General features: G+C 39.6%; 3 protein-coding genes across 3 annotated transcripts in view; 1 reads left to right on the plus strand and 2 right to left on the minus strand.

Annotated features, from left to right (window-relative positions):
- Window positions 1-220: 220 nt before the first annotated feature.
- Window positions 221-18,732, plus strand: tub (TUB bipartite transcription factor; the record flags this gene model as incomplete). The annotated part of the gene is made up of 12 exons (XM_084541043.1): window positions 221-646; window positions 7,976-8,027; window positions 9,450-9,612; window positions 10,088-10,225; window positions 11,566-11,718; window positions 12,897-13,018; window positions 14,975-15,166; window positions 15,265-15,377; window positions 16,645-16,759; window positions 17,792-17,890; window positions 18,006-18,177; window positions 18,599-18,732. The coding sequence occupies exons 1-12, from the start codon at window positions 609-611 to the stop codon at window positions 18,730-18,732; spliced, it is 1,491 nt and encodes a 496-aa protein (XP_084397169.1). The 5' UTR covers window positions 221-608.
- A 4,266-nt stretch (window positions 18,733-22,998) lies between these two features.
- Window positions 22,999-28,048, minus strand: ric3a (RIC3 acetylcholine receptor chaperone a; the record flags this gene model as incomplete). Its single annotated transcript, XM_084541719.1, has 6 exons — window positions 27,919-28,048; window positions 25,385-25,602; window positions 25,027-25,102; window positions 24,633-24,729; window positions 23,930-24,087; window positions 22,999-23,780 (listed from the first exon to the last, which is right to left on the minus strand). Exons 1-6 carry the CDS (start codon window positions 28,034-28,036, stop codon window positions 22,999-23,001), a joined length of 1,449 nt encoding a protein of 482 aa, XP_084397845.1. The 5' UTR covers window positions 28,037-28,048.
- Window positions 28,049-57,328: 29,280 nt separating this feature from the next.
- The window catches only part of lmo1 (LIM domain only 1), a 22,840-nt gene continuing 8,079 nt past the window's right edge, over window positions 57,329-72,089 (minus strand). The window contains exons 2-4 of the mRNA XM_084541330.1: window positions 66,662-66,875; window positions 59,912-60,037; window positions 57,329-58,469 (exon numbers count right to left, since the gene is read on the minus strand). Of these exons, the coding sequence (XP_084397456.1) occupies window positions 58,364-58,469; window positions 59,912-60,037; window positions 66,662-66,875 (446 nt within the window). The 3' untranslated portion in view covers window positions 57,329-58,363. The remainder of the gene's footprint in view (window positions 58,470-59,911; window positions 60,038-66,661; window positions 66,876-72,089) is intronic.

Here is a 72,089-nt window from a genome sequence, read left to right on the forward strand (position 1 = left end):
AGAAATAACGTTGAAGGAGCATCAAAGAGGCAAGACAAGGAGGGTTCTTTAAAACCGTTCGTCCTTTTTTGCTTGAGATTTTGCCCCCGCTGATGCTTTAGGTTATGCTGCACGAGTGATAACAAGAGATAGGTTGGGCAAAGAGGCAGAGAGCGAGATATGGACAGGGGATAAGGAAGGGAGGGGGGATTTAAAGGGAAAGAAACGGAGGGAGATTTAGATAGAGCCTACAGAGCGAGTGCAAGGGAAGAGAGCCAGCGCAGAGAAGGAGCAGAGGCGGTGGATGGGAGAAGAGGAGAAGAGGAGAGGCATTGACTGGAAGCATACACATGGAAGAGAAGAAAACGGCTATTTCATGTGCTCAGCGTACATGACTGCAGAGTGTGGCTGTCTGACTGGATTGTTAGTCATCTGCTGCCCCACAGCAAAAGGACATACAAAGAAACACAGGCAGGCTGGGAATAGAAGGCTGTGTGCAGAGGATGAACAGGCGATGTAGGCTCGCTGGCTGTGATCGTTGTCCTCAGACCCCGTAGCCACTTGCACTGGTGCTGTTGCAGGCCGTTAGCCTTGCAGTTTTGGCAGCAGCAGTCAGCAATTGATACAGAATGAGCTCCAAGCACTCCTCCGACTGGATTCCCTACAGGTACTGTAACACATTCCTGAGAACACGGGAAAGGGCACAGGATTTTGAAGCACTGTGTGCATGTGTGTGTATTTGAGCGGGCGTTCAGAACTGAGTGTCTGACAAGGAGATCAGACTGTAACAGTAACATTGAACTGACACAATAAAAGCGACAGAATATTTTTAGGGGGTTGGGGCAGAATGATGGACATGTTTAGAGGAACGACTGTAGCTCATAATTATTAATATTTTAGACTAAAGCACCTGAAGAAAAAATAAATAATGCAAGAGAATCCCAGAATTCAGCTGCATTCAAGTATTGTTTCTCCCAAATATTATACCTATTTTGTCATTATTTATTATGCGCCGGTATACTGGATTAAAAGTAGTTGTTTAATTGGGATGTCGTGGGTGCAAGCTGTAGGGTCACATTATTATGGGTGCACATTTTTATTTGTGCATCATTCAACTAGCGAGGAAGTTCCTGCCTTTGTACAGTATGTGTGTTTTATGTGCATTTCTGCAATTTTTTTGTTGGAGGTTTACTGGGTGATGTAGGTGATACTGCCTTGTTAGTTAGTTTTGTTAGTTTAGTTTTGTTAAAAAAAACAAGCAAAATAAAAAGATTATAGATTATTATTTGTCATTAGTCTCTTGTTCTAGAACCTATATGTGCTCGAATCATTTCAAGTGCAGCACTAATGCTGCAGGCTCTTTCCTCTGATTGAATACCCATTGCCATGGTTTCCCCTGCTTGCTTTGATGCCATTGGTTCACGGTTGCTATAAGTTACGGTGGCAGTCCACAAACTTTAGAGTGAGACTGCATCAGGACAACAGCAGACAGAAGTCTGTGTGGATTTATTTTAAACTTAAGACTGTAGACACACTCATTTCATTCGGTCTTTAGGTATCTACCGCATAAAATAACAAAGTTAATCCAAAAGTCTCTCTAACTGGATTGATATACAGTATTTCTTGGAAACTCCACATTTTGCCCTCCTCATTTGTTGACATTTTATAAAAAGAAAGGTTGAAATCAATGCCAGGCAACAGAAAAAAAACTAACAAAAAAACAAATCATTATTAATTTCCAGTTTTTAAAGTTATCTCCTGAAGTATGCCAGTTGAGTGTCAACGAGAAGGCACAGAGATTAGTTGTTTCTCAATGGGTATTTATTTATTTTTTTCATCTTGTGGAGCTTCCATTAAAAATGCATGGGCCTCTGTGCAGAGTTGGAGGAGACAGCTGCACTGTGTAGCTCTGTCATCTCATTAGGGACATACTGTGGATGCATTCACAGAAATCAACAAAATGAAGGGAACATATCCCTGAAACACACAAAGAAATAGTCGCAGTCGGAGTGTCGTATTTCGGCGAGGAGCAAATCGAGAAAGTTAGCATTGTAGTGAGTACTTGTTCAAATCTTTTGTTCTTTCTTGTTTTCCTTTCAAATGGAGACTGAAGGAGGAAGGATGAATCATTAGCTCTTGAAAAAAGGAGTGGTGAACCACCCTGTTTTATTTTACTGTTATAATTCAGAAATTTGCATCTAAGGCTGGGTAGTGTGAGAAATAGTGTCATGCTCGGTGTGACAGTATAAGCTTTATCATTTACCTGCAAGGTCAATTTGCATCTCTGCAGTGCTCATCAGATTAATTTTAACTCAATCACAATCAAATTTCACGGACAGCACCATGCAAACAAAACAATTAAGCCTGCTTTTGTATGCATGTTGGCATGTCTCCAGTGTTGCTTCTGCAGAATCACCAGCCAGTGACTGTCACACATAAAAAACCTTATGAAGCACATAAAACAATTTTAAAAGTGTGAGCATGAGCCTCTGTGATTTCACAATCAAACCCTGTCCTCCCCTCAGTGCTAAATTATTCTTAGTTAATGGGGAATCTACTCTGTTTGCATTCAAATCCAAATGTTAACTGTATATATTTATTTAAGGACAAAATAAAGTGTACGATAGGCAATATTTAGATAATTATCTTATAAGATACCATAATCAGATGATTTTATACGTTTTATACATATATATTCAACATAAATATTCAGATTCCGATTCAGGTTTATTTGTCATATGCAGGATTACCACAGGGTTCACAGTGCAATGAAATGTTGTGGATGAGAGAACTGGTCAGCTCGGTTATAAATAGTAAGAGCAAAAACGAAACCACTATAACACAAAATGTAAGCACAAAAATGACAGAATTTACAGCATATTTATAAAGGTGACAAGTGGAAGTGGCAATTAATACAAGCTTTAGTTAAATGAAATTTTGTCGTATAATTCAGGTTTTCCCAGTTTCATTTTCTCACACTTGGAATCTCAGCTTGTCATTTTTTTTTACCTGGTTGACACAAAGACAATTTGCACCCTGAGTTTTCTGTTTCACTGCATTACATCAAATCCGCATATTCCTTTAGCATTATCATAAAGCTTCCTGTAAACCTTGCCATCAGTGTGTTGCAGGACAAGAGTAACCAGAGACTCTCCAAGCAGTAATGAGCTGTTTGACCTGCGCTAGAACAGCTCTGTTTGTGTCATTATCTTCCTGTCTGATGCCTATTCACACACTTGATTACTCTGATTGCAGACATGGAGTGCTTTGTTTGTCTGTGTATCTGACAGAGAGTGGGAGGTAAATAGTTTTTTTATTGCATATGCGTGGGTCTTTGTCGTCAGATTACAGTGGGTAGAGATATACAGTTGGAAGACTGAATATTTATGATGTTGTTTCTGCAGGATAGCGCTGTCACCGTCACACTTCTGACAGGAGTGAAGAGTGTAAAAATCCTCATCAACCATGCTGACAATCCACCTTTTCATGCTCAATTATTTATCATGCACATGTGAGATGTAAATGGGAAATGAAAAGTGATTTACCATTGCTATTAAAGCGATCTGAGCGATAACAAATCAAGCAAGAAATTTACGAGAAATTTTAATTGAAATTCAGAACTTTGCATATCACATCATTTATAAATTGTCAGACAGTATCATTATTTAATTGTTGAGAAGAAAACTTGACCTTTAAAAATGCACTTGATTTTTAAAAGTTACTCGAAACCCTGACAGAATGTATATTGAGATACCTCTGCAGAAAAATCCTTAGGCACTCTATCTTAAGCTGCACATAGTAAATTAACACCCTTTAAATGAGTCTGCATGAAGTGGAAAAAGCGAAACATCAGGAGACAGTTTGTCACAATCTGTAACTGTACATATAAATCTTATTGCTCATAAAACCAAACAATGTCAGTCCAGGTTTAGCATGAATTTCTTATTAATCACACACGTCAGCAGACAACTCTCACTTTGTCTTTCATCCTTTTGTCTTCTGCTGTGGCCTGTTCTCTCCAGCTCTTCTGCAAGAAACCTCTCCTTGCCCTCTAATTAGGAGCCACAGAGGTTTCTCAGAGGTCTCTCAGATGCCCAGCCACAGGAGCTGAAGAAACAATCAGCGAGTCTGTCGCCAGCGCTTAAAAGCTCTGGTGGCAAAAAATGGAAGACTGGGTGCAAAGTGGAAACAGACAGCAACCAGCTAATCGCTGGCGCTGGATAAATATCCTGCCACGTTGTTAATGAGAGTGATTATTCTGTTCGCCTTTAGTGAGTGCACGTTATGCAGACTGTTGGAGAGCGGAGAATAAAACAGCACGCACAAGTAGATTGTGGTAAGGTTGGGGCCTCTGCAGCAGCAGATGTACAGTCAGTTAGGTTTGTAGTCCGTGAAATTTGTGCAGTGTCAAAGCCTGTCTTGGATCGATCATAGAGAAAAATGACTTGAAAACTTTTCTCAGCAGCACAAATACAAGAAAAGGTCAAATTGAAATAAAGTGCTGTTGCAGGCTTGGAGACAACTTTTAACAATGTTACAGAGAAAGACTGGCATCTTTCAAATAATAACTTTGTGGAACACACACTCTCTTGATTAGATTTTTTTGTCATTGTGCTGTTGATCTGTAGGTCTTTACGTTACATGAGTTCATATACGTTAACTGAAAAAGACAAACTCAAACCTTCACATTTTCAGTATTTTATGTTTTTGAGGGTTTTATTTTAAATTCATATACTGCAATTTCCCATAAGTTCACTCTCAGTAACTGACCCCCAATTCAGTGCTTTGGGGAAGTCCCTTTGAGCTCCAACCTCTTGGAATCATCTACAAGATTTGTACACCTTCTCCTTCATAGATCGCCTCAAGCTCTGTCAGACTAGATGGGGAAACATCAGTTAGGTGCCATCCTCATGTGTCTCTGAGTACTACGGTGTTAAAGTCGGGGCTTTGATTGTGCAATGTAAGGACAGCACTTTTCAGTGCTCTTTATGATTCAGGTCATTGTCGTTACCCTGGCCTCAGGTTGTTCCGCAGATTTTCTTCAAGAACCTCTATGTATTTGGCTGCATTTAGATTGTCCTCTATGCTGATCATCCTCCCTGGCCATCATAATGCTGCCATCACCATGCTTACTGAAAGGATGTATTACAAATTTTATGAGCAGTGCAGAAGAAGTCTCAACCTCTGATGGACTGTCATGTTCTTGGTCACATCTTTAACCGATGACATTTGATTACTCAGTTTGGGAAGTGGGGGGAAATCTCCATTTCGTTTATCAAGGCTACTGTGGACACTCAAAGTTTTGGAAATTATTCATGTCTCAATTATGACTAACCACAATTTATCACAGAGGTCTACAGAGAATTCCTTGGACTTCATGATTTGGTACTTGTTCAGACATGAAGTGTGACTTGTGGGAGCTTATGTACAGCATCATCTGTAAACTGCATCCATTCAAGTGAAATACTTCCACAAATGACAGATTTCAGATTTAGATTTTCAATAAATCTGCTAAACACGTTGTCATCTTTTACCCGTTTATGTTAAAGTCTTAATGTAAATAGTTAATTAAAACAAATTAAATATCAATGGAACAACTCATGATAAAAGTAGCCGCAGCTCTACTAAGTATTTGAAACAAACGAGAGTCTAATCGTCCACATTTTACAGTGTTAAGTGACTACATGATCTGCAAGTGGTTGTTACATTGGAGCTTGGGTTTTCAGTAAGAGCTGTTACTATAATGTTTGGCATTTTATCTGTGTATTATGTATATTATGTATGTGTATTCATAGATATAGACAGAAAAAAAAAATCAGAAATGATTTTGACATTCCTTTTACCAACACTGTCTGGCTGTGCTGACCTGCAGGCATTTGCTTAGAAAGGTGGCATCATATCAGAGTGTGCCTCTGAATCAAATATTGTTCTAGTCAATACTGGTGTTCATGCAGAGAAAGATACTTATGCTGGGGACTGCAGAACATTCAGCAAAGCAGACTCAAAGGATCATTTTAACAGAGATTAGATGTATACTTGATATTGTGCAGTTCATTTGGTTCTGTGCTGCAAGGACAACCTGGTATTCATGCACAGAGACCCCATGATTTTCATTGTCCTCTCATTCACATTGCATTGTATCAGATGTAGAATTTGCTGCAGAGGATACAGAAATACTTAAGAGAGATATAAAACATTACAAGGAACATGGATAGTAGCATCTGTCACATTTTTCCGAAACATCAACATGGTAGCCTAGTGAAAGACTTTTATACTAAACGGACTGAGACCCAATACTGTTGCCAGCAATGAAGTTTCTTGATCTAGTTTGTAGTGATGCAATTCACAAAAGTGTCTTTCATCCAATGCAATCCATCCAAAATCATAACAAATGACTTTAGATGGATGGCAAGTGGAGTGAAACGGCTCCCAGAGATGCTTCAGTAAGGCCACACATCAAACTGGATCATACTGAGCATGGACAGCAGAGAGAAGAACCCTTTGATATTTTTTGCATTGTGAAAACCATGACCACTGTAAAGCCAGCCACAGGAACGGTTCTTACTGAATAAAGAAACCAGCTACTTGTAGGCGACAGTGGGTGAACAGTGTATTTATGTCACAGACTGTATATAAATATGGACAATGCATCCCCACTTCCTTGCATTGGCCAAACTGAGCAAGTTTCCTGGGGATATGGGCAGCGCCATCTTGGGAGTTTGAAGCCAGAGTCTGCGCAGTATGGTCTGAGAGTTGAGTCACACGGAGCTGCGTTATTGATGACCCGCCCACACTTCCTAGACTCACTCGTGTTTTCACTTAATTAATACCGAGCTCTGCTCTACCGCTAACAGTTACAAAGAAATGCTGGATATACACTGTACTTATTTACTTACTTTTCTCATAGTCCTACAGGGCCATTTCACGGAGTGGTTGACATGGCAGCTTGTAGTCATCATGATGTCACATCATGTTTCTATAGCATCAAATAACTAACTAAAATGTAACTTAGCAGAAAAATGGGATTAAGTATGCATCCACATTATATTATCTACCTAAGTTGACAGAAACCATCCTGAAAAATTATTTGACATGTATTCCCAAACATGTAGTCGGATACATGTAGTCCCATCCACTAACATGGAGGAGGTGGAACTTATAACCTATACTGCTGCCAGACACCAGGGGGAGGTCTACTTGCTTGGTCTTGACTTTTGAGGAGCTGTTCCGCCGTCCATCTTTATACACAGTCTATGATTTATGTAGCCAAAAATCGTAAGTGGGCCTCGAACTGCACCTGGCATCAAACAAACTTCTGTTTCTGCTCTTCACGTGACTTAAGTGTGAGCCATGGATTCAAAGAAAAGCTCTTCAAATGTTGATTGTTCCAGATGAACTTAATCTTTGTTAACAGAGCTAAGGATATCTGAACATGTGTCTTGAGTCACAGTCATATTGGCTTCTAATGCTTTAACTTCCCTTATGCTGAAAAGCTGTGCAAAAGCAAATGAACTAGAGAATATAATAGAATATAATGGGCTATTTAGCATTCTGTAGTCTGTGTAGTCCGAAAACTCAAGATGTCTGGGATATTATCAACTCATGATGGACCAAGTTGCTTTCAACCAGCACTATAATAGGTCTGGTTTTGTAGATACATTACACATATGAGATATATTTTTTTGTTATTCTGACCCAAATATGAGAAACAAAGATTTATGTTTTTGCTATTAATATAGGGCAATTATTTCAAAAAGCATATTAGTTGGTTCCATGAGTTATCGGCTTCGTTTTCCAGAAATAATGACCCTGTTCAATTTTTTCAGAAACAAGGTCTCTATTTCCTGATGCTTCATTACCATTTATATTTGGCAATAGGCTAAAATACAGCCCAATTCATTAAGCACTTGATGGTCTGTCTCATTTGAATCAACTAAAACATTTTTCATTAGTTCTTCTTTTGTATCTTAATCACATTCTTCCTCTTTTTCTGCAGCACTTTAGACGATGAGGGCACCAACCTACGACAGCAGAAACTGGACAGACAAGTATGATTTTGCTGTTTCTTCATGCAATTCTGGTTATGTAGTTAAAGAAAGGCAAAATAAATTGTAAGTTAACGGTCATTACATTTTGTAATGCTCCATCACATGGCCACAAATGGCTAGCTAACACTTGTTATTTAGCTTTGCACTCTCATACTCTGTTAAATGATACTGCAGCTGTCATTGTTTGTTATCAACGACTCTGACAACACATAATACAAATGCGCTCAAGCTGCAGGTCAGCCATTTTCAGTTGTTCTGTTTTATATGCATGGTGCAGACATCTGTTTCTGATGTCCTGCTATTTTTCTGGAGAGGATTATGTGAGGAGAGTATTGCACTAAAAACATTCAAATTCTAGTCGAATGTGAATTTTGCATTCTTTCGTAGTCTTGTCCTAATCAATGGGAACACCTTCAGATGGTCTGCTTCACATTCAAGTTCAGTCCTTTTTATTCAAGAACGAGTTTATAAATAATACTATTCTTAACTAGCAGCCTGGTAATCTGGATCATATACAAATTATTACTGGCTGAAACCTCTTTCCATGGTTATCTTTCTCATTGTTTATATGTAACATATTAGGCAAAGGTAGAGAAGCATGCCAGTAGTTGTTCCTTTTGAACCTTTTCAGGCAAAGTTTGTTAAGTGTCCCTCCACCTAATCCATGTACCGTGTAAATCTACCTACTGGTACTGCCATCACAGTCTCTGCACATGTGAGAGCTTTACAAAGAATAGTGTAGAGCTCCAATGCTCTGCAGCCCGAATCCTCCACTAATAGAAACCTTCAATATTTGATGAGCTCTGGTTTGAAGACTTGCATATAGCTGACAGTTAGTCCAGATGAATAGCTATATCCAGCCTCAGGTCCAAGTGGTTACGGCAGCACATATTAAAACCCCAAGCATTGCTCTCTGAGCTTACAAGATGTAGCTGAGATGGTGTTATTGACACTCTAAACATGGCTTACAAGGAAATAGGTAATGTCTCCTAAGAGAAGATCATAATAATTGAAATGTTAAAGTGTAAATGAAATGAATGTTTGTTATTTCTCTTTAAGAAGTATAGTTTGACATAACGTCTGACATATATTTTAAAGCTTTGTTTCTGGAAGGTGTTTTACTGGACGTAACTGAGGTGTTAATAAATCGTTATTTTATTTTTTTAACATCAATATCAGAGAATGGTTTTAGTAATGTAGCATTGTATATACCAGAGGGTTTCAGACATGACATTTTGGCATGTTTGGTGACTTTCAAGGGATATATGGCCACATTGTTGTTGGCCAAAAGTTTTTCTTTAACCTGGTACGGGTACTTTGATTTGTTTCTAATAATGATCATTTACTAATCGTCATCATTTGCTGTGCCTTTGTTACGTTGTTTCTTTCTATCTGGGCATGTCTGTGTACTCGAAACCACAGCGAGCACTCCTCGAACAGAAGCAGAAGAAGAAGAGGCAAGAGCCTCTGATGGTCCAGTCTAATGTGGACAGCAGATCCCGCACTCGACGCACCAAACAGAGCGAGGAACAGGCTCCACTGGTGGAATCCTACCTCAGCAGCAACAGCAGCACCATCTACCATGGTAAGTAAGCGTTTTGATCATCCAGGGGCTCTGTTGATTTAAGAAACACATTGGTTGGACAAATAAAGATGTCAGGCTGCGTGTTTGATCCATCTGTCTTATTTAAAGAAAGGATTAGTTCTGGTTTTCTTAGTTTGCCAGTTGTAACACACCATCCAATTACACAATTGTGTTGGGACTGGTTTACAGTATATTTAAACACAGTGACCAGAGCGCAAATACGTGCAACCACTGCCTTTAATGTGAGGCTTAGTATTTTCAGCATATTCTAATATTATTATTCCATGAAAAATATTATTCGTGTGTAATATTTATTAGAAACACTGCCAACATTTTTTATACAGTATACTATAACCTAACCCAAGCCTTCTGTGTAGCCCGCTGTTAATTTGAACTGTGCTTAGCCTTTTGTTCATTTCTCCTCTTTTTCTCTCCATCTGACTTGATAACCCTGCCTCTTCTGCCCTGTGTTTAGTGCAAGAAGCTGAACAGGAGGAGGTGAAGGTGATATCGGACGCGCAGCCACCTCGCTCAGCCAAAAAGGGCAAAGCCTCGGCCAGCTCCACCCCACAGACAGGCAGCGACAAGAAGGAGAGGAAGGGGAAACACAAAGGTCAGCTACAGCGATCATTAAGACAAAATGGGCAATCAGACTGAGTGACGACTAGAAAGACGTATTGTTTTCGGCCTTTACTTATTTTAAGGGCCGAGTAAATAGATTTAATGTTTGAGAAGCTTCACAATGTGAAAGAGGAAAAAGACTAAGTCCTAATTATCTAGCGGCTGCAAGCCTTTTCTGCCATCCTCAGATAATGCTTCACCACATCTTACAACTAACACAACTGGAGAAGCTGCCCGCTAAGCCCCCGCCACGGAGCCACTCTTGTCAGAGCTCAAATGTCTCAGATGATTTATGACAGGCTGACGCACCACAAACAGAGACATACTATAGAAGATTAAAAAAAATGTGTTGAAATTGTGTACTCCAGCTATAGTGTAGCTATAGTATTTTGACTGTTTCGCTATGCTCTTTAACATTTATGGTATGTTATGACCAAAAAAAGCATTAAAACAAAAAAATAAATAAAAAAATGGGCAAAGCAAAAAATAATGAAACACCATTACTAATCTTTGCAACACACAATTCACCAGTGTCTGACATTAGTGATGTTAGCTGATGCTCATCTTCGGAATGACTTTGTCCTAGAAAAGCACGTTAATGGGATTCAACTGGGATAACAGATTAACCAGGTCAGCAGCACCAAATTCACCACTCGCAGAGACGTCTAACACTCTCGATTCTTTCAAGCACCATCGCACAGCATGGGTTAGAGGTTCTTCAGTTCTCTCAGAGGGAGTAATTCAAGCTGCCATAAAAATTAGCATGTCTACATCTGAAACTAAACACCCAGCTTTAATAGTGAATTAAAAACAAAACCCACGTTTAAACAAATTGAGGCAGATTCAGACTGTCCTCCTACATGAGCACCTCTTCTTCGCAAAGGCTTCCGGCAATTTTTAATCATGGAATAAAAAACACAAGTTGTTTACACACTTACAGTTTAGTTTTCACTAATCTGTCTTAATTATATATAAAAAAATATTAATAAACTTATTAATTTGTCCATTCTCCTGTGCTTAACTTTGCAGTTTTTATGAATTACATTGAATTTCAGTGTTTTCCTCCTTTTACGTTAGGAGATAATTAATACAACAAAATGCACAAAGGCCGAGATGTAGAAATGTTATCACGTTTACTCAGGCTGGTTGACTATGTGATTAATTCTTGAATTCTTGTATTAGTTTGATGGAGACAGCTCCCTCTGTTTTACTTTGCTCAGATCCTTTTTTAGATAGTACATGTTCATGGCGCATTATGAAATGGCGATTGTTGAAGAATGGTGCTGCTTTCTGACCGAGGCTGTTGTTGTTGTGGGTATTGTGGCTCTGCAGCGATCGATGGCCTGACTTCCCAGCAGGATGATAGTCAAATCCAGATCCTGACAGTGGGTCACTCCACCACAGAGGAGGGCGAGGCAGACTCTGTTGTGAGCTGCATTCAGTCACAGAGCAAACAGGATCTGCGTGTCACCATGCTCAAGAAAGGTACTGTCAGGGCATCTACACTAGCACAACTATGAGTCCATATTTACACCCGTGGCATTCTGGTTCGCTGCTGTGGGGCATTGGCAGGAGGACGAAAAGCACTGACTAATGTTAAAACTTGCAGCAATAAGTAGACATGACTTTTAAAAACCCAGCTTCTGATTGTCACTATTCACTCCATAGTACAAGTACGCTCATTAACTGTTAATTCATTCAGGTAATAAGCACCCAAGAGCTTACTCTAGTGTGCAGCAAATTGAGATTGTAGACACTTATCACTCATAACTGTTTTGGCCTCATTCACTGGTACAGTGTGGCATCAAGAGTAATTTAGTATTTAAATAAATTAATTCATCAAATGCACTGATTTCAAAAATGCTGCCCTGTGAGAGTAGCTGAAGAGTATGACCTTTTCTTCCATTATGGGAATTTTTCACTGTAGTGCACTAGACCGAAAATAGTGTTTTTTATTTTTTTTATTTTTTTATTTTACAAAATTAAAAGAAAACATATATTATGTTTTGGGCTTGAGAGTGGAGATTTTATAATGATATTTAATCAGTGCTGAAGTTATTGCTGCTCTCTCTCGTGAAAATGCGGCCTGTTAACGCAGTATGTATTTCCAAGGAAGGTAACATGAATGTGACTGAGCACGTGGCCCTCCCATTAAATTACATAAGAGTCCTTGCATTTGCTGTGTTGCGAATTGGATGTCTATGGCAACCTTCATGTGCCAAATCACAAGCTGTGAACAGTTGGTGATGTGATCACCTACATTTGCAGTGATATCAGTATGCATAGTGAAGTGGCATGTAGACGCCATATAATGAAAATGCTGTTTGGCCACACTGTAGATAATGACAAGATAGACAGAGGATAACACTACAGCAGAGATAACCAGTTACTACTGACCTCAAATGTTCTTAAATCCCAGTGGGTCTCCGCTTATTTCTGACACCTGGTCATCATGTAATGGAAGTGTGTGACCTAGTTGCACACACAAACGTGGGTTACAGCTCACTCACAGAAGCAGGGAAAACTCATTTCTTTCTTTCTTTCTTTCTTTCTTTCTTTCTTTCTTTCTTTCTTTCTTTCTTTCTTTCTTTCTTTCTTTCTTTCTTTCTTTCTTTCTTTCTTTCTTTCTTTCTTTCTTTCTCTCTTTCTTTCTTTCCGTGAAGGCATATCCAGCAGTATGAATTTTGACGAAGAAGAAGATGACGACGACGAAATAAGCTCCAGTTCTTCACAGCTCAACAGCAACACGAGACCGGGCTCCGCCACGAGCAAGAAGTCATGCAAGGTGAAATTAATTTCACAGCACACGTTTTTACTCTCTGTGGGTCTGTCTGCCCGGCAACCACCACAACGGTATGCAGTTTCATTTTGTAGCACAGATGGACACCATGTAAAACTATTTCATGCCTGGAAGTACAGTAATAGGTAATTATTGCCAATGTGATACAATTTAAGTGCTTTTTATATTCTTGATATTCTATTCATTTGTTATCTCAAATAGTGTTGGACGGTATGGTATAGTGTTACCTCATGTATATTGAGAAATTTGACATAATTTCAGTATTCTTTTGTTGGAAGATACGCAACTGAGTCCTAGAGCTTGATTGAAATGTCGTGTTGATGTGATTGTAAGCGTTAATGTGAAATTCATGTAATCAAACATACCCTTAAATATTTTATGTCTTCCATTCAGCAGAGCTCGAACTGTGTATATTTATGATTGCTTAAAGCCTCAAAGTACTTAAACCTTAGGAGTAGCTGGGTCTAGTTTACAAGCTTTAATAGAAGAAAAATGTTAGTTTCATTTTGTCACCATGTCAGGTGTGATAACTGTGCCAAGACAAAGCAGCAGCATGTAACTAACAAGTACAGAAAAATGCAATGTGTTTTTGTATCATTATTCAACACACTCACATAGTTGTACAAGTGGAACTTTGGATTTTCTTAGTTTGAAGTCATTGGGTAGTAGATTTACTTTAGTGTTTAGGGTCATTGATTTGCAGCATCACCCAACTTCTACTAAGCTGCTAAACCTAACTTCATTGCGGTTTATGCCTCTGTGGGACACAGGCGGTGAACCTCCTCAGTTAACCTTTTCTCGATGTGTTCCATCTTTATTGATCTTAAACAATCAATTCCAAGTAGCCGGAAATACTAAAGTGAAAACACGCTACTACCAAGTGGACCAATCACAGCTCTTGTGCTCTGCGTCGCTGCCGTGAAGTTACATTTCTGGGGAGGTGTGTGTCAAGCTAGGCGCTAGGGTCTGGGCTGTCGCCATAGCTACGACTTCATCCAACCGCGCATTAACTAACAGAAAATGGTGATGGCCATTTTAGGGTCCAGAGCCAGTGAAGCAATACCAATTCACAATGCTTCACAAATGTGTTTGTGGTATAAATAAAGCCTCTGAAACAATTCGACTTTAGTTTTATCAGTCCGCAAAACAGTTTCCCAGTAGCACTGTGAATGTTAAAAACATTAATTTTCCTGGAAGCTATTTTCCCAGTAGCATCGTGTGCTCATTATCCTGGTGCTCATTGTCAAAATCTCGTGCATGTTGTGATGTTTTCAGTCATTACCCAATGGTTTGTAGGTGGTAGATTCAAGAACAGCAAGTTTTAATCAGCTCCAATGATTCCATTAAACCATAACTGTTCCTCTGGGGTTCTTTAACTCATTTTGTCGTGCTAGGGTGAGTAGCCCTAAAGTACTAAATCGTCTCTGTTTACAAATTAGTCAATATGCCTAAAGGTGGATAATCAATGTAAAGATTACTTTGTAATCCTTTTCAGTTTTCCCTGCAAATCAACAATTCTTGATCATAACTCTCCCGGAGATCTTTTTCAGAGACATGATTCATGGTTCTGGCAACACTGTGAATGTCTGAATGATATCTTCAGTAAAGATAAGAACAATGCAATAATTTGTGCATTGTTAATGAATAGAGTTTTTTCATACCTGTAACTTAAATTAAGATCATATTGAAGAGAATACACAGCCTTTGCAGTCTCTGCGCACCATATTTTCTTTGCTCCTCTTTCCACTCTAATCTTTCCCCTCAGTCAACTCAATCTCTCTAAACCAGGTTCTTATTTTAGACACAGCGCACTGATTCGCAGTCCCAGTGGACAATCTGATCTTCAGACTCATTACTCTGTTTAATGAAAGTCAACTCTAATGCATCACTCCACCCTCTCATGAGAGGTCTTGACCTGAGCAGGCTGTTTTTCTCCTACAGGAAGTGGCTTCAGCTCCCACTCCACCGGTCAGTGAGCCTGCCATCGATGTTGATGATCTTGAGGAGTTTTCTCTGCGACCTGCGCCTCAGGGTGTCAGAGTGAAGTGTAGAATCACCAGGGACAAGAAGGGCATGGACAGAGGCATGTACCCCACTTACTACCTTCACCTGGAGAGAGAGGACGGCAAGAAGGTGAGAAAGGAGAAAAGCATTTTTGTGTGTGAGCCTCCAAATGTGTTAATTTGAATGGGTGAATTTTATTAATCTGGTTCTGGCTTGGTTTGTGGCAGGTGTTCCTGTTAGCTGGAAGGAAGAGGAAAAAGAGTAAAACATCAAATTACCTCATCTCCATTGATCCCACTGATCTGTCACGAGGTGGAGAGAGTTTCATTGGCAAACTGAGGTGAGTCCTTTGTGGCCCACTGGGATTTACACACACATGTTCAAGTACCAAGCACTTATGATTCCTTATTTAACTTTTGTGCTGGCACTGCCATTTGTGTTTAAGGCCATATTATTTCTAAAATTCTGTTTTAATGCATTATTGTTGATTGTTGACAAAACTGTGCCCACTGAAGCCAAGATATGAATTTTATGTGCATATTCTCATATGCACCATTTGGTAAGTGTACTTAATATCCAGCACTGTCTTAACTTCACTACAGAAAGAGTAACCCAGTGTGTTATATTACTGTATGAACACTCTTTAATCCTTTATTCATAAATTATTCTTTAAAACTGTTAATTAAAATCTCCTTTAAACTTTGATGCTAAGATGGGTTCAGTGTGAGTAGTGACATAACCCTTAGAGACAGCTTCAATGCTGCGTTAGTAGCTCCATGGAAACTCCTCTGGAGTTTAATCAAATATGGCTCTGTGTAGCCTTTTAATCTTCAGAGCTGGCCTGACCATTGGCTGATGCAATCATGGTCCTGCTTGAATGATGGAGACCTAAATTTAAATGAACAGTGACCTTTCATCTACTTCTTCTCATGAGTCCTTGAGGGGGCTGGCCTAAATGAGGTATAGCCTGTTAGAGGGACTGTACACAGAGGAGCTATTTAAATCTGTGGCTTTGAAAAACGGTGCAAAACAGTACCACCTACCTATAATGCACACATACAGTACTTGTATAGCTATACAGTACACATTTGTGATAGTGATTGCACTGTTGTGTTGTTTTATCACCATGTGAGCTGCATTGGTGGCTTTTACATAGCCACTGCGTTAATACAAATATAATTTAGTAATCCAAGCAGAGCAAAATTAAATGATGTGTTATTTTATATCGCAAAGTCTAGGTGGTTGAAAAACCCTAAATATCCAGCTGCATTGACATCATATTTATCCTGTGTATCTTATTTCAGTGGTATTCTTAGTGCGAAAAGATTTGAGATTGCTTTAAATGTAAAGTGCAATACAAATAAAATTGATTATTATTATTATTATTAAATATAAATTATATAAATGATGACTTGTTATCTGAATTATCTTTTTATCTTGTGAACTGAGCAGTTCATATTTGTACCTGGAACATGATGTAGGATCTGTGTGATCTCAGTGTGTCAACGTTATGAGGAGACACCCTTAAAATGTGCTCCATGTCTTATTTCACACGTGAAACATAGACCAAACATCTGACTCTTTAGCGTGTTATGTCACCTTTGCAGATCAAACCTTATGGGAACCAAGTTCACTGTGTACGACAGCGGTCTGAATCCCATGAAGAGTACCACCAGCCTTGAAGCTAGCAATCTGCGTCAAGAGCTAGCGGCCATTTGCTATGTGAGTTGGAAAAAAAGTTTTTTTTACCCCAGAGCTGTACTTAGATTTTAGTCCAGTGAAAGAGATATAATCCTCAAAACAATATTGTTACAAATACAGTAAAAATATCCCCCCCCCCCCCCCCCCCCCCAAAAAAAAACAACAAAAAAAACAAAACAAAAACAGGTTAATATGTCTGGAGCATAGACTGTATAAAGATGGATGGCAGAACTGCTCCTCAAAAGTGAAGCCAAAACAAGTAGAGCTCCCCCTGGTGACTGGCTGCAGTATAGGACATAAGCTCCACCCCCTCCAAGTTAGCAGTTGGGTGCATGTCCAATAATATTTTTTCAAGGATGGTTTCTGTCATTTTAGGTAGTTGAAATAATGCTGATGTTCAAGTGTCCACTTTTCTAATATGCTTCATTTTAATTAGTTATTTGAATCTCTAGAAACAAGATGTGACATCTTGGTGACTACAAGTTGCCATTCCGTAGGACCGTGAGAGTTGGGAAAAATAAATACATGAAGAAGTGCAGTGTATATCCAACATTTCTTTGCAACTGCCGGAGGTAGAGCAGAGTGCCGCCCGTAACCCCAGAAATCTAGTGTCAGTTTGGCCAATGCAAGGAAGCAGGGCTGCGTTGTCCATATTTATATACAGTCTATGGTATAGAGGTCTTTGAAATCCAGTTTCATAAGGAAATCCATGCCACAAATCAAGGATTCTGGGCAAGTTATCATTTGCAATAAGTGGATAAAGGAGAAAGAATGTCATTCTCCTGCGTAGATATTCCAGTACATCCAGAAAAACTTTCAGTAGTTTGCATTGACAGAGCTATTAGTTCCACAAAGGACATGCATTATTGGTTTCTCCACAATGTACAATATATAAGAATTTATAATATATAATAATAATTAATTTTTCCAATTCTTTCCACTCTATGTGCTTTGTTTATTTTTTAGATAGCAGATATTCAATGAGGTAAAATGCAATAACATAATATTAAAGCAAAGTATGTTTTTATCATCAATTTATCCTCTGTAATCTAGGAAACCAACGTCTTAGGATTCAAAGGGCCTCGCAAAATGAGTGTCATCATTCCTGGAATGAACATGGACCATGAGAGAGTGTCTATCCGCCCACGAAATGTATGTGTTCCCTAATTCCTCAATTGCCACATTTGTGCCCATCGATTGAACTTCTTCTAATCCTAACGTGACTGATCTGATATCTGCGATGCTGTTCTATTCTTCTTCATTACAGGACCATGAGTCACTGCTGGCCAGGTGGCAGAACAAGAACACAGAGAGCGTTATTGAACTTCACAACAAGACGCCTGTGTGGAACGATGACACACAATCCTATGTGCTCAACTTCCATGGCAGAGTCACTCAGGCTTCCGTCAAGAATTTTCAAATTATTCACGATAATGACCGTGAGTTCCAATGATCTGTTTTTATTAGGTTTGATATTATAACATCACAGTACAGTTTGTACTTATGGGTTAGTGTTCAGTATACAGAAAAATCTTTGATTTTTTTATTCCCATCTTATATGTACACCAGTCAGGCATAACATTATGACCACTGACAGGTGAACTGAATGACATTGACCATCTTGTGAAAATCCAATGTTCTGCTGGGAAACTTTTGGACCTGGCATTCATGTGGATGTTACTTAGACATGTACCACCCACCTAGACCAGACCAGGCACCCCCACCCCACAGCAATGACACTCCTTGATGGCCGAAGCCATCCCCAGCAGGATGCAGCCTGACACAGACACACACACAAAAATGGTTTAGAAACAACTTATATGAAATTGTTTTTGTTTTTTTTTTGCCTTTTGTCTGCAGCTGACTACATCGTGATGCAGTTTGGCCGTGTGGCAGAAGATGTCTTCACCATGGACTATAACTACCCAATGTGTGCCCTCCAAGCCTTTGCTATTGCCCTCTCCAGCTTTGACAGCAAGTTAGCATGTGAATAGACCCCAGCCTGGAGTTCAGTGGCGAACTGGTCCATCTGTCCTCGCAACAAGGGCTGATTATGTATCCCTGGGCTGGTTTTGAGACTTCCAAATTGTGCCCAGGAAGTCCTGCATATCCCAAAATGCTTTATGGGCCTCAAGTTTTATGTGTATGTGTGTGCGTGTATGTGGGAGGGGTGGGCGTCGGGGGTGAGACCTCATGATGGTCTTGGTCAGTGGAAGAAAACAAGCACAAAGTGTAATCCACTTTCAAAATCCAATTCCTTTGTTTTGATAACTATAGTCATTTTGTACTGTAATGGCATTATGAAAACCAACACTGTTCCTTTATGTAGTAGTTATAGAAATTTAACATTTCTTTATCTGTAAATTCTAACTAACGGTTACACAACGGTAAGTTTTAAAAGTTGACTGGATTTTATGTAGTCTACCACAAAAAAGTGTCACACTTTTCCTTAAGCATGAATACTGCTTATAGTATAGTTACTGAATTGAAAATAACATGCACGCCACAATATATTTATTTACATATTTATTATGTAATTGTGATTTTGTTTTCTCCTATCGTTTGCAAAAAAGAACTTCAGCAGTGTTGGCTCAACGGAGCTACAAGCACATACATTATCATTACAAGACTTGTATCCACACAAAACAATTGGATGTGAAAAGGGAAAAGGCATGTTACACAGTGCTGTGTACCATGTACAATGTGTCACAGTGTCATATACATGAATGTATAGGATGATGGTGCACTTTACTTTGAAGTGTGTGGTGGATGAGATATAGCTGTACATACTTTATTGTGCCTTTGAGGACTAATCCCGGTGTTACACTTTGGCTGTAAAATAAGCAGAGCTTGAATTGGTCTTTGGTAACTTGCTGTCCTCACATCTGTAGCAACTTAAATTTATTAATCTAATACAAAGTCCGTTTAGACTGACTGAACAGCTGGGGAAACAAATTCTTTGGAAGATGCTATTTCCAATGTGTGCATCATAGGACAACATTTCAGCTGTTGTCCAGGGATATGTAAATTCTATTTAAGGCCTACAACACATTACACTAAAGAGACGAGTATATACTGTATTTACAACGCACTATAAATCAGGCAGCAGATACAGCAGATATTCAAGGCACTCAGGCTTAAAGTTGAGCTCAGATATTCTGATGTCTTCTTGGGGGGAAAAAAATGACAGAATACCAAACCACATACCACATATTACTGCCAGTGAACACGCAGCTACAATGTGAATCTTCCACAGCTTAAACACATATTTCATCACTTGCTTTACATCTTTAATTAACTTTACTCTCCGCTGAGGTGGAGTTTGATACATTCCTCATCTGACTGGCAGTAACTTTCTATATCACGTTGTTTATTGCTGTTCACATTTTTACTCAAATTATTATTCCTCTTGCTCCCTGCAGGGCAGTATCCTTTCTCAAATATATAGTAGTATTTTGTATTTTACGATCATTAAAAAAAACAATGCTGAATGAAGGCAAAGAACAATCTCTGATACCGCTATTGTTACTGTGGGTTATGAGGAAATCTTTATCAAATGTGCTATTCTTGTACTCAATCGTGTTCTAACTATTTTAAATTTCTATTTTAAAATCGTTGATACTCTTGCTGTAAAGTCTGCTTTTCATACATGTGTCCAGGAACCAAAGGTTCTTTCACTTTCTGTTTTTAGTGCTCTTGTTGTAATGTACAGTAAATGGTGTACAATTTACTGTGGTGGTATCGACACAGCCCTTTGTTCATGGAAAAAAATAAAATTCAAGTAAGTCAACAGATGCATTGTCTAATTTTCTCCCAAAGGGGAAAACAATACTACATCCTATAAAGTAACATTTACAGTAATACTGACATTTATTGAGGAGGCCTGTTGTTTAGTTCTGTTGTATGAATGCATGGAAGAAGAAGAAGAAGAAGAAGAAGAAGAACATAGAACAATACTTTATTTGAAACTGAGAAGCAATGCTGTCTTAATTTCATGAGTCTAGCATTTCTTTACAACAAGGTGAACAACAAGGTTTTATGGATCTTAAAACACATTGTTACAACATGGCCTAAATGTAAAATTCTTTACAGTGTGATGCACAAAAACGATTCATCGTTAAATAGTACTGTGACATGTTAAATCCTTTGGTAACTTGTTAACGCTGCCAGTCTGCATTGTTTGCTTTCTGCTTGACCCCACTATTGTATCACATTTCCAGTCCTCTGAGACTAAGATGAATGTGTCTAATCTTGATCATCCACAATAAGGAATGTCATTTTTACAAAATGATCATCCAGTTGAATTACTGCCTTTTTTTATTCTATTAACAGCTGAACATTACAACAGTCATGAAGGGGGATGTTTAGGCAAATTAATATTTTTAATATTTTTAACTAATTGATGGTTGTGCTTCTTTAGGAATGGTAGGAAGCAATACCAGTGATAAACCATGTACAGTGCCAGGGCTCTTGAATTATAATATCTGAAGGGACTGCAGCTGCTGTTGGTTACACACACTGTATGTGACAAGTCTAAATGTCCACCACGACAAAGGTTTGCTGGTTAAAGGAATGCGTGTGATTTTTGCTGCAACAACACTGAGGTTGTTGGGGATGATGTGATGGAAAAAGTCAGCTAAAGTCTAAAACAAAACAAAAAAAACAAGCAACAAAAGATGTAATTATGCAGAAATTATGTAAGACACAGGCAAACAATAGAAAGTTACTTTTAGGGGGGCTAGTTCTGTGTTGATTGTGACAGGCATTTAACATCTTCCAATTCCAATCCCAAAGTGCTCACAGCTGAAGTTATTCCCTGGACTTTGAGCTGTGGCTCATGACTGCACCTAAACGCTTGAACGAACCCAGTGCAGAAGGTAGAAGGATTTCTCTGCAACGCTTAAAAAACTGTAATTCAATTACATCAGTGTCTCGAGGCAGCAATGCACAAAGCAGCTAATGACTTAATTTTGATATGACACTTAATGTCAAAAAATATGCAATGCAGTGACAACTGAGAGCTATCTTACGGCATATTACACACCATACATTTAGCTCATTTGTATCTATAATGCTTACTTTTACTGTGGATGTTGACATAGGCTTTACATTAACTTGACATAAACAAATGCCTTCTCTTTGCAAACCTTCATGTCTGTGTGCACCCTGGAGGGTCCTTATTGAAGTTGCTGGATGTTATTTATCACGTAAACCGTTCTGCTGAATTACCAATCATCCCCCATGAGCATAACCATGCTGAACCACCAGGAGGAGCCAGATACGTGAGCTACTGCACACTCAGGAACCTGTGTTGATGATCCTTGGGTGTGCGACACTATAAAGAACAAAATGATGATAGACAGATTGCTTAAATGCTCCTTAAAGTTGAGCGTCTGGAAACTCTTTTGCTTTCTTGCTTGAGTAAAAAAGCCACACAAGCACCAGAAGCTCTTACAATATTGATGACGCTAAAAGAGAGTTTTACTTGTACAAAAGCTTTGATTAGGTTATCTGCATGTCTCTGTTTAGCTTGGGTTCTGTAGTTTAAACATGGACTGATCAGCCACAACATTAAATCCACCAGCTGGTGGAGTGAATAACATGGATGATCTCATTATAAAGTAATGTTCTTATGGGAAACCTTGCACCTGGTATTTATGCAACCAGATGAACATTTTTGTAGAATTAGCATGACCCCAAAGACAATGGAAAGGGGGTGATACATCAGACCAGACCACTTTCTTCCATTGCTCCATAGTCCAGTTCTGATGCTCACGTGGCCATTGTTGGTGCTTTCAGCAGTGGGCAGGGGTCAGCATGGGCACCCTGACTGGCTTGTGGCTGCAGTTCCATACAAAACAAACTGTGATGCACTGTGAGTCAGAATTAGAACCAGTATTTGTCTTTTCAGCAATTTGAGTGTCCTGCCTTGGACCACTTTTGAAAGGTCACATTTCTCAAGAACAGGAGTTTTGATGCTCTGACCTGTGTCGAATCAATCAGATCATTCCATTTTTCCTGCTTCTAACTTCAACTTTGAGGACAAAAGTTTGTCCTTTGTTGACCTGCTGCCAGATATATCCCTGACAGTGCCAGTAACAATGCCATGATAATGAGATGATCAGTGTCATTCACTTGACCAATGATTATGGCCGTAATGTTATGGCTGATCAATATATAGGGGGTAATTAGTGTCATTTAAGGAGTTTGTTATATAAGGAGATGTTTACAATCAAATTTTTAGACACAGGAAAAGTCCTTTATGTCTCTCTCCTGTTCCGCATCCTCAGCCCACTCACACCGACTTCTTTAGGCATGTCTGCATGGATAAGGCCTTCACCCTCCACAGACGCTGAGGTTAACGAATACTCTTCTTTGTCCTCCTCTGCTTCTTCCTCTGCGTTTCCTTCACAACCGAACTGCAGACTCTCTGCCTCCATCACCGGATCCTCTTCATCTGCATCCTCCTCCTCTTCCACCTCTGTCCCCTCATCCTCTTCCTCCACCTCATCTTCCCTCTCCTCCTCCTCTTCCTCATCCTCATAAGTGTCCTCTTTGGGGTAGTGGAAGACATCTTTGTGGTCACTGAAGCTTATTTGCTTCTTCCCTCCATTGTGACACTGCAGCTCTTTCATCACCTCCAAGCCGACCCTCTCCGGCTTTCTTTCAACGGCAGGCTGGAACGAAGGGGGGCTGAGCAAGAGCCTTTTCTCTGCTTCAGCCTCCTCGTCCTCATCGTCTTCCTCTTCCTCCACGTCCTCCTCCACTTCTGTGTCTTCCTCTACTGCCTCCATGTCTGCTTCTACTTCTTCCTCCTCCTCCTCCTCCTCCTCTTCACCTTCCTCCTCCCTGTCCTCTTCCTCTTCATCTTCCTCTTGCACTATTGAGAGTTTCCTTGCCATGAGCTCCTCCTCCTCTTGCTCCATCCTTTCTGCCAAGGCCTCTGCAGTGGGCTGGTTAGGAGGTTTCTCCAGCCTAATTGTCTCAAATCTATGCCTATTACAGGGATCGTCATACTCTGGAAAGGTTTCCTCTGGGTAGCCTGCGTCAGTGCACAAAAAGAGACATCATCTGACATTCAGTATTGGTGTTTGGTTCACTAGGCTCATGTACACATATTGAAAATGTACAGTAGTTGATTAACTGGCGAGATAACTTGGGGAGCTTGGGGATTCACATTTAGGCATATACCTTCCCAGTCTGCACCGTAGGGGACCTCCTCGGCCTCCATCTCCGGGGAGGCTCCCTCCAAGCGGCTCTCTTGAATCAGCTGTGTGATCTGTCTAAGCTGCCTTAACAATTTCTCCTCCTTCTTTGACGTTGAGGTTTTACTCTTCCTCCTTCTGCCACTAGAGAGCAGCATATAAATGGAAGCAGAGTCAGGTAAAACAGCAATGAGTACATGACTCTATGCCAGATTAGCAGACACCTCTTTCTCAGTCTCATCTTGTTACATCCAGTTGCCATATTTAGCAACAATGCATACTTCCTCTTTGTCCCTGATCTGCTAAAGTTGCCTGTATACTAGTGAAATGTGACTTATAAGAGTCACTACATTACACTACATTACTGAGTCCGAGTCTCTGTTTTAATATGCTTACTTAAAGTAACTATTTAGGGCAAAAGCATTAAAGTGAGTACAGTGCAAGTAAATAATGTTCTCATTCCTTATTCATTAATTTGTCATTATATGACCTACGGACTGTTTAAATAATACATATACAGCACTTTTACTTAAGTGAAATGTGCCAGAGGCTTTTCCACCTTCAAATAATTTTCTCTTTCACACCATGTCTAACCTGATTTATCCCAATGTGAAGTAATTTCTTTGATACTTCAGTGCTCTGTGAGGTGAAATGTAGGCTGTTAAGAAAATAAGAAAAGTAAGTCTTACCTCCCAGAACAATGGCTCCTCTCAGAGACAATCCTCTCCATCATCTTTTCTGTTTGTATGAGCCTTTCCTGAAGCTTGGCAAGCTCATAATCATTTACTACGTGATTCATAAGAGAAAACATTCTTTTAATATCATTATATGATGTACACTGAAGTTCACCCTCATGAGGAGTGTGCTACATACTGTTCGGGCGGGAATGGCCTTTTACACGCTAAAATCCTTTCATATTTTTCATATTAACATGTTTTCCTGCTTTACTTTTGGTTTTGGCTATTCTTCCACTGAAGAACTCCATGCCACTTATCCATAAATCTGATCTAAGAAAAATATCCAATGAAATTATATTAATATGAATGTGTTAAATGTCTACTTTAAACCGCTGAAGGTACTTACTTTTTGTATGTTCCGTGTGTGTTCTGGTTCCACTAGTGTAGTGTCTCGATTTATTAGCGTTCCCCTTACATGTTAGCTGTGAACATAAACATGCAGTAATCATCTAGATATAAAAAAAATGTACCGTGTATCAAATTGTGTAACTGGGAAGTAAATGTGCAGTTGCTATTGTAACAAAGATCACAATGGTATTTTTTATTAGGTTACATTTCCATGACATATAATCCAATTTGTCGTAGCATCTTACATTTCATTTACATACAGCTGATAAAAATTTATATCAGTTTATATCACACATGGTGCTCTTGTATTATTTCAATACAACTAGTCTATCATGCAGCTCTGTGATATTACTTACCTTATAGATGATATAAAGGATGTAAAGAAGGATCCCAAACCCATATATGGGTATCACTTGAGCCATCAGGTTGTATTTTTTGCCTCGTCCAATGCCTTTTACTTTTGCCATGGCCTCAACATTGTGTATCATGGAATAGGAAGGGTCCACACCCCACTGTTCTTGGTCCTCTGGCACTGACAGCTGATGCATCCCTGAAGGGTAGAACCCTGGTCCAACTATAGGAGACAATCAAATCAGTCAGTCAGTCAAGCAATGATTCAGATTCATCCTGAAAATGTCCCTCGCAGAGTACATCCTCAACCAGTGGTATTTTCTTGTCTCTCATGGCTGTAGTGTAATTTATCATATTCATAATTGATTCATCTGCATATTTTAATGTAAGATTTCCCAGAGCCCACTGTGATGTCTTGAAATGGCTTCTAATATCTGACAAACTATCCAAAACCCAACATTATCCAATTACTGTCGCATCAGCATCAAGTCTTTTCAGCTCTGCTCATTTAAGCTAAATAGGGACGGCTGTACAATGAGCATGAACATTAGTGTGTTATCCAGCTAGCTTTGCATTTAATACAGGGTTTCCTGAATTAATACATCACTATGATTATACATTTACAGTCCATTTCTGTATTTAATTGTTTCTATATTTAGCAGGTTTTTATTATACAGCATCCACTCCTGTTGTCAAATTCATGCCGATCTTCTCTGGATCAGTAAATTATTTAATGGTGTTTAAATCCATTGAAAAAAAAAAAAATGAAAGTCAGAATCATGTAATTTGGGGTATTTGTCAAGAAGAATAACTTACATTAACAAAATTAACAACTACCTTCTGTTTTAGTTCTTGACTGTTCAGCTGAGTAGTTTAATACATTGTAGAACCATATTATATAATGATATCTTAGGCTTTGAATATAAAAAATTATGGAGCTAGAACTGTCAGATAAACGAAACAGAGCAATAAAGTACAAGTATTTCAAGTATTTCAATTGTCATAAAAATTAAATACTTAATTACAAGCCTGAAATATTTATCATATATGTACAAAATTTAAAAAAATAGTTTCTGCATCCTTTTCGTCTCACCCATGGAGTAATTGAATGTACCAACAGGTGTCGCTGTTTCTTCTTAATTCACATTAATTGGTTGTCGACTAATTGCTCCGCCTCTTTTACGAACACATCGGGCAGGTACACGGAGAACTTGGTGGCTAACCTTAACAAACAACGTACCTGAGTAAGGCCAAAACCCCCACTGAGAACCAGACTGAGTTGAACCCGCCTCGTGGCCTGAGGCCTCTATTAAACTAAGATCAATATTACATTTTTCTGGTCGAGTTTGCACCAATAAGCACCGTTATCATGGAATAACCCCAAATCATAAGTCAAAGCGTGCATCTGATGCTAGCCAAACACTGAGAGGAACTGGGGAAATTCAGGTGGATGCCAGTAGACATTAAAGACAAATCACCATTTGGCGTTATAAGGTAGGAAACTGAATTACTGAATACTTTGTTTTCTACACATTCTGTGTTGACAAACACGACACGAAACTTAGTAGGGCATACAACATTCAGGAAACGCTGCCAGGACGTTTCACGCGTTTTATGTAAAAGTGTGGGGCAGTTTACATTTAGCTTGCTCGGTTTGTTTGTTGGTCAGCTTAATAGCTGCGGTTTCCGATCACTTTTGATCAGCTTCAGCTTCATGTTATGTTACTGTTTACTAAGTAAGCGGTTGGATTTGTTGTCGACCCCCAACATGTTTCTGACTGAATCAGACTACGCACAACAAGTTATTGCCAGGCTGTGGTGGATGCTTTATTGTTCAGACAGTGAATCTGTGTTCTACTGTCTAAAATCAAACCACTACCCAGATGAAGCTGTTTTTTTACATCAACATTAGGTTATGCATAAAACAGAATTGCCCCACTTATTCACAGTGACTCAAATTGCTGTGTAAACGACTCTTTTCTGTGGATAATGTCTGCAATATTGTGCAGGCAATCCAAAATGTTCTGCTGGTTTGAAACATTAGTTTTATCCAATTGCATAATGACTCGTATTATGAAGTTTTTACGTCTTCTTGCAAAAATTTAAATTAGAGGGTTTGAAATCATCAAATCTGTTAAAATACAGTCATTAGAAGTGGCATGTCTGTTTTTAGATCCAAGTCAATAAAGCAGTTTAATCAATGTGATGCTTGACAAGACATTTTGAAATTTAAAATGCAACAGTAAGTTAATTTCATGTTTAAGTTACCTCAGCGATAGGGTACAAATGCATCTTATGACATAAGAACAAACACGATATAAATTTACTTAGAAACATGTGACATGCGCATTTAAGTGTATTTTCTTTCACTGCTTACCTATTGTATAACGAGTATGTCTGCACTATATTGGGGCCTTTAGAAGGCCTGGCGTACTTCGTATAGAGTAACAGCTGGCAACAACAGCAGTAGCCACAGAAAAGACAGTGGAGATGGAGCGGGATGGAGACGGATGGACGATGATCTGATAAGCTGCCTTACCCTCAGGCTGCCCCATCTCCTTTTTCCCTCTGGGTAACAGCATCCTGGGCAGGAAGAGAGAAACACAGAGAACAGAGCATGATATAAGAGTAACCTTCTGGCAAGTTGTTATTGACATTTTGTCTCAGAAAATAACAGCCATGCGTTTATTTCAGTTTAACAGTAATGCCAGTATCCACAGATGTTATCGCTCATCTGGTGACGTTCCTGCCCAGATTAGACCAGATTAGACCAGCTGCGTTCAAGTGCTGCTTGAAATATTTACTACAAATCCCCAGAGAGGAAATCAACTGGCACTGTATTTTTTTTATTATTATTATTGTTATTGACACTGCTTTCAATTTTCATCCAACCTCTGCAAAATTATACTCAAATTTGGCCAAAAGCTGATCTTTCAAAACTTATTCTCAGTCATGATTTAAATTCTGAATATACCCTGAATATTAATGAAGTCATGGAGGCTTTTTCCCAGAGAGCAGCGCTAGACAAGATACATGGTTTAATACAAGACATATCTTTGTGTGACTGAAGGTTTAATCAAAAGTGTTTGTCGATCAGTAGAGCACTGATTGCGTGACACATGTTTTTGCTGGTTGACATAGTAGCTGACATGCACTTCTCATCCAGGTAGTCATAATTCCAACTTGATAAAAGTGTCAGACCGATGGCATTGGATGGAAAGTGCATCACTATGATTTGTCAGAGAGATATTGATCCTGTAAGTTGTCTGGGTTTGCCTCGTTATTACTACTAGCTGACATTTCTCACTGGATTTGTCTTGGCGCGTGCTGGGGCGTTCCATACAGAAGCAGTGGAAAAGTGACACCCAGCTGCATTTAAAGAAAAGCAATAACACTGTTTTCCAAAATATTATATATTATATTTCTAAAGATGACAAAAATATTCCCCCACAATACTGCACTGGAACATCGTGTTCACTGGCTGCCTTGGCTGCATCGACCTGCTATTTCACTTTAACAGCAGTGTAGTTGTTTGGTCAAAAACATAGAAAATGTAAAGATGATACAATTTGGCTATGCAAGCCACCAAGTTGTATTTTTTATTTTTATTTTATTTTAGAGGAATGAATAATTATTCTGAAGCTTTGAATACACAATCTACTAGTATCTGATAGTATTAGGTGTTTACTATGAGTACTTGAATGCAGCACATGACCTCTCAACCCATCCACTCTTCAGAGCCTCTGGAGTGTATTTTATTACACGGGGCAGCAGATGGCAGTGCAGGCTCAGGTACAAAGGTATAACGCATGGTAGGAAGTCCCTATTCAGAGTCTCAGCGTTTGAATAACTTACAGTGTGATTATGCCATTTAACAGACTCGTCTGGAATATTTGGAATAAAGTAAAATAATTTGTACAATGCTGTGCAGGTTTCTCCCTGTAGACTGTACGGCTCTTGTGCTGCTACAAACGGTGCACGCGTTTAGTCAGCTCAACCCAAGCAAGGATCACTTCACCTTCTCCACTAGGAGGCCTGTGTGGGTGTCAGTATTAGAGACCTTGTAATCATTGTCGTTAAGTGTATTAAATTATTTAGCTTTGAACTTCATTATCGACAGTGTGGAATGCACAATGTAAAGATGGTCTTGCTTACATTACAGTAAAACACAAATGAAACTGAGACACATATAAAGAACGTGACATGAGTGAATCACAAGACATATTTTCGGATGCAGTTCAGTGTGTGAAAGACACAAAGACCGAACAACAGTGATTCAAATTACATGTTGTGATATTATGCTATAATTTATTTTAGTGTTCTGTTTGAGTTTTTTGTGATATTTGAGTATGATTCGCTTCCTCCTCTTGTCTTTCATCTACAAGAATAACTGGAATTGAGATAAGAGCGGTGCAACACTAACGTTTAGTACTTTAGTTAAAACCAACAAGGGAATCAGAATAGTGTTTTCACTTGCTAGGTACAGCACAAGCATGCGCAAGTATTTGAACAGTTTCTTATGCAGGCTCAGCGCTTCATCTCATTCAGTTTGATTCAAATAATCTCACCTTTAATTTGAGTAGATTTACACCAATGTTTACATCAGGTGTCTGAGACATACAGCCCTTTTGATACATATTGCCTAAAGTTTAGGGGTTTAAAATGAATTTGGCAGACACATATTAATGAACAAAAAATGATCATGTTTAGGGTTGTATGGGGAGTCCTTTGTTGTTAATGCGTCCTACATTAATAATCTAATTCTTTGATTCTGCTGCGTTGTTGCTCTGCCAGGCCATGATTACTTCAGGCACCTTAAGCTCATGCTTTTAGTGGGGTCCCCCTGCATTTAGTCAGATTTTCAGCAAATGGAATGTGTTCACCTCTTTACACTAACGTGCTCTTTGTTGTTTTAGCTGCATCTTTATTTATCATTGTCCTGCTGAATGATGAAATGTCACCCACTGAGTTTTGATGCATATTTTATTTATTTTTTTTCCAGTCCACATAATGCTCCTGTCTGCCTCTGCATTCATCTGCTTGGTTCCATCAGTAGAGAAAATCATCAATAAATGCCCGTGTGCTAGTTTCACTGGCTGCCATACTGTACATGCCCAGGCCATTACAGTGCCACCACAATATTTGACAGATGAGGTGGTATGCTTAGGGCTATGAGCTTTTCCCTTTTTTTCCCTCTACCACTCTGTTTCCATCATTTTGATAAAGGTTGGATTTTTTTTTTTTCTTTCATCCATCCATAACATTTAGTTGCACAAAGCTCCTGCCTCCTTTAGAGATGTTTTTGTGAAGCCCCACCTGGCATTTTTAATTTCTCAGGCTGAATGCTAGAACTAGCCAGCAGCCAAACTAGCTCAGAATCCTTTTATGGTGAATGTTGGCCCTAATTAAAAGGTCCCCTGTAGAGTTTTCTGGTGAACAAACAAGTGAGCTTTATATTCAGTGTTACTCGCTAAAGCACACTGCCAGTAACCTTGAGGTCTGAATGTGCTTCCATCCTCATTAATGGTGTTAAATGCATGTTGTGATTATCAACATCGTCGACATCAGTCAATACGCATAAAAAGTACATGTTTTTGGCCAAATCACAGAGCCCTAACTCTGGCTTGTGGTGGGTGTCATGATGCAGAATCAATGTGGCACTGGTCTGATTGGATTTATTAATGGATACGAATCCAAACATCTTAAGATCTGAGATGGAAATATCTGGACCATACCAAGACCAAACTCCCTTTTCCTGTCACACTTCTCGGCTTGCCAAATGGAAAAAATGCAGCTTTCTTGGACTCTGATGCATTATTTGATAAGCTTTATTGACCACAGTATAGTATTTAGCCCCGGTGAGGGGGTCATATCTATGTATGTTTCTGATCTCTATTTATGTGTCATTTTGAGGTTATGGCATAGACATACTGTCAATATTCTGTATTATGCAGATGATATTAACCTATTATGCAATTCCTTGAAAACAGTCATATCTTTTCTAAAATCCTGTTGTGTCCATCCAAATGATGAGCTACATATCTATCTGTTGCTAGCGACACTCAGATCTATGCATTCCTGAACGAGCAACCTTTAAAATAGAGCTTGTGTGTCATACAGCCCACATAGCAAGCACATCTCTTGAGGAAATGCTTTCCAAAGTTTGTGTTGCCCTATGTTTGACGTATTTGAGCTGGCAATTGCAGGTGGCCGTGAAGGCCATGATTGTTTCACAGTGAGGAGCCATTTGCTAATTAGAAAGCTATTAAGAGGTGTTTGGAACTGTGGCTCCTGCCTGTCTGTTGCTTGGTATCCCAGAGGAATCTGTGCCTCTGGGTTTGTCTGGACACCCTGTCTTAATATGACTCAAGTTTTGTGCAGTAATATGTAATGATTAGGGCCTCCATGTCTTTGGTTCTTCCAGTTGTTTGTGGCAAAGGAAACAAGAAAAGAATTGTAGGAGACTTCCGCCTGGCCTGCTCATCAGGTTGAACAAGTTGCATACAGCCATTATACTGTATATGACAAACTGTCCTCCTGATTGAGTGGTGGGCGTAACAGGTTATTTCATTGCCCTGAAATGGAGACTGAGGGAACAAACTAATCACTTTCTGTATAGATTCATATTACACCTACATCAAATTACCTGCTTGCTTCAGCATATCTGTGATTTCTGTGGGTTTCTCATATACAGGGAAAATACAAAAAAAGCCCACTACAGAGGAAAATGTGTCTGACAATGACAGTCTGTGAGATCCACTCTACCGATAGAACTATAAGAAATGAAAAGATAGACAATTATTGGCCATCAAGGCCCTCTCAATAGCTGCCTGTAGTGCACCAATTGAGCCAAGGCCCATCTGAGAGCTCTAAAGCACCACAAAAATCTTAGTCAGTACATAATAGACAATACAACATACTGTATGCATGTTGCCTACCTATCAAAACATCAAGCCTGCTGTCTCTTCTGTATGTGGCCTTACTATGTTTTTGACAGTACAATTTAAAAGTAGTTTAAATTTACAGAAACGAAATATTGAATTGTTTAAATAGTAAGAAGGCTTAGTGTGTTGAGCTTTGTTTCATTTTGAGAAAAATGGCTTCACTCTTCTGACTGGCATCTTATTTCTGCAGCGATGTAGGGTTTCATTTCAATCAAACCATGGTTGTAGACCTTTTCAGTCTTTGCTGATGACCTGGTGACCTTCATGTGACAGCTTCGTTTGCTGACCACAAGACAGGCGGGTGTATCAGTTGACTATTTCAAAATCTGACCGATCTCCTGAACAGTAAAATTATCCTTAGAAAAGGAGACATAATGTCATGTCAGAATATTTACTTAATGATTGTCTCCGTTCTAGAAATGTTGCACTTTGTGTCCGTTCTTTGTGATCAGATCGTTGGGATACTGCCTTTTGACTTAAAAGAGAATTCTGTATCCACAATACAGCAAAAGATTCTGTCATAGCTGGCATGGATGAACGTTATTGGCCATGCCATACACCCTCCATAAGCTTTTAATCCGAGGAAACAAATATGCATTTGTGTACCCTCTCTGGATGAATGGATTATAGATTATCACTGCCAACCAGCATATGATGCCAACAGAGATTATGGCTGCTGTATGTTGAATAAAGCAGATACCACTGTTTGGGAAATTGTGGCACCATGAACTACTTCAAGGTAATGTGGATGTACTGCAGCATTTGACACATAGAGGGTATTAGGGATTTCAGCTGTAAGGATTCTTTTTCATAACGGGATGGTATTTTAAACACAGTTGAGTTTCGAATTGCCATTTTCACCCCGGCTCCCTGTTTCTGTTTTCTATTCCTATTATTCCAGGCAACTCAACTGTGAACTGGCTCAAAATGTATTTCCATATTTCCCCATAATTGCTGCATTGTTGAAATAAGACTTTCATCGTTCTCATGGAAACCCCTGAGTACACATCAAGCTGTGCAATTACTCAAAAAATAAAACCCACTAATGTCAGAGTGGTGAAAATACAAGAGTGCACTCCCATTCCCAAAATCCAGCTGGGAAGTATTAAATTTTGAATCTGACCACGTGCATATTCACAGCCACAAGCTCTTTAAAGAAATGACATACAGACTGTTGGCCCATTTTAAGTGGTGCCTTTGATGCTTTGTCTTCTTTTGGTGATGCCATACTGGAGGTATGGCCAGTTCACTCTGCACCGGACCCGCACTGTTAATATTAGCACTTGTTTTTTATCTGTTTACTCCTATCAAGCCTTTAATTACTTAATTATTCCTCATTTTGCTCAATTAAAACACAATGGACTCTGCCGTTGTAAAAGTCAACTATTTCTGCTCTCGCACACCCAAGATATACAAAGAACGTGGGAGATGGGCTACTGCAGTTGGCCTTCTATTATGTACTTGGAATAAATGAGATTCTGTTATTCTTTGGATGAAAGTCTGGCCTTTCAATTCAATTCAATTCAATTTTATTTATATAGCGTCAATAACAATACAAATCGTCTCAAGACGCTTTACAAAAACCCGGCCTGAAACCCCCAGAGCAAGCCTGAAGGCAACGGTGGCAAGGAAAAACTCCCTTTTAACAGGAAGAAACCTCAAGCAGAACCCAGCTCATATGGAGGGACCCATCTGCCTAAGGCCAGCCGGGTACAGACAGAAGAAAGAGAGAAGAGAACAGCAAAGAGAGAAGAGAAGAGAACAGCAAGATAAACATACATCTGTCATAGATACACATATCTGACTAAAGTGTACATGTGGAATCTTATGATACAAACTGATGATGTTACATGACAGTTTGAAAATGTAAGAGGAATCATAGGCAGGTTGGAGAATTGTTCATTCAGGTAGGAGTGGATAACTTCAGGATTCCATGAAGACTAGGCAGGCTGATGAGACCACGACAACAGATGTAGTATAGAGCTCCACAGGAAACACACCACTCCAGGCCAGAGATACTCACAAGAAGAGGGGGGAAGGGGGGGAAGAGGGGGGAAGGGGGGGAAGGGGGGGGAAGGGGGGTGGGACACACACAGCAGTAAACATTCTACATAGTAATAGCACAGAATTGTATGACTAGTAGTATATAGGAAATTAGAGGGCAAGAGCTCTGTGCCAGAGAAAAGAAAGTGGAGGATGCGAGAGAGGAGAGAGAAGAAAGAAGGAGGACATGTGTTTGGTGCATCGTCCCCCAGCAGCCTAGACCTATAGCAGCATAACTAAGGGATGGTTTAGTCCAGCCCTAACTATAAGCCTGATCAAAAAGGAAAGTCTTAAGCCTGACCTTAAAAATAGAGAGAGTGTCTGCCTCCCGAACCCAAACTGGGAGCTGGTTCCATAGGAGAGGAGCCTGATAGCTGAAAGCTCTACCTCCCATTCTACTTTTTGAAATTCTAGGAACCACAAGTAGGCCTGCACTTTCAGACCGAAGTGATCTGCTGGGATGATATGGTACAATAAGGTCTTTAAGATACGATGGAGCTAGGCCTTTAAGGGCCTTGTATGTAAGGAGGAGGATTTTAAATTCTATTCTAGACTTTAAAGGGAGCCAGTGAAGAGAAGCTAAAACTGGAGTAATATGATCTCTCTTGCTAATTCCTGTCAATGCTCTTGCTGCGGCATTTTGAATCAACTGGAGGCTTTTTAAAGAGCTATTTGGACAGCCAGACAGTAATGAATTACAATAATCCAGTCTGGACGACACAAATGCATGAACTAGTTTTTCAGCATCACTCTGAGACAGGATGTTCCTAATTTTGACGATATTACGCAGGTGAAAGAAGGCAGTCCTGGTCACTTGCTTTATGTGACATTTAAAGGACATATCCTCATCAAATATAACACCAAGGTTTTTTACAGTAGTACTGGAGGCCAAGGTAATGCCATCCAAAGACACCATGTGATTAGATAATGAATCTGTGAGATGCTTAGGACCGAATACAATAACTTCTGTTTTGTCTGAGTTTAAGAGTAGGAAATTACAGGTCATCCAAGCCTTTATGTCTTTAAGGCATGCTTGGAGTTTAACCAACTGATTAGTTTCATCTGGTTTCATAGATAAATATAGCTGGGTGTCGTCTGCATAGCAATGAAAGTTTATGCCATGTTTTCTAATAATCTTGCCTAATGGCAACATGTATAACGTGAAGAGTATTGGTCCTAGCACAGAACCCTGAGGAACTCCATAACTTACTTTTGTATAAGTAGAGGAATCATTATTGACATGAACAAACTGGAATCTGTCAGATAGATAGGATTCAAACCAGTCTAATGCAGTTCCTTTAATCTTGACCTCACTTTCAAGTCTCTGTAGTAAAATATTATGATCAATAGTGTCAAATGCAGCACTAAGATCTAGCAGAACAAGTATAGAGACAAGTCCACTGTCTGAAGCCATGAGGAGATCATTGGTAACTTTAACCAGAGCTGTTTCTGTACTATGATGAACTCTAAAACCTGACTGAAACTCTTCAAACAGACCATTCTTGTTTAAGTGGTCACACAACTGATTAGCAACAACTTTTTCTAGAATTTTGGAAATAAAGGGAAGGTTGGAGATTGGTCTATAGTTGGCTAAAACATCTGGATCTAAAGTGGCTTTCTTAAGTAAGGGCTTAATTACAGCAATCTTAAAAGACTGAGGCACATATCCTGTTAATAAAGATAAATTTATCTGGTTCAATATGGAGATGTTAATTAATGGAAAAACTTCTTTGAGCAATTTAGTTGGGATTGGATCTAGAAGACAGGTTGATGGTTTAGATGCTGTAATTGTTGAAGAGAGCTCAAGAAGATCTACTGGGGAGAAGGATTCCAGATATTGATAAGGTCGTACAAAAGTTTCTAATGTCGCTGTACTTGCATCTTTAACAGCTGTTGGAAGGATGCCTTGAATATTTTCTCTAATGCCGACAATTTTATTAGTAAAGAAGCTCATGAAGTCATTACTACTGAGGGCTAAAGGAATAGATGGCTCAACAGAGCTGTGGCTCTTTGTCAGCCTGGCTACAGTGCTGAAAAGAAATCTGGGGTTGTTCTTGTTTTCTTCTATTAATGATGAATAATATGCTGTTCTAATACTACTGAGAGCTTTTTTATAAGTTGTTAAACTATCTTTCCAGGCTATGCGAGCTTCTTCAGAATTAGTGGAATGCCAAATTCTTTCTAGCTTTCGGGCTGCCTGTTTTAAACAGCGCAACTGTGAATTATACCATGGAGCTAGCCTCCTCCTATTTATGACCTTCTTTTTCAGAGGAGCAACTAAGTTTAAAGTTGAACTAAGCGATGCTGCAGTGCCATCGACAAAATAATCTATTAGTGCAGGGGTTAAATTGTGGTTGCTGTCGTCCACAACATTGGTACATGGCACTGAGGTAAATAAAGAAGGAATTAATTCTTTATATCTAGTTACAGCATTGTCAGACAAACATCTACTGTAATGAAATGTCTTTTCGGTTCCTGTGTAATCCATTATTGCAAATTCAAAGGTTATGCTAACAGCAAAATATAACATTGACTTTTATAAAATGTTCAGGCTCCTCGAGTCGAGTGAGGAATAGATTCACATACATGGCAATCAACGCACCTTCCCCAAACAAAATTACTTTTTAGAAATAGAAATGAAATCGTTTTCTTTCTCTATTCATGCAAGTGATTTGTTGCGCAATGTCACCTTACTCAACAGTAGCGAACCAGGTTTACATCAGTTTTTTTCCCCCCACTCTTCCCTGTGCCTCTATCTAAATCAGTCAATTTATTTCCAAATTGCATGTCGAGTGTAGGAGCAAGGGCTTATGGCAGTATATTAAATCACTGCTCTCCTACTGTATATATTGTGAAAAGGTTTAATTTTTTTTTTTCTCTTTTCTGTTGATATTGATGGGGATGCACCTGGCTTTGAGTGTCATGAAGGACACACTGTCGCAGATTTGAGCCCTTATTCATAGAGAAAAGACAGTTGGGAAAAGTGAATGAAGTTGATTAATGGAATCGAAACATGTTTTACTGTATGGGCCAGACCTTGGCTGTCTTTTAGTTGTATGGTGGCAAGTCTGCACACTTTAATTTATTAGAATGAGAAAGACAGACACCATCACTAACGGATGCGATTTAAATCTGTGCTGTATTTAGGCGTGAACAAAACATGCACACTTCTTGAATGTGAGCTCATATAAAGCACGCATGCAAAATATGGTTTCCTGTATTTGCACGGCTGGGACGCTCAACTCTGTACACTGCTGCTCAACAAATGGATTGTAATAATTTATTTTATGTGAATGCGTTAGTTTAAAAATATTGTGCCCAAATTGACAGCATTATTTTTTGTATATTGTCTTTTGTTTTTTTAAAAAATACTGTTTTAACACAAAGAGAATGTACGCATGTAGGGCTCTCGTAGTTAATGAACTGATATGGTTTGAATGATTCATCGTGTTTCAACCCTCTCTACCATGGGAGGCTTTTTGTGGTCATTCAGAACAGCTACAGTTGTGGTTCACACATTGTACAAAGTAGTTCATTTCATGCATACTGCATCATGACCTTTACTGCCTAAGGTACATAAGCTCGACTATTATCTCTTTATCCTGTTTCCGTATTTTATATTTGGGTGTGTGGATGCATTTTTTTTTTTTTTTAAACAATCAACTCAGCAATATATTTTTTGTGCTCTTTAGTATCGGTATGGCAGTGAACGCCCCAAAACTCATTGAGATCTGATCACTCAGACCACATTTGGAGGTGGTCTGGTCTGGGCTGCATTTGGCCGCATGCTTTTGTGGCCACTGCTACACCCTTAAGAAAAAGCCTACTCCAGTGCCATCCTCTGCTTAAGCGGAGCGTTGCCTAATTTATTATGCACAGCACTTTCACATTACTTTGAAAAGTATTGGAGTACTGTGGTTTTGTGAATTATCACAAAAAGGCAGCTTGTACCGAGAACCTGCAACTGAAGAGAAAACACAAAGATGCTGTTCTGGATGATGGATCACCAAAAAAAGGCAAAAAGCATTGTAAATTTGGTCTATTTATTTGTAAGGAGGGCTTCTTAATATCCTTTACAGTAACATTTTCCTAACTTGACCATTATAATCCTTCTAAACGAGAGTAAATGAATAAGTGAAAGAACTGATTATGAATAAACTATAACAACATGTGGTTAAATAGACCTGTGTTTACGTTGATGTGTACTAAAGTATCCATGCGGACCTAAATTACTGTGTTTTCTCAATAGTGACCGGGGCCTTTATTTGCTTTATTCACCTTTTTTACCAGAGATTTTCCCTTTCACATCTCACAGCATGCTGCCACATTACTGTGTATATGAATACTTCCAGGTTTCGATTTATAATCTGAGCATCATGTCTCTAAAATACCTAACAACAGGGGCTAATATCTAGTCTGTTATAGCAGCTGACCATTTTAGCATGAGTTCAAAAGCTAAATTGCTAATACTTGAAATCCATCTGCTCTCTATGCATTGATCTGTAATCGATCTGTGTACAGTGTTTATATTTCTGTGAATATTATGGTAACTATGGTAGCATGGTAGATGTTTGTGTTGGCACATGAATGCTGTGATATTATCCTAATCAACCAGTCAAAACCAGTTAAAACTGGGGCCTTCAGTGTTTGTATCCTTCATCAGTTCATTAAGCCCAAAGAGCAATCCTTCAATAATATAAATCTTTCTCTGCAAGATAACAAATTTTTATCCTTCATCTCCTTGTTTGTCATGTTTCAAAACATCAAATTGATTTGTAGCCTACTCCTAAAAATAAAGCTTCAAGTAAATTTTTTGATATGTGAGAAAAAAAAATACACCACACAGATGTATTACAGTTCAGACAGCTTCCATTTCCATTTTCCTATGTTGGTCCTAATAATGATGAAATTATAAACAGTTTGTGCACTGGGTCATGACAAACACAAATAAATTATAATAGTCCATAGTATTTTTATTCACTTTTCCCCAAACTGTAAGTTTGAATAAGCCACCAAAGGTTAAAAAACTTCCAAGGAGTTTTAGTGGTTTGATTTTCCTTCGGTTCATTGTGGTGCATGCGTGTGCTTCATTTTAACAGCATGTCTCCCCTGTGTGTTTGAGGCACCTTGAATGCCCTTAACCAGCACTAATAGGAGATAATGATTGGTGCTCAACAAAAAGAGAGATTCATTTTGAATTATTAACAAGTTAACTTTGTAGTGGAGGCGCTTTATCCCCGAGGACAAACAGCCCAAATGTTTGCAAAATATAATTAAGCCGAGGCATCTTTAAATGTCATTGCTGCCTGTGCCATGTTTCAAATTGTTCTGCATCAACAGAATTTAACGAGATGGCTAAGGAATCCATTTCCTGCAAGCATGTGATAAGCCACACATACAGTGGAGCACTTTCATTGATTGCCAAAATAAAGCATTTTGTATGCAAATGGGGGAATGGAGTGGCTAAGCTGATTCAGCCTCATGGACACCAAATAATGGTCTTTACAATTAATACTTTTACATGCTATCCATTGAAAATTTCATCTTCCATTTAATGGCTCTAAAACATTTACACATGCCTAGAAAAAGAAGGGGGAAATGTGCTGTGTTCCAATGGATTAATATGAAAGCCAACAAACAAATAAAGCCATGCATCTCTCCCTCCCCCCAGAGTATTGGTCCCTTTCCTGTCGTCTCATGCTCCTGCACATTTTGGATTAACAGATAATCTTTGAACATGAAGGAAGGTCTGCTAACCCCGAGGGGGTGAGATGTAGTGAGTGAAAGGGAGCACAGGATTGGAGGCAGTGCCACATTGTTTGAATGTAATGTGCTTGTCTTGTTCTTGTAAACATGTGGCTGTTTTTGTAGTGGTGATATGGCCCTCCTTCCCTCTTGCATGTAGTGTTACGGAGGACCCACAGGTCTGAATAGATACAGAGTGACATTGATATCAACTAAAGTGAGACAAACCTTTAAACTGTACGGTGACTGACGGTTCAGGAGCATTTGTGGGGAAAAACAAACCACATGTAGTTGTGTGAAATTACACCAAAAAATCTGGACCAAGGTTCAAAACATACATTAGTTAATTAACAGTTCAATTTTAAACATTGCAATTATGCGAACAACTTCACATGACAGACCTACATCCTCTTTGTCATGACCTACAATATTATAGGTTGTGTCTCCCTGCATTTGACATTGATGGTGTGTTGACGGCTTTGCCTGTGATGCTGGCATGTTGTCAGGTTGATGAGCGGCTTTCCATCTAAAGCTGCAACTAAGCATTATTATTATTATCCATTTACTATAGATTACATTTACATTCATTCATCTTCTGTACCCGCTTATTCTTGTTAAGGGTCGCGGGGGTCTGCTGGAGTCTATCCCAGCTGTCATCGGGCGAGAAGCGGGGGTACACCCTGGACAGGTCTCCAGTCTATCGCAGGGCCAACATAGAGAGACAGACAACCATTCACACTCACACGCACACCTACGGCCAATTTAGAATCATTACATTTACAATTACTGATTATTTTCTGAGTAGCTGATTTATCCTTTGGTCAGCTTTGCCACTAACGGCAGTAATTCTTTCAACCTTTTATTCAAACATCTGCTCATAATGGCATATTTTAATATGGAAATCATGACTGAAGGAACCATTTCAGACTTTAACCTTTACCTAATGTTACTATCCATCACAAAATGTAAGATTTATGCAGTGTAGACCTAATTATGAAATATGCTGTTTGGTAAATTCTGCAATAATTAGCAAAGCTTGTGTTGAGTGTGATTTAACTTCAGTGGCCAGTGCCAATTGCAATTGGAAATCATTTAACTGCCAAAGGTTGCGTAGAGTGACTTTGAGTGGAATGGAATAGAATGTCGTTGAGTTTAGGTCTATAGGTGCAAAAACTGCCTCCAAAATGTGAATGCTCTTCAAAGCAGTGTAGCTGTTTAAGCCGTTAGCAGTCTACATATACAACTACTCCAGGGCAGTTCCCAGGATATTTTCTTTTGAGGTGCTGTTGCATAGTGGTCATGCTGCTTATGAAGCCCCTTATTTTTTTTTCTACGTGTACATAGCACTATTAGATCTCTGTTTAAAGAATTCCAACTCCTCTGACACTTGGGTCCCATTTGGCATGGCCAGCAGTGGGAGTCACCATAAATGGGGATGAACGTAAACAGCGTGATGAATCAACGTATTCCACACCAGTCTGCGTATTTCCACAATCAGTTCCATTGTTACAGTGATGCGCTGTTGTAGCCCTACATCTACAACCATTTGAATTGAAAAAGATGAGAAGTGCTATAATAATGAGGGCACTGCAAATCATAATATACTTCTTCGACAGTTTCTTCACTTTGAGGTGGCGCTGCGCCCTCTTATATGCCCAATTTCTCAACATGCCGGGAAAGTGTCAGCCTTGTTATGAGTTTATTCCAGTTTACCTGCATAATTTAGATGGATCATATTCCATAAGAAAATATTTCCTTAAAGAGCATATTCAAAAGATTGTAAATGAAATGTAGTTGACTTCAGTTGTCATGATTGTCACTAAAAAATTACATTTGTTGTATTTGACATATTTCATATTTGAAAACAAATCATTGAATCTGCTGACCCAACAGTGTATCTATGAATGTTTATCTAAATCTTGTGACATTTTACCATTACTTTGTCCTGTGCTGCCTCCGTTATGTCCCGAGTCAACCTTATCTTGTTAAAGGTTACGGTTATAATTAGGGAGTCATTGTACCAGAGCTGCGACACAATGGCACAAAGCACAGATTTTACAGTGACAAGGGCATCAGTGTCTGTTTAAACAAGAAAAAAGAAAATCAAGCTAATGCTTATAAGGGCATTCTTGATCTTCAGTTGTGCTACAACATATGTGCAGATTTGGTTGCTGTTTTTATCTAAGAACGGGTTCATTTTTATGTCGGTCAACTGACCTGTGTGGCGTTGTTAGAGATTTCAAAACGGGCCGAGCAAAATGCTGTAAGGAATAAATGCATGAGTGTACTGAAGGATTTGAAGCGTGTGAAGCTTGTACATTTTGGTCTGGTGATCTGATGACGAGGGTAGTGAGAGATGTGGAGTCCTTCATCCTATTTCTGTTAGTAAAGTTGAAATGGATAAGGTTGGTTTTAACTCACCGGGAGAAGATCACTGTAAATGCTTTCAAAATAAACACAGTGATCCAGATTTATCCATTTCTGTTGTTGTAGAGGCATAGGTTTCTCTGCTGTGGTTGAAATAAAACAGAAATAATGTCCTTGTTCAGTATCTGTATATACCACATCTTTGAATGAAGGGATGTTATCTCTTTAAAATGTCCAGAAGGGAACAGATTTAATGACAAATTTGGGATATTTAAAATAGAGTGCTTTAAAATCTTTGTAAATGGTTTGATTCTTTGTATTTACAGTTTTATGTCATCCGTCATTTTTGATTGATGGAAATACAAAGAATTCCATGTTTATCTACTAGACCTCTTCATCTCTGTTGCACTTGTGCCCTTCACCCCTGCAGCATACCATTCTCAAAATATGAACCCTCTATCATTTTAGAGCCAAGGACAGCAGCAAAAACTGTTGACAACAGTGTTTGAAGTAAATGAGAAAGCTGAGCCCTTCCAGAGTTACTGAAAGGCAGCGAGAGTGCAAGATGGGCAAGAAGTACGATGATGATGGGACTGACCTTCTGATCAGGTGAGTGTGAGGGGGCCTGAGGACCGAATCCCCTCTCTGCTGCCCAGGCTGGAATTTTGTGCTTGAGAAGTGTTTAACTTTCTCAAATCCCAATTGCACTCAGTGGGGAGTGTCCTCCTTCCCTTCGCTCACGGGTTTAGTGACTGCCCTTACGCCTGGGCCTGAGGAGGGGGGAGGGCATTTGGAGGCCGAGGAGGATCAATAGGATGGCAGCTTGTCTGTTTAACAGAGGTGAAGTAAAGCTTGGAGAGAGGGAGTGGGGGGAGATAGTGAAGGCTATAGATATCTGAGTGGGAATTATCCATGACACCTGGGCTCTCAAGCTGCAACCTTTAAGCACATGATTTAGGATCACCTCTATTTGTGGGATAGCCCTAGCACATTCAGCACATTCAATCTGAGCCATTGTGCTCTGTGCACTCTCACAGCTGAAAGCCATTGTCAGTTATTTGTTTAGAAACATTTTTATTGCTGAACCCTCCCACCTTCATTGTTTTAGCCAGGCACATAAAATTTTATGATCTTCCTTCTGTAATTTCACTTGAAGAAGATGTGGGAAATCCCACCCAGTCCATCCATGTATTTTTCAGCACCAGTAATTTGGGACAAAAATCGTAGTTTTCCAAATACCATTTCTAACAATCTCCAATTTGCTGCGAGAATGGTGTCAGTAAACCGACATGTTGCTAACAAACGCGATAGCCTTTATCTTGGTAAAAATTCATAGCCTTTGCTTCAAACTGAGACAAAAACAAGCTCTCCGCTTTCATGTTTTGCCTTATTTTTTAAAAGGGGCTAACCCTGGATGACACCGAAAATGTTGCCTTTCAAAAGGCTGACATTTAACTATTGTAGATATTATGATGGATACAAGAGATGGAGCACGTTAATGGAAAATGACGATGTCACGGTTCATCTTCTGAATTCAGGCGCATTAATCTGACACTGTTATGGAAAACGCTGATAAAAACTAAATGCGCTGGATATTTGTAACAAGTGGCATCAATTTCCCTTTTGACTGTCAGTGAATGAAGATTTCTTAGCAGATTGTGTTATTTACCTTACAGAGAAAATCACAGGCCTGTGAAATCTCTGCTGGGATATTTCTCTGTGTTGTCGATTTCTGTGAGAGATCCCGACAAAGACAATGTAAATGTCATAAGTTTGAAATGCCCCGTAGTGACAGCTTAGCTTTCATCACCTGCCTTAATTAAACTTGCCGTTACCATACACTTTGATACAGTCATTTGTATATGCATGAGTGGTTCTGCCTGGGTCTGCTCTCTGATGATAGGCTGATATCATGGGTTGGTTAAAATAGCTTGAAGTAATCTGAATCTTTGAGAAGCTTATAATGTGGATATATAGGGAGAGCAGAGGCAAGGACCTATAGCAAGTTTACAGACCCTTTGTACTGCTGCACAAGGTGTCTTAATGAAGAAAGGAGCATTAAATTGACTGGCTTTAAGATGCACAGCTACAATTATTCATGAAGCTTGGAGGAAGACTTGGATTTTAATATGTCTTTATAAAATCAATTAGTACATGACCTTAAACAGCAGTCTTAATTCAAGTAGTTTTTTCTACGATCATTCCCTTTTAATTATACATATGATAAGGGTGCCTTCAAATAGTCTTTCAATAATTATAATCAAATAATGAGCCCGCATTTTACAGTTTAAAAAAAAATATTGATGCGGTCAATGAGATTTGTTTGTGCTTGCAGAAAAGAAAAATGATCTAGACAGGGAATGGTGCAGACATGCAAGAAGGCTTCTGCTTGGACATCTCTCCGTCCCATGTACTTGTTGAATAAAACATCTGTCTCATGCGCAAGGTAACGACAGCGAGAGGGCTTGTGTTTGCAGAGATGAAACTCCCTATCCTCCATTATGCCCGGGAGAGTTTAGCCTTGATGCATTTTACACCAGCCCAAAAACCTGCGTTGACAAGTTATCTGTGACCTGTGGTGAGAGCGGGAGTGGCTGCGGTGAAAATCAATCTTCGCCTCTCCTCTCGCCTTGAATACCAGCAGAGCAAACAAACAGGCCTAAACAATACGATATATACCACATATCAATTACACTAAATGCCTCAGTATCTATACTTCACTGTCCCAGGCACACACCGGTTACAAGGCACACACGCTGCTGTAAGACGATAATGGTGCTGCATTGTTCCTCACCATCTGGAGGACTGATAAGGCCTGCCTGTGCATAGTTGATAATGAGAACAGGCAGAGGAAAAACTGAGTGTTAAACATTTCCTTGGCCCATGAAAAAGGTTCCATTAAGTCCACTGACCCCAATTGAATATTAATGAGCTAATTAACGGATTTATTGTTATGCGCAATTTCTGGAGGGGCAGTTTTTTTTCAAGTGCTATTATTTTTTCTAATTATTTTCTGTACTTTTTATAATTGAATCTTTGTAGCTGCCAGCATCCTGTTTGTGCCTTGGCAACAAGAAAAAAGCAATTGGCATCTGTTTTTCCTTCTTTTAGCTTGCTGTAACTATGACAAAAACAAAACAATGTCCCTTTTCGATATCAGCGTATCATCAGGCCCGCTTCCCATCAACGCAAAACCGCTCCCAAAATATTACTCTGTAAGTGCTCTGCCTTGTCTTTCTGTTTCAGAAAAAAAAAAAATACAGGTTAAGTGATGCTGAGGTGTTGGATTACAAAAAGTGCAATTATTTGGTTTATTGCAGGCTGCATTGCATGCAGGACATGACAAAGGTTTGAATGGACAGTGACAGCTGGGCTTGATAGATAGCATAATCAGCTGATGTAGAGTCCTCAGTGGACAGCTGGAGAGTACAGCCAGCTACTGAGCGAGATGGTAACCTTGAGAGGAAAGAGTACTGATAATTTGTTTCATGGATACATGGATGGCAGCTTCAGTAACTGTTAACTGTGTATTCAATTGTCTTATTGTTATGCTAATTAACCCCGGTGCATTATTAGCAGCGTTGTCATTCTATACAGGGTCCATTTTAAAGCCACGCGAATGCATCCGAATTGCTTTAAATAGGAAATAGTCCCAATCTCTTTTGAGGAATTAGTACCCATACCCTCCTCCTCCTCCAGCAGAAACCCAGCATGTGCTGCAGGGACTACAACTCCCAGTTAAATGGCTGAGGGTCCAGATGGAGCAAAAGTAAGCTGTGGGTAAAAGGACAAGTTGGATGCTATGGTCCATGCTGCCCTTTTCCTTTTCACATGTTGGATTAAGCCTCTCTTGTTGCGCTTGAAACGGGAAACTGGAATTGAAGAGTCGCATGTCTTAGATTTGTATCTGCATTTTAGGGTTACGATCACCAGCTGTGCAAATTTCAGTCAACATGCTAAAGTCAAGAAATTAGAACTATCCTGAGAGCTGAAAACAGCCCTTCTGTTCTAAAGCATTGAGTAATAAGCAGCAGGGGCCACTCTGATAACCTTTTGGATAACACTAATGTAATTATTATTACATTTTACAGTCTGCATGTTTGCCTAATTCTGTTTATGGCTGAAACTCAATTCTGGCTTAATAAAACCATCAATTTCTTTTGGTTACTTCACCGATATAACTTAGAGTAATGAACTCATTTTGCTGTTGTATGGAAATTTTGTCTCATTACAATAATTTTGCCTGATCCACTCAGCAGCTGATATTAAGAGTAAGGCCCTACAGTCATAGACTGGGTTATTATGCTATACATCACAAAGTGCATTAGGCTCATAAAACCTGTCAACAATAAGGTTGGAAAGTTTGTGTGTAGACCCAGCAGGTTAATATATTTCCTCCAAATCCTGACTAGAAGTGGCCAACCTGTGTTGCTGCGTTACAGAAACCAATTTCCTGCTTCTTAGGAATTCTAGGTTCAGTACCCACCCCCTTTTACATAAATGACTTATCCATAATTGTTTCCCATCAGATTTACAATTTAAACTCCCATTATGTTTGTGCAGATTGTAGATTGATGTTGATCTGTTTGTCAAGTTGAAATCTTTATGCACATTCATGGGGAAATTAGGTAAACCCCTTGAGGAAATATGGTCTATGTGTTACTGGAGATTTTTGTGAAATTAAATAAATTCGGGACTCAGTGATGTTTTGTCTTCATCAGTCAACCTTTTTATCATGCAGCCTTTGCATTAAATGTGCATCAACACATTTAAGATTTCCAAACTGCTTGAACACCAATATTGCAGAGGCTCATTGTGGCCCTTAAATAACTACAAAAAGACACCCAGCCACAACTTTCCAATAGCTATTCATTATCATTTTAACTGCACGATTTTAGTGCAAGACGCATGTGGGAAATATGCATTCCATTTGCCTATAACCGACATCCCTTGATGGAAGCCATGATTGCCCGCATGGCTGGCAAGTGAGTTGTATTCACACTTATAAAGAACCAAAGTGGGGACAAAGATCGAACAACAGCGCATGGTAATTGTTTCGCAAACTGCATGTCAGCATGAATGTGTGGCAATGAAAGAGCCTTCTTTGCACAGCACTTTAAGGCATCAAATGCAGTTCTGAAATAGCTCAATGTTTTTCTTGAAGAGGGTAATCTTTTGTAACAATCAATTACGATACATTTCCCCCTTTGTCTAGGCACTAATAGCTCCTGTCTGTGCACATGGAGCGGCATGTCTAGTAAATATACACTGTTTTCCTTTTAAATGTCTTATAATATGCATGGGGAACATAGAAACACACTATGACAGAGCGATTGAGCATTAAAGCTGGAGAAGCAATTCAGCTGGGTTTCTCAGTCAGAGAAATGAGAATGGAGCAGTTTGTGGCTTTCCTCCCATTAGCCAGATTGAATTACTGTGTTTTACTTTTAAGGGCCATCTGTTCTGGTTTAATTCATATTTCTAAATCTGTCATGTTGTGTGTGTGGGTGTGGGTGTGTGGAGAACACTTCCTTGATGAGTGGTAACAGTTTTTTGTTGAAAATAACATGATGTGTAAAGACTATTGTGACATTGGTAACTCGCATGGAAACGCTGTTTTCAAGAGCAAGTAAGGACACTCCCTGCCAGCAGCACTATGGTAACATCTATGTGTAGTCAACAAATTATTCTAAGTAGCAGTAATTACTGGACAGCCGTTACATTTGCATTGTAGCACAGGAAGCTTTGTTTGCTGTCTTAGATTCAGAAGAATACAAATAAATAGTTTCTTTATAGTGAGAGACAGTAATGGAGCAGTGTAGTTCAAAAGCTGGAGTTTAAGAAGCCTTAAATTGAATTCCAATGTGAAAAGATTATTCATATGCTACAGCGAGAGCTGTCAGAATGATCTGACAGATCTGACGTTGCTTTACAGCCAATTACTCACAACCCTTCTGACTGTAAAAAAAAGATATAGTCAAACAGATTAAACATGTTTTTTTTTTTTCATAATTGAAGTGAATGAACAAAGACAGAGTAGTCTCATGGAAAAAGTAAATGCATGCCACATCTTCAAATCCATAAAATTAGAATAAGGGTCCCAGATTAGATACCAGCTCTTATCAACCTCTGACATCTTGAGTCTGGTGTTCTGCTGTGGAGGTTTGTGGTGTCAACATGCCAATTTCAACCAAGATTTGTCAGGAATTGCACGTTTGCACTTGTAAATCATTATCATTGTTCGCTGAAACTGTGCCATGCAAGAACAGAAACTTTGACTGTGTAAGCAGCAGCGAGGGGTTGGCAAATGGTCAGTTACCAGAAAGTTTTATGCTTATGCCGTCTGTTGGCAATAATGACCATAGAAACCCCACTGAGCCATTGTATTTATGTCATCAAACCTCAAATGATTCCAGGTACAAAAACATCCAGTAATTCTGCTCTTTACATCAAACACACTTTACTATATGTTGGGAATGCATGTTATTTTATTTGAAACACTTGGAGAGCCTTCAAATTAATTAGTGCTCCAAGGCATTTTCTGGCATGTCATATGCTTTCTCATCTTTCTCATGTAGCTTAAATTATGATATCAGTTTAGGCCTGGAAGAGCTAAAATGTTAGTGAGCCACTGTGCTGTTGCAAAGATGGAGGTGCATGGCTTTAGGGGACAAACCATTTCCCTGCCAGCAGTAAGACTCCCCAGAACAACCTCTTCACAGCCCAGCAGGCCTTGCACTGTCACTGAGTCTCACGATTGAATTGAATGGTCCACAGATTACTCAATTATTTCTATATACCAGCCTTCCATGGCAGACTAAAGGCCTATTATTGGAAGGACTGAGACCATAGGAACTTATTACATGTGTGACCTTTTAAAGCCTTTCACCGTGATGGATCTCAGGTGAGAATTTACTGGAATCAATTTTTATCTGAAAGCCCGATGCTTGCTCACCAGCCCAGCCCTGTGTGAAACATTCACAGTATAAAAAAACCCAAAAGAGTGGAAGCGAGAGATGGACCCTTGACTACTGGAAATGGGCAACATTTTAAAGCACCCCCCCCAAATGCCTTTGTGTCCTTTCCTCCCAAATTAAAGAGACTTTGAAACAGAGGGCTGGAGGAAGTGCCGGTGCATTGTGCTTAATCAAGGTAGAAATACAAAGACAGAGCCAGTTCCCCAAAGGTTCACATCAAAAGGTGCATCCCACTTTGTGAGCTATTTAATCAGTTAAAACACAGATGGCAGGCTGCCGCAATTAATTAATCATATATGAGGCATCCTGTACCTGCTAGCAGAAAGTATGTCAGTGCTACAGAGATCTCATTTGGATTTCATTGTAACTATGTGCCACCAGAATAATTGCTGATTATGAATAGGACTGGCTTTGGAAGTTATTCTGGACAATATAGCCAGGATTCGAACTACTGTTTTCAACCCATACTTTTCTATCGTAGCATGGTAAAGGTCAGTTATTATGACTGGAAATTATGAAATTTTGGGGAAAACTCTGTTGCTATGACCCAGCTCGATGGCCGGAAACTTAAAATGGAAACCAGTGTTATGAACGGTTTATTTCGATAAATTACATTTTAAAAAGGCCAACAGTCAACAGGTTAGATGTGGTGTGTTTCTGCAGCTGATGAGAGCCCTGACTCAGGCCTCTCCGGCCACGCCTTTCATCCACAAATACACTAGTCTGCCACTGCAAGGCCAGGGCAATGCAGGGGGAAGTAACAAGTGTGTAGCACACTGATGTAACTGATATGGTTTATATTAGGTTAGACAAAGCCAATTTTTGATTTTTGAGAATTAGCATAACAAAGGTAAGTAGTTACATTGGCTCTTTCATAAAAAAAATCGCAACAATGGATGGATATGATTGATGCAAATTTGTGACAAATATGAATCTAGTCCTTTTTTTCTCACGGCCTTGAATATAGCGTAAAATGGATAAAAAAAAATCGGTATTTACAGAGCAGTGTTTCTGTCTTCTTCTGTAATGTACAGTGACACAGTGCAGAGGACAGGGAAAGAAAAATAGCTCTCACACTTAAAGCTATAGTTTATGAGATTAAATTAAACTAATCATCGACAGGTAAATGCGTCTGTATTTCAAGGTACACCGGTTACATAATAGGTAAACCATCAATCCAGTAGAGGGTCCTGGGTGTGCTGGAGCCAATTGTCATTGGGGAAAAGCCTGGACAGGTTGCCACTCAGTTAAAGGGCTAACACAGTGAGACAAACAACCATTCGCCCTAACCCTCATACCCACACCAACGGACAGTTTAGAATCACCAGTTAACCTAACAAGTATGTCTTCGGACTGTGGTGGGAAATCCTAGCACCTGGAGAAAAACATGCAAACACAGGGAGAACATGCAAACTCCATAGAAAGGCCCAAGCTGGCCCGCAGAAACTTTTTCTCTGACGTGACAATGCTAACCACTGGTAATACAATAGATACAGATGTTACTTAAGTTCAAGGAATTCACTGTCTTTGATGGTCAGAATGAATGATATAGAACCTAGGATACATCCAAGAAAAGTTTTTAGAATCTGTATTAAATGCAAGACCCCAACTATTAAAACATTTGCAATGCAATGCATTGGACAGCACAATAAAAGGCTTGGGATGAACCCTACAAAATTTTAGATTATAATGGAATTTGTGAAACTATGAAGTTGCATAAAATCACTACACATTTATTTCATAATGCAAGATCTTGGAAACACATACTTTAGGGTCAGTATTTAGCTGTCAGGTCGTTTGATAAGTCCAGTCTCTCTATTTTGTGTAAATGACATATAAATTTTGGGATGTATTGGCTAAAACGTATGGGATTTACCTGGTTTCTGAGCATTTCATAGATTAATTTTCAAAGGTCAAGACACATCATCAGGTTATGACATCATGTCTACACATGAGGTACAGCTTCAGCTGCTTGTTAACAGAGCAGCAGCTTCAGTCCTCCATCTGTGTCGACGTAGGACGCACATGTTCCTAGCAGCCCTCAGAGGCCAGGATTCAGTCACTGCAATTATGTGGAAGGAAACCCAAAGACAGTTGTTTTGAAATGTAAAAAATACCCTGTATGTATTGTATAGCATGAGTAAGATTCAAGCAATTACATAGCAGGACGGATTATTTAAAATGGAAGTCTGTTCCATCAGATGTGTGTAACAGATGACTGACAAATGTCTATAAATGCTTTCAGCTGACTGACAAATGCCTCTGAAATCAGAGACTTAGAATGAGCTGTTAAGAAGTCACTCAAAATATGTTCTTCCTTATAACAGTGTTTCTGACTTGGAGTAATTTATGGTTAAAATGGTGTTGTTGTGGGAAAAATGAAAGGATTCTTTGAAGTTGAACTTTTGTTTGTGCCAGTACTGTGAAGACTGGAAAAAGTATTTGAGACTGATGAAGGGGTTGGTTGAATTTCCGAGCGCTGTGTTTTCTGCCATAGCTTGTAGTTAAATACAGTCACAAAGCTAAATGAGATGAAGTGAAAACCAAAATGTTTCTGAGTGCTGACAACAAAGATTGAAAAATCCACTGGGGAGATGGCAAGCTTATACTTTGTTAGCTTTAAGTCTAAGTTAAGTTGCAGTCTGTGCCAGTGTACTGCGTTGTACATAATGATGGGTATGTGGAAATGACCGCAGACCACATGGTTTGTCCATTCGTCACGTAGACTTTTATCTTATGTTCCAGTTGTTTCCAGTTGTGCAGTGAACAAGCACTTACTTTGTGCACCTGCTGTCAGAATACAAAACCAGAACACTCCATGCTTACATACAGGACAAACTACTCCCCACCGTCCCTTTTTTCTTTCATTCTCTGTCACGTTCATACAAATACACCTCCTAGTATAGATGGTAGAATTTTTTATCTTGTAGCATTTTTTGGACATATTATACATGAAATCTTTCCATCCATGCCCATAGTGTTTATCCTTTTGGAGTGTGAGGAAAACACATCAAAACAGAGATAATAAAAATAATATACTGTACACTTCTTCACTGGATCATCCATAATCAACAAGGTGATGCAGGCTCTCGGTATTCTTTATGAGAGAAGAAAATTGCACACGTAATAAAATCCAATTTTATATTTTATTCTGAGAACTACAATAAACACAAAACAAGCAGTAAATAAGCTTTTCAAAAAGCTGATTACCAAAGCAATTTATTGCCAAGACCGGGACTGTGTTAAAGCAGCGCTGGAAAGTGGAGGGGCCCACATTCCAAATCTTCTCTCCCTCAAGCTCTTTGCTTGCCATGTTATTAGCTGGGCTGCTTGGTGAGGAGCCAATCTGATCAACTTATTTTACTATACAATGCCCCAGCTCCCACTGAAAGCTGTTCAAAACGGCTTGTGATTGAGGTCATCCTTGCATCCATCGCGGCGGTAAACATTGCTACGTCTATTACCAAGGCCATTCTCAGTGTTAGGGTTCACTTTTGTATAACAGGGAGAAAGAGCTCAATAGCTATAACTGTAATGTAATTTTACTGTTAGAAAGTAGCAGTCGCGTCAGAATCATGTGTCTATTCTTGATCAGGCCCACATGTTTTTGAGCTGTGGTTTGCTGTCAATACAGTGGATCAGTGTACGTGTGAAACGTCCTCAAATGCAAGGTTCCTGTTATCAATAGATGTCGGATATCTTTGAAACGATTAGCCACGATGGCTGTTTTAATTTCCCTATTTCTGTTCCAAAACACTGATAAAACCCAATAATGTGAAAGATATTTTGGCATCTCTATTGTAGATGTCTTAAATTAGCTGCAACTTTAGGTAGGTATGATTGAGTAAAGAGCAAACAGTAAAATGTCTGAATAATATTTCTGAATATAAATTGAGGCTGTGATGGCACAGGCGAAAATGCTATGTGAGGATTATTCACAGTTATATAATGTTAGGGAGAAAACCAGGCGCTTCTCATTTTGGTCACTTATCCCTCATTGTAAAGGTCTGTATATTTCATTGCTGGTGCAGCAGCTTAGGGGATACATTTCAAAGCAGCAAATAAAAATTGGCTAAACTTCCAAAATTAGCACTTCAAAGTCAAACATGATTTGCAGCGAGGGAAGGGGTGGAAGCAGTGTGACTGTGAAAGAGAGTGTGTGTGTGTGTGTGGTGTAGCTGATGTGCAGAGTTCAACATTAGGCCTTAGAACCAATTTCTAGGCAAATTGGTTTCATTTAAGAATGAGATCACAGAGTAAGCAAACCTCTTTCAGGGCAAGTTCATGCATCTGTAGCCATTTATTTCAGTTTTATATGCATTGCTTGGCACAGACTGTTTGTAGGTAGAATATGCATAATCTTAGCCATGGGCACTATGCTATAGTTAACATGCTCACATTTACCTGTTATTACCACAAATTTAAATAGTTTCTCCCGTTTTATTGCGTTCTGTCAAAAAGAGCTTCAACGGTAATTTAGCATTTTGTTTTCCATATTCCTTCCAGCACTGTTGTGGAATCAGTGCTAATCAAAGCCACGTGTAACTAATTGCCCTCTCCAGTCTCTTGCTCATAGCGCAAGCAGGCATCATTAGGCATCAATGGAACATATGTTGGCGCTTTTGAGTGGCTAGGAAAATGTGTTTATTTTCAAGGGGAATAATAATCACTTGACCGCAGCTAGCATCTCTGCACATATTTTCATTTATTTAAGGTAACCAGATATTAAAGAGTAGAGGATATAAATTGTCCATTCAGATATTTTTATTTTTTTTGTGAACGTTGCACAGTGTATCAAGGCTTAGATTTCTGTCCAGTGCTAATGTTCAGTGTGCCAGTGTAGGAGCTAGTCCATCCATATACTAATCTATATATCAGTATTACATTTTTATATATTTTTTTATTGTGAAATACTAACTTACTTAATACAATAGTCATACCCTGTACAGTAGTTATAGCTTGTTCCCTGTTATTGGTAGGCCAAAGTCCATGTACCTGTACTATATACAATGACAAAATTGAATCTAATCTAATTTAATCTAACCCAATCCTTCATTTAATGTATCAAAGCGTATAATAGGGGCATGGAGGGTATGGAGGTTGATGTGTTGGATGGTTGTAGAGCAAGAGCAATATAGTTTAAGTAGTCTAAGTCTGTCCAGATCTTATAGGATCAGGGTTTTCATCCCATTTGAGGACAGCAGTTTGGTTTTTCTATTCGCCCGCAATAGTCATTGCCAGAAGCATTCTTTTTTGGGGTTGTCCATGCGTCCCTCTGTCCCTTTCTTCTTGAGTGAATTTCCTTAAGCCTGAGTAAAAAAATGAAATGATTAGAATTTTGTGGTCAAAGGTCATTGCAACGTCCCAGACCACTTTCTGGCCATAACAACAATCCATGAGCTAATTATGGCAAAATTGCACTCAAATATCAGCTCGGAGTCCACCCTGTTCACTTCCTGTCCCTGGTTGCCAATCATTGTCAACCAGACAGAGAGATAAACTTATTGATTTTGCTGGTACTGATCTTCGGGTGATTGTTGTTGCACTGATGAAGCTTTCCATCAGTTCTCTGTACTTACCTGTCACATAGTCGCTCACTATGTGAACTCAGCATGCTTCTCACCGGAAAATATTCTTTGAAATCACAATAATATAGTGAAAATGTGCTGTACATAGTCTGGGATTTGGTAGAATTGCTGACTCAGTGCTCTGTCCGATTATAAGGTATTGTCATTCCAATACAACCCATATCTAAATAGAGGTCCTGCACAGGTCATGTTTGGATGCTTACATTATTGTAGTACTGCAACACTTTTTGTATGAGGGCAGAATGTGATACTTTGACTTTTTTAAATTACCAGCTCTCTCTTGAACCAGCTTATTGTTGGAAGGAAATCATTGTCCAGAACTGCTATGCAGATAATCATCAGAATTTCCCATATGGCAGTAATGAGGTTGATTCCTTGCCAAGTGTTGGACGCAACACCAATTTAGAAAATACACTAGCAGGAGGATGCATTGAATATTACCTGTAGTAATCAAAATGTCTACTATGAGTTCCTTCTTTCAAATAAAAACAAAACTGAACCATAAAATTAAATTGAGTGTAATTAGAACTGTGGCAACACAAAATCACTAGTTTCACTTAGATTTCTTGGCTGCCTTTCCACTTATCTGTGCTCCGAGCAGTTTCTCTTCTATGCGCACCATTTATGACCATGCTCTGTTGACAGCTGTCCCTATGTCAATATGAATGCCTGTCAAGAGAGATTATACATCACATGAATCGAGGCAGATAATGAGCAAGAGGGAAGGGCACTTTTTAACACCCCCTCGTGTGCAACATATGACACCAGCCAAGCTAATTAAGCAGATGCCATAATGCAGTAATCAGGAACACAGAGGAGGTTGGAGAATTCACAAACTTGAGTCATAACAGCGCAACATTTGGTGCTTAAGAACTTCTCCACCAACATAAGCAGATGGGAATGCCAAGCTGCAGTGGACGTGTATTTATGGGTGTGAGTATGCTTGTGTGTGTGTGTCATGTTTTCTAATTCCTGGTTTGCATGTGTCTCCTAATACTGTGTACACGAGCCTCGTTTTTATGGTTATTAAAATGTGCATTGTGTGTGTATATGCCAAGATAGTTAGATGGATAAATGACAGAAGCCTGCATGAATCTGAGTACGTGCATGCCTGACGGAACACTAACAACTCTTAATATTCTGTGTGTGCATGAACTTACAGCTGGGGACAGTGTTACCTGGTGAGGTTTTTCCTCATTATTTTTCAGGAAAATGAGCAATCAGCCATATTGCATGGGGCCTGATTGTTTCCCTCTGTAAATCAATCCAGGAATTGCAATTAAAATGTTCTCTTATGTAGTATAATTGATGTCTACCTAATCCTTTATTTGCACACCTGCCGGTGAGTCTGAATTTTTAATGAATTTCTAATTAATGCTCTTTGCACACTTGATTTATGTGTTAGCAAATTATATTGCGGTTTTGTGTCCTGCTGGTAGGAAAGTGCCCACAGAATGTCACACCTGGGTTGAAATCTGAGGTTTGCCTGCCTTCTCCAAAAAAAAAAAAAAAAAAATGAAGGCTACTGTGTTGATTACTAAGAAACTACACAGCCACGAAGGTTAAACATAATAAAGGACCATACCCCCTGGCAGTATAGGCATTCATACAACAGCTGTGCCATATTGCCATATGTTATGTATCTGGAGAGCTCATATCAAACATACTGTACATTAACTGCAACTGGATGAGCAGCTTGTGTTCTTAGGACAAGTTTCATCTAAACCCCAAGCAACAATTTTAAACTTGCTACAGCACCTTGGCAAGATAAGTAATTCCACTAAATCAAAGCAAGCCAAAGCCTTTTTGGTTCTTCATGGTCAGACATGTCACATGTGACTGGTAACATGTGATGTCATTGTACCGCAGTGAAATTAAAGGTTAATGACCCCCATCCAGACTGATGTACAACATATTACTTGTTACAGAACGTAAATAAAATGGATGACAGGCTATTAACTTTTTTTTTTTTTCTCCCCCAAGTCATGCCAATTTGCACTCTCTAAAAACATGTCTGTTTAAATGTTGCTGATAGTAGCATTAGAGGCGCATTGAGATTTGTTTCTGGCAGATTTTAATCTTGCTAAATGATAAAATATATGTAGTAATATTTTATTACACTTTTTACTACATCAGTTGTGATTTTCCACCCTCAAAAAGAATCACTGATATTCATGGTACTGCCTTGTATGAACATTATATAAAGGTTCATCATACTGTAAATAATATAATGTATATTATTTGTGGTAAATATTCTTACTTCCCATTTTACGTGTAATTTAAAGATGAATCATATTAAGTGGATTATCACTTGACAGATCAGCTGAATATTTGACAGCTCTACCAGACTTGGTGTTTTGGTTCCTGAGGTGTGTATCAGGTATAAACCTCATCAGATAAACAGACAGTGTCACACATCTCCATTAACAGAGTCTTCTGGGAAAAGTACTTTTTAATACAGCTCTGCACTCATGTGGCTTATGACTTTGAATGAGCTCAAACTCAATGAGCATTTATTTTCTCTCTAATTTATTTTCATTTCCAGGCCAATTCACCCTCATAATCAGATGGCAATTAGTGAAGCATGAATCACAGAGAGCAGCTCAGCTTATGTCACTCCCTTTCATGACACCTGCACGTTCACAACAACACGGTTTGGAGAAGCATTCATTTATTCCAAATAAAATCTTATTTACTTCATTTTAAACAGCATTCCTAATTCCATCAGAACTCTGCAAAATGTAATAAAACTTGATTGGTTGCATCACGTTTTAAAGAGGATTTCAAATATATTTTTCTCTTGCAGGGCTTTTTATAGCGCTGCAATTTTTGGATACATGATTACATATGAACACATGGGCCAGCCTCCTCCAACAACTTTGGCTTTGGTGAGAGGAAAAAAAAACTCACTATGAACATTTAAGAATCTTTAATTCACACTAGTAATAAAATTGCATTACATTTCATAAAATAAATGTTCCAGTTTATATATACAGAGAAAACAGACTGTACATACCCTCCAGTGAACCATTTCTAAAAGAAAAAGAAAACAAACCTGAAACAAATTTCACAAAACATACAAGCAATACAGTGCTCAGCTAAGCAGGCACAACTGTACATCAAAATTTGTAACTGCTCAGTGTTGGGGTGTGGGAGGGGCAAAAAGTTGAACATTTACAATAGAGTCCTTAGGGACTGATAAAGGGGTCTTAAAAAGTATTGCAGGCAAGCAGACAGATGCTTGTCTTTTTCCAAGTGCAGCAGAACATCCATGTTGTGTGTAAAGTGTGGAGCTGATTGTTGCTGCCATGAGTTTCCAACTATTGAACCTGTGTCTCAAAGCTCCCATTCAGCTGGCCCTCCTCATAGTCCATTTGACACAAAATCATGTTGTTTTTTAGGAAAAACTTGTCCCCCACGCAAAACCTGTTGCCAGAGAAAAACAAAAAGCAAAAGCATTGTTACGAAAGACAAACACGAGTACTGTTGGCATCCTGACAACGTGGCGTTTGTGTTTACTGGGATGACTGTTCTGCTCTGGCTGTGAAACAGTTCTATTTAAGATCAGCAGGTAATGACGAATCTCTTTGATTGCACATATTTGGCTCGAGACGTTTGACCTCGCTGTGCTTTGTCAGATTCAAAGCCCGTTTTGATGGTCATCATAAAAGCGTGGCTTGGAAATAAAAGTAGATTAAAACCCTATCCTGTTTCAAAGAAAAACAGACACGAGTACTGGCACCCAATGAAAGGCAGGTCAGCTCTCATTGGCCTGGCAAAACGGCAGTGGCGCCGCAAGAGTTTCCAAAGAAACTCTGCCACGGGGTTAGCTTTTCACACTCCGGTTTGGTTCCAGTCCTCAAGAACATTTTCCCTCTAAAGTCTCAGAGTCAATTGAAGAGGAAAAATAACACCCAGCCACCTGCCCTGCTGATATTCTTCTCTATGCTGCTGTTTGTTTGGGTGACACAGTGGACACAGCTCCATAATGTGACTGAAGGGGAGCGAAGATAAGAATATAGCCGAAAATAGCTTGGCTTTAGTAATGTGCCGGGCTGGTAACACAGTAAATAAAGCTGGTAGCAGTCACGGCCATGGCAATACTGTGCCAGATGAGACCTGGCTTCTTGTCTGCCAGCTGAGAAGAGAGACTGCAGTCATAATTCCCTTACAGCAGGTGTTCACTATGGTAACTGAATCTGGCCTGCAGAAGGTTAATGGGCTTGTGCTGTGTGGAGGAACAGGGTCACAGCACCCCTGACAAGCATGCAAAGGACGTTCTGCTCTCAGAGTGGTGCCATTACTGACAGTATATTAATGGGGAAAAGCAATATTTGGGTATGTCATATCCGATGTACATCATACCATAGGCTTTGTGCTCACTCCAATTTCATAATAGTTGCTATCCCTTAGGAAACACTAGTTCACACCTGTGTAGGTCTATTCTCTCTTATGCAGCAACACGCTTCTGGAGGATTTGTGGACATTTTTGCAGCTCCTTTACCTCCTCAAACACACAAGAACAAGAGCTAATTTTACATCCCGCTGGCTTAGAAGATTTACAGATCTAGCCACAAACAAGGACAAACTGCTGGCGGTGTGTCATAATAGAAAATAATTAGCGGGGCATTACAAATGCAGAACAGCCTTTATTCTTAGAAAACAACAAGACAACCTATTTTTTCCAGACTTACAAACTGTAATAAATAATAATGTAATAAGACAAAAAATTCCATTTTTACCAGAGATTTCTTTTTTTCAAGAGCATCTAATATTTTAAGCTACTGGCCATTTTAACACTCCATTCATGTTTTTTTTAAAAAGGCAGTGTTGCTATGTGTTGTTGCAGTTATGATCCCCATTCTTACCTCTGGTTACAAAGCTGACAGGCAAAACAGTCCAAATGGTAAACATTATCTCTGGCTCTCATCACCATTTCAAAGGCTGGGATCAGTTTACTGCAGGCTGCACAGTTCCCTGTTGTACCAAAGAGCCTGGAAGACAGAGAGGACAGACGGAGATTAACCCACCTTCCCTTTACCTTGATGCAATAAAAGAGCAAACAAAATCGAAGCAACAGCAAAAAAAAAAAAAAAAAAACGCAGCAAAAAATAAAAATGCTGCAATGAGGGAGGAAACGGAACAAAATTGAAATATGCAGAATGTAATGCACAAATCTTTCTTGGCATCCAGTTGGTATTTTTGTTAATGAGAGCTACAAACATAGATCTTAATTCTTGGCTAATGATCTAATTAAAATGATCACATGGTTTTAATCTCCTTCTTCAAAGGATTTTCCACTTGCTCATTGCAAAAGCAATGAAAACAGGTCTGAGGCAAACAATTTGAACTGTTTAAAGTTTTCAAAAATAAAATACCTAATGAGTCTGTATCCAACTAAAGCCAGCTGGGTTTTTACACAAAAGGCTGCATTCTATAATGTACTACTGAGTTCTGGCCTTAAAGAGATAACTAACTGTTTCACGGTGAAAAGACTTGCTGCTCAAACCTCACTGCGGATTGTTTAGGCTTATTAGATAGCAACCAAATGATAAAGGTCACAAACGGAGCAAGAATTCCCCTCGTGTAGATCTCCTCTCTCCTTAAAGCAAAGGAACCTCAAATGCTTTTCCCAGTCAGATTTACATTTTCATTTTCCAAGCGCCTGCCCCTGTGTTTAATTTGGAGATTCTGAAGCGCAGATAGATTTATATATTCTGCGGCAGGAAAAGGACCGCTTCACAGCTTTGCAAGAGGGGATAAGGCAACAGCAGATTGTCATCCCAACACTATGTTAAACACTTTCCCCCAAACTTGTAGAGCTCAGACAGAGGAGTCGCAGTGTTGATATTCTGCCTCGTTTATGCTAGTCCCATTCAGTTGCTTTCACCTTGTTAAAGAAAATGTCTATCCAGCAGCTCTGCTTCTAATTAGGGGCCACTGGCCCAGAGGAGCAGGAGAGACAGAAACAGAGGGAGAAAGGTTGTTATGTTCCATGAGAGGGATTCACAGGGTGTTAAACTGAGACATTGTTACAAGTGGTTACTGTTTCAGTAAAAACTGAATGTTCTCATACAGTAGACATCTGCCACCCACAGGGTGCTATGTAGCATACACACACACAAAAAAATCAGTTCACAGACACAAGTGCTTACACAAAAAAAGAAAAATTCTTACACGTTCAGTATTGATCCAGAAGGGACCAAACACCAGTGTTACAGCGACCTTGTTATCATTCTAGTCCATCATTTATATTATGAGAGATAAAGTTGTTTGCACACACTTATTGGCAGCTATTCTGATTTCTTTATTTTCTAACATATTAAATGACATTTTTCCATTTTGTTTTCAATTCATGAGAACCTTGTAGTCATCTGATAAAAACCACAGACCCTGGTGTCATAATAACAGCCAGCTTTCACCACACCTGAGCTCTACTTCATGTCACACAGCAATGTCCTTTTCTCTACCTCAGGGAACCAAGGCTATAAAAGAGCCTAGAGAGCCTTGGTCACTTACAAGAGACAGACATGCACACACCTATAAGAGCTAGTAGGATTATTCTCACCCATCTCCATTACACCCTGCTGGGCTCCAGACATGGTGTTCAGTTGATACATACAGGTTGTAAAAACGCCTGGCGGGGAAGCCCAGCTTGCTCTTGCTAGTTCTCCCTTCAGTCAATGTAGTGTGTCACATCTGTGGCTAGTTTTTACCTTTACAGCTTTATCTTCTGTACATTCACACCAATCATTCAAATTCTGTGGGCATAACCTCTTTTCCACCTTATTATTGGGGTTATTTGAGTTTGGTATTTGAGACATAATTTATAACATAACGCCTGCAGAAGCGGCTAAACGCCAATATTATTCAGACTCCACAACCCAAGTCTGATAACGGCGAGGAAACAAATGAATTCTGCTAATAGCACAAAATGTTTACAGGCCTTCTAGGTGGGAGTAGAGTGAGCTGAATTAAGCTACACTACGGTGGCATGTTCTCTTAACTGACACAGGTCCTTCTTTATCACCCCACAGTCTGCAAATTATGAATCAGTCTGCCTCTTTCACGCTAACCCGATTTCCTTATCAGCTTTGTAATTTACAATCAGAGGCAGAAATTTGGCACAGGAGAGTTGGAATGTAAGAAAGTGCTCTGGATGTGGCTGTGTCCCACTCCCAGTTCTTCAGCCAACAGTTGATGTGTTTGGGTTATAATGTGGCATCAACATATGGCTTAATTGAGCACCTTGTGCTAAGAGGAGATTACAGCCTGAGAGAACTGTTCAAACACATTACACTCTTCTCTTCCTGCTCCTGTGAAGCTTAAAGCAGCCGCAGACAACCACCACTGCAGTAGCCTCATGAGTAACAGATGAGGGGGCGCTGCGTATAGACGGCAATGTTTTTTATACTAAAATGTGATGTCAGCAAAGAGTATTCAACATGTTACCGTACAGAAAAAAAGAATAATAAAAGGTTTTTGGTTGAAAAATAGGAGCCAGTATTTGTATCACCTTTATCTTGCATCAAAGTATGACACAATACTCTGATTAAAAATCAATAGAGCTAATGTCATGTACACAAGCTGAAGGATGGTCAGTTAGATGGATTCACAGTGCGTACTGTGCACTGTGTGTATATATTCACACAAGAAAACTATGTTAATCCAGTTCCTTTGGTAAAAAAAAAAGGAGAAAAAACTTGATATGCTTCATAGCACTGAAACAGTGACTTCATATAATATAAACTTTAAATTGCTTTTGACAGACATTAATTCATTTCATTTAAAATAGATTTTCTTTTCTCTTTTTTTTGGATGAAAGACTATTTTCTCAAAGAAACCCCACACATTGTTCTGACACATGTCCTGTATTGTAGGAGTGCAGCGGCTCATGCACTTCAATTTCCCTGGCCATTTGGATTAAATAAATCAATATTCTCTAAAAGAGGGTAGAAAAAAATGAAAACATTTTTCACCATTTCTATTCAAATTGTGAGTGTGAATGGCAAATACCTTTAAAATATTCTTGCTCAAAGATGCCTGTAATACACCGAGCCCTGCGTGTTTTGCCGGTCAATCGTCAGTATTGTTGCAGGGTTTGGAGTACAAAGGGTCCTCTTTGAAAATAAACGCTTCTGTGGTTCATTTAAATGGATTAGAGGGTTAGAAGTGCTGAATTGGATTGCTCCCCCACAACCTGTAAGGAATTGTGGCATGGATTTCTCAATAGGAACAGGCATTTTAAAGTAAAAGCTAGCTGGCTGTCGAATGAGTGTATGTTTTAAGGGACTTTCAAATTTTTTAATCATGGGCTCACACAAACACATATTTATACAGACACCTGCCTAATATGTCTAAAATATAATATATATGATTCTCTTTTTAATAATCACTTCTGTTTTCTCATGGTTACCACAAAAATGCTCTTTTTTAATCACTGATCACTTCCAATGGTCAGTTACATTTACCAATTATAAAATTTCTCTCTCCCTCTCATCTGACCGTCTTTAGCTCTTGGGGCATATTGATTTGGTTTGTAAACAATTAAGTTGCATTTTTGAGGTCATTCCAAAGTCTGGCAATAAAATAGTGTTTAAGCTCTGTCATGCTCTTTATAACAGCATGTATCTCAGCGTATTGCCTGCTCCCTACCATCTTCAACGCATTACTGTGTACTCCCCTTAAAAGAGTTCTTACTTAGTAGTTAAAAGTGTAACTTTGTGTGCTTGTGTGGGATGTTTGCGAGCAGAGTTGGACGGCAGGAATGTAAAGAAGCTCTCCTTCCTCTGTTATTGAGTTATTACAATGGGTCTTTAGAGAAAAGAGGGTCTTCTTTAGTCCTTTCAACTTGCTGCTTTGCTAACTTCAAACCCTTAAAGCTCCTACAGTGCATCATCTGCCTCTCTCTATTGCTTCTCTCAGATTGGGCTGTGGCTCTTGAAGTTTTTTTACCTGTTCTCTGAGCTCTCTGAGACATCCCCGCCTGCACAGGGTTTGTCAGATTTCATAAAAGGGAAAGCTGTTAATGCATGCATCGCATGTTCTGACCTTCCCCAACAGTTGTGTCTTTTTGAAAGTGTAAACCTTTCTGTTCAGATCTGTCTTGCCAAAAAAAAAAAGAAAAAAAAAAGAAGAGCAACTGTTTTACTTCCTAAAGGAGTAAGAAAAGGACAGATTTGAAAAACAGTCACATCCAGATGGAGCTATCATCTTCCCCCTGCTGTTTCATCAGTTTGTGGACAACTTATAATGTTAATTATCTTCAAAACGTTTTTCTCTTACAGTTAATTATACCCCATTTGATAAGTGGGTGACTAGGATGTCCTCTCTAATACATGAAATTGAAGATTAAATGATTTCAGGCTTCAATTCCTGAAGATCACATTATGATTATATTGTCAACCCTCTGAAACAATACAATCTTTAGCCAGAGAAATAAAGGCTAAAAGCAATCTTTGATTCTTATTTTTGAAGAAGAAAGTGGCCAAGTGGCCAAAAAACACTATCTTGAAAGAGGAAAGTGAACATCAGGTAGATTAGAACTGAACTTTTTGTCGATGCACGGTTTTGAAGGACAGAGGAGGTCACTGGCTGCGTTGTGTGTATGCATTTTTATAGTATGTGTGTGTGTGTGGAAGATTCAGAAAAGTGTGAGTGCATTCAATAAGTTGCTAATGCCACGGAAGGACAATCACAGATGGAGCTCCTATAATAATTAATGTGAGCATGGCAGGATTCCAAACCCTGGGAAATAACCGTGTGTTTGATCCACTGCTTGTATTTAATGATGTGCACGAGGCTAATTCAGTGCACAGATTTAACTTCATTACGGCAGGTGAGAGGAGCCTACGTCTTACTGCACGGAAAAGAAGGAAGGAAAGGGAACAAGCTGGTGCCCGATAGAGACTGCATCACCTACTTTCAAATGCTCTGGTCTCTCAAACTGCCTCTTCTCTATACGCAAGGCAAGGTTTTTAATTTGTTCCATAATAGAATTCATCTCAAGCATCTCAGCCATTAAGTGTTCTGCATTTGTCGCAGGCTGAAGAGCAGGCGAGTGGGATGGATTTCATTAGACAATCTGGGGCAGCAGAGGAGCACAGGAAGCTCTCTACTCCTTTTTCCTTTTTATTCTTATTTTAGTATCCCTTATTCCTGATTTTATATGTCATTCTCCTTTCTTCATCCCTTCTCTGACCTCTACATCTTACTGGTCTAATGTGCGAGAAAGCTTTTCCATCTGTCTTCACTGTGCCAGCTAGGTACTTATGGCTTCGGGGTTGGGGTTGCTGTCCTTTCAGCTGATGTATTTTACCAAGTGAAACTTTGAACTTCATCATTTTTGCCTTCTCTTGGTCATTTGCCCATTTATTATTACCTCATCTGTACCACCTGCCCCTTCTAGGGGCAACACCAGGTCTTAGTGAACCTCTCACTGCATCTTAAAAGCATTAACTGTGGGTGGGGGCTGATGGATGGTAATGGCCTATCTCAATGTAACGTCCCTAAGCGCCTCTCAAGTGGGCTGCAGGCTTCTTCCAGGTCAGAGGAAGAGCTCAGATGAAAGTGAAATGTCATTGAAAGCCATTTGCGAGGTAGGAAGAAAACCTTGTTGATTAAGGTTGTCTGTATGTTGGATGTTAGTAGTGATTTGAAATTGTGCTGTTTTTTTTTTTGTTTTTATTATTATTATTTGCTTTATCCAATTAGAATTAAAAAAAAAAAACAGCTCCAAAGCTAATTGAGTAGCAAATAAGAGATAACAGTGAGTGAGCTGAGAGAAAAGTAGACAGGAGGGAAATGAAGAAAGAGAAAGGGGGAGGACAGTGCAGGACAGGGAGCTTTGGGAGGGGGGGTCTACGGCACCGGCATCCCTAAGTCGGCCCCAGGGGGATTCCCTCTCAAATAAATGGTAGAGAATGTGACCTAACGCCCAGGAAATGGTCATGTTTAATTTAACAAGCAGATGGCAGGAGCATCTGAAGAAGAGGGGGGGAGCACTGTTGAAGCAACAGTCCTGCCTGGAGGTTTCCTACAGCCTACAGCTCTGGTACAACTGAGAGCATGTCTGCTTCCTGACATGAGCCCTATGTGTTCATGTAAACACAGATAGACATGGAAAATATCATCAAAACAGAGAGGAATTGTTATAAAATTAAGAGTTCTATGAAGGATTGTTAGAAAATAATCAATAGCATGAGGTTAAAGGAGAAACTGGTTTCCTTTTGGTTTCTTTTTCTATGTGAATAACGCTGTTTGCTAATGAATTTTACATTGCACATGCAAAAATGGCACGACTGCGTGATTCCAATGGATTTTTGTACACTATATATTGCAATTCATAGATTACAAACATGGTGATGTGCTGCTCTAGCAATTCCACAAATTTCCTTTTTGTCCGTCAGTGCAAAGTGGTTGTGGTCTTCCAACAACATTACCCTCTGTTAAACATGCTGTAAAAGAACATTCCATTGATTTTAACCGTGTTTGGGAGCCAGGGACGACACAGACAACCCCAAGCAAACCCTTCCAGGAGGTAAAAAGCTCTTGGAGTGGCATGGCTTTTGTGTTTGTTGTGAGTGGAGAAAAGGTGACTGTGTGTGTGTGTTTCTTGCCTCAAGTAGTCCCTGCGACAGAGGATGAGGTTGGCTTTCGTATAGAGGGTGGAGCCCACCTCCCCCAGGCGGCAGTCGCAGCAGGCACATTTGAGACAGTCCTCGTGCCAGTATTTGTCCAGGGCCTTGAGCAGGTAGCGGTCTTTAATCTTGCGATTGCAGCCAGCACACCCCTTCTGTTTCCCTTTGGGCTGGACGGAGAGCATCGGCACACCTGTAGTGATAAGGAGACAAACAGCCATGCGTGATTTACGGCCCAGGAACACGAGTGACTTTTTTCATGTTCTCTTTTTCGATAAGCTGGCTGCTTCTCAAGGCGTCTAAGCCTGGCCTCGCACACGGACACAGCACACTGCCTACCTGCTTCATATGCATTAAAGAAAACATTCTTCCATGTAGATAGGCACACGGGTCACATTGGACTACAAACCCTTGACTTGCTTGTTCCACTAAGAACATGCTGTAATACAGAAGTTACATGATCACTGGCATCCGGCTTCAGTGGAAGGTGTGTGTCTCATGTATTTCTGAGAAAAAAAAAAAGGACACAATGTTTATTTTGCTTACTGTGGTACTTACAAGCTGTGGAGCACGTTAGTTACCTACCATTTCATCAAAGCCCATTTCACTCAACTGTCCACAGCTGTAAAAGCTCCTCATGGGCTTTGTTTGGTATAGATTAACATTAACCTTTTAAAAAGCCTCTGACCACAAAAACGTTGCTACCAGACCCCAGTGAGATATGTTATGGCCTAAGTGCTTTTTAGCATACACCATTACTCTGTGTGTTTCATACATACACACACAGGGACACACGCACACACAGTGTTCCCTACTCAGAGCATTACAGCCTTTCCTCCTTTTACACTTATCTGTACTCATGTGTCTGCAATGAGCGGGCCTAAGTTACCAAACTCGCAAATTGCCCTGCTGTCACGCAGGTCCCCTTTAAGTGCGCCTTTTAGCCTCCTAAAGGACAAATAAAGTCCATTTAATAACTGCACTAAACACTAATAGTCTATGTGTGGTTGACATTTGTGTTTGGACTAAAAGCCCCCCTCAGGCCACTGCTGGTACAGAGGCAGGGGCGCGCAGCTCCCCTCTGTAGCACTAACAGGTCTGCCACAGCTGAAAGCACAAGACAACAGCTCTTAAGACACTCTCTCACACACTGAGCTATTGATCCGTCTAAAAGAACACACAGTGGACGCCACTTGCCACTCTACTTTCAAAACACATTTCTCTCTCTCTTTCTAAAAAAAAAAAAAAGGACTGGACACTTTGCATCACAGGGGGCAAGGCCAACATTTTGTATGTGTGGGTATCTGTAAAGGCCCATTTGAAAGACATGTTATACAGAGTTCTATATGAAATGTCACTGTTTTACCGTTGCACTTTAGAGCTGTGCAAGGGTACATTCTGGCCAGACCCGATAACAGTTTTATCTACTTTTCTTTAGCAGGAAAGTATGCCGGCGTACTCTGTAGTTGTGTGATGTTGAATAGGCTCATTCTGTAGTTAGATCTGCTATTTTACTTCAACTCCTGCGGTTTGCTTAGTGATGAACACAACCTCCGCTGGTAACAAGGGACTGCTTCGCTCTGTGCGTTTCAAGTCTTTCAAGTTAGCTCTTGCTCAAAAATTTTTTTATACCTGCTTTCAGAAGAACTTTGGAATTGAAAATTGCCATTTCTCTCCATTTTTCTGTCTCTTTCACATGCACATGCACACACACACACACACATATATATATAAATTAACTTACAAAGTACCTTATTGGATCCAGATTTGCTCTGCAATTTTTTGGCCATCCTCCCCATCAATAATGCTATGAATGTAATATAATTAGCATTTCCCCTTTAAAAAAGAGGTAAAAGAAATAGGAGAGCTTGTTAGTCAAATTTATGGCTTTGGTTTATATGTCAGTAAGTGCTCCAGTGGTGTTGAGCCGTCTTATTTCTTTATCAGAAGTGGGAAGGAGAGGCTAATTGGTCCAGTGCTAGTGATGGGAGCCATCAATTAGTGTTCTGCCTGCCCTCCAGCTCCCTCGCCTCCCTCCCTTCCCAAAACAGACCCCTTGAAGCTGGCGCATTAGGATCACAAAACCTGCTATAAATACCAATGTTCAGTGTAAATGAAGCTAAAAAGCTTCAAATTCAAGCCACACTGGATAAGGGCGGACTCTTCTACCTGTATTTCATGGCTTGTTAGGGGAGCTCTCTGCAGGTATGCCAACTGTGCTCGCTTGACAGGCTTCTACAGAACTAAAAACAGTCTTAATGAGGGGAGAGAAAATGCCTGTGTGCGTGTGTGTGAGTATGTGTGTCTGTGTACATGTGTATGCATGCATGCTTCAGAGCCTGTGCAAAGGAAAAGAAAGAAGTTGCTGCAATTCCCTCAGGGATCACAAAAATCTTTAATTTGCCTTTTATGACACCTAATTAGTTATTCTACTCAGAATCTTTGCTTTAAATAAGAGAACTAATTATACAAAAAGGTCGATCCTGCACCTCCGGAGAACTACTCCTAATTGGTTGAGACCACCACCCACCACACATTCCTTAAACATATCATATGTGTGTTTTACATTACATCTGAAAAGGCCAGAGCTTAACCTATCCTGCAGTCACTGCATGCTGCTCAACCCCTCAAATGGATGCACACGTTGTTTAAAAACCCTGCTCTGCATCATTAAAGTAACAACGGCGTGCGACCCAGGTTGTGTGTTTGCAGTTAGTCTGACATTCTTTGTTTGTACCTATGTCCTGGTCCTTCAGGGCTGACTGTAAGAGAGATGTCTGAGTGGATGAACACCTCATGTTGGCTGGGAAACTAGTATGCACATTCAACTGATGCTTCTTGCTTGACGCTGTTGCAGTGAACAAACATTGGTTTGGTGTATTCTACCAAAGCAGCCTCTGGAAAACAGCTTTAATAGTAGTGTAGCAGGCACTTGCTAAAACCTGCTAAACAAAGAGCAGTGACAGAAAAAAAATGATTGTGTAAAGTAAATGTCTTTTCAATTCCCCTAATGCCATGAGACATTTTCTTGCACCTGTCACCACTCCCGGCACTCTGTGAAACGGTGGAGTAGAGCAGAACCTCCAATGCTTACCACCTCCCAGAAAGAAAAGCTGCATTATGAAAGGAAGCAGCAGACTAGGAGGCAGACTCCACTTAATCCAATCCATTTAACAGATACAAGTGCCACTGACCTTCCAGTGTCATTTGATGTCACCAAAAGCATGCCTCTCCACATCACGATTCATTCTCCAACAAGGGATGCATTTTACTCCTCAAAGTGGAGAGACAGCTCTTGCCCTGCCAAATATCCTTCCCAAGAAGGAATTTAATTTGCCATTAGTACTGTGTGTAAAGGCCTGTCATCTCTCTCTTTCCGTGAGATTGTATCTTTCAAGAATATGTACAGTTAGTTTTACTCGGGCCAAGCAGTCTGTCAGAGCATGTATTTTCCATTAAAGATAGCATAACCCCATTTACACTTCCATCTTTACGGCTATCGAAAATCACATCCATTCACTAACCGTTTTGCCGTATTTAAGGTTTTAAAAGAAAATATGCTGTATGCTGCACTCAAAGAAATATAGGAAAGGAAACTAGAATAATCCAGCTGACACGAAGACATGGCAAGACTGACAAGACGGACGATGTGACGCAAACCAGTTTTTCCTCTCATTCTGCTATCAAAAATTGAAAAATCTGCACTATTTGCTGTGAACGGCAATGTGTACAGGTTTCCTCGTTTATTTCCTATGTTATTTCATAGAAGACTGGTTATTGTCTTGCCATTATCTGCTGTGGGTGTAAAATCAGGGAATAATAATTATCCAAATAGTCGCATCACTTGCTAAATTCTACACAATTTCTAGTTAAAGTTTGGAGTCAATTTATAATAATCTAAAACCAAGAAATGGCGATTGACTAATCAATTTCTGAAGTGGCAAATTATAACAAAATTCGTGTTATCCTTCACTACGCTACCACACACAGGATCCCAGTGGAGCAGCTGCTCTCACAGGCACTCAGTCCTAACGGCGGAAAGGACAGTTACATCTGCTTCTGTTTTGTTAAATGTCTTTTGATCAATTAAAAGCACTGATGCCATGGTGGGATGCAGACTTTGCTGGTTCATGGGGAGGTAAAGGATCTTGATTAGAATCGCTCAGCCTTCCTGACACATGGGGAGGGGAGGTGGGCTTTCAAGGAAGTGGAAGCAGGCCCTGGGTGGGCCTCCTCTCGGGGGCCCCTATAATTCCAGCTCCCAGCTGCACTAAATAAGGAAGTGTTAGCCACCACTGTGGTGAATACACAGACAGGGACTCAGGGAAATTAGATCCTGCATTACCAAATGATTGCAATTATCTGGAACAAGTGCATTTGTCATCATCACCACCGCCACCGCCACCACCTCTTAATTCAAAACACTTCTGCACAAGACATCAGCCAGACATTAATGGCCTATAGTGAATCTATAAACTGCTGCATGATGTAACCACACCACTGCACATTAACATGGTGCAACTGTATCATCTTAATAATTGTTATATTATTCCTCCTATGTTATTATTATTATTCCGTGGCATGGTAAAAACTCAAATATGAATGTGTTGGTTCTTTATTTGACCAACTCTCATTGTCTTTCAGAATCTGCAGTTTACAGCCTTCCGGGGCCGATTTACCTCAGTCTTTTGTGTGTCAGCCACCACAGTAAATGCTGTGGCAATCCCAAATAAAATTTGTCCCCGGTCCAAGCAGTCTGCCACTAAGGTTAATAGGGATCTCATGCAGATGTCTTGCCATTGTGCGCATAAATCAGCCCCTTTCATTCAGCCTCCATCATCGCTGTAATTGAGCCCATAGACGTGTTTTTCTATGGCGAAGACAAAATACAAGACATCTGGTAATAATATCGGCTGGAATACACATGTCCATAGAAAGCAGTCTGATGAGCTTATTCTGAAGGATAAATAAAATAAAGACCAATTCATGGCCCTGTCATTAGTGAGCATATGCATGGAGTAAAGGAAACTACAACTACATGCACATACACACACTGACACATGCACGCACACTCTCTCTCTCACTCACAAATTAGGCAGTTTCATACAAGGACCAAGTCAATATTACATTTCATACTGGCTGTGTTTTTCTCTTATAATTTGCTCTAAGAGCCTTCTATATTACTGTACAGCATGCTACTTTTCCAGATGGTTGTGTATGAATGCTGGGGTCTGTGAGGTGATTTCTGGGACTGTATGCATGCTATGATTATGACATAATTAACACCCACAGTAAGTGGGAGAGAGAGCAGACAGGGCTGGTGCAGTTGAGGAGGGGACTGTTCATTAACAAGATGCACTCTCTCAAACTTTGCAGCTTGCTGTGGCTAATAAGCCCCGCTGAAACG

Source organism: Chelon labrosus (assembly GCF_963514085.1).
Source record: "Chelon labrosus genome assembly, chromosome: 3".
NCBI classification, from domain to species: Eukaryota; Metazoa; Chordata; class Actinopteri; order Mugiliformes; family Mugilidae; genus Chelon; species Chelon labrosus.